Source organism: Protopterus annectens, chromosome 5.part1 (genome assembly GCF_019279795.1).
Source record: "Protopterus annectens isolate FY-2018-M chromosome 5.part1, PAN1.0, whole genome shotgun sequence".
NCBI classification, from domain to species: Eukaryota; Metazoa; Chordata; order Ceratodontiformes; family Protopteridae; genus Protopterus; species Protopterus annectens.
Genome location: NC_056736.1, coordinates 127,836,493 through 127,908,581, shown reverse-complemented (window position 1 = coordinate 127,908,581; position 72,089 = coordinate 127,836,493).

Here is a 72,089-nt window from a genome sequence, read left to right as displayed (position 1 = left end):
AGTACAACTTTTGTGACTGACATTTTCTCAAATGTTGAGCGTTGATCATGCTATAGTTCTTTGCATTTGGTACTGACAATTGTTTACTGATTGGAAGAGTTGTTCTAGTCTGTCTGGACAGCAATCTCTGAGCAGATGAACCAAGCAAGTTGTCTCGAGGAATGTTTCTGAGACTGAGTAAGTTAAGGAAAACATTGGTACCATCTCTCTTGGATTTCTCCAACAAGTGTTTTCCACTCTGAACTGCATGTTCAGCTAATCCACTGACCTGTAGATACTCAGAAGGTAATTCAGAAAACTAGTGTAGCTGAAGTGGTTCTTTTTGTTGATGCAGTTTGTTGTTGTTGCAAATTAAACATGCTAGAGTTTCCTTCTCTATATTTTTGGCCCATAATGCAAAACCTCTTGCCCTTCTTTTGGTTGAATCTGTACCTGGGTGACCACAATGCAACATTTTGATCTATTCCTGTTGTAATGCTTTTGAAATTACTACTTCTGGACCTTTCTTGATGATTCCATCTTCCATCATGAGTCCATCTCTGTAAGGAAAATACAGCTGAATGTCAAGTGGTAAACTGGCTTGTCATGTTGGTCATCCTTGACTGATAACACTTTTCAGCTTCTGGAGAATTGGGTCTGAAGCTGTGTGATTTCTTAGTTCATCAAGAAGTGATAATGAAAATTTTCTGACGTCCACGACTTCAAAGTCTGCTGTTTCATTTTCATGCAGCTCTGTCTTTTGGGTGAGCATGACAAAGGATCAGCAACGTGTTTCCCTTTTTGTAAACAATATTGAAATTGTACTTTTGCAATTATAACATCATGCTGCAATCAAGCTGGGGTGGTATGCATTGACTTTTTTAAAATTGTCTCTAGAGGTTGGTTATCAGTTTGTATTTGAATAGGTCTGTCATAAATATAATCATTGCACTCTGAACATGTGAACACTACTGCAAAAAGTTCTTCTCTATTTGTGCACAATGCATCTCTGTTTGGGTTAAAGTTCTTGATGGATACGCTACTGGTATGCCTTCTTGAAGACATGCTGCACTAAGGCCATAGCTTGAAGCATCACAAGAAAGAGTTACAGGTTTGTGAACATCATAGTATCTCAGTGTGGGTGGACTGGCAATTTTCTTCAGAATATCAAATGCTCTTTGGTGTTGTTCCAACAAGGACCAGTTTACATTTTTATATGTCAACTCACGTAATGGTGCAGAAAGCTCACTCAAGTCTGGGATGAACTTTCCTAAATATTTGGCCATACCTAGAAAATGTAAAGATGTGACGTTCTCTGGAACTGGCATTTCAAGAATTGCTGCTTGCTTAGATAAATCTGTAGGTAAGCCATAACTAGTAAACAAATATCCCATATAAGTAACTTCTTACAGTTTGATTTACATTTCTGATGATTCACTTTAAGATTTACTTCATGTGCACGGTCTAGAACTTTCCTGAGATTTCCTATCATGTTTGTCTTCACCATTGCCTCCAAAAATAATGTTGTCTACTATAACAGCATATGGATAACCAGGAAAAAAATTGTTCTATGGAATGTTAAGAGACTTCACTGGCAGAATGGATTCAAATGGCATTCTTAAAAATCTGTATCTATCAAATGGTGTACTGAATAGAGTTAACAATGAAGATTTGCAATCCAGCGAAATTTGCCAGAAAGAGCTTTTTGCATCTCAGACTGAGAAAACAGCATAATCTGGCATGAGAGTGGCTACATCTTCTACTGTATGCATTACATGAAGGGGACACTTAAGCGCTTTGTTAAGTCTCTTGGATCAATACATATCATCTGAGCTTTTCTTATGAGCTACAACCATGGAGGATACCCATTCAGTTGGTTCTTCTACTGGAGTAAGGACACCTAAATTCACCATTTTGTCTAGTTATGCTTTTAATTTACTCTGCATTCCTACTGGAATCTTCTATGCTAGTCTAACAACTGGACTTACTTCATAATTTAAATTCATGGAATATGTGACTGGAAGTTTACCAAGTTTGTCTTTGAAAATATCAGCATATTCACTAAAAATACTATTGCTGTTATTCAGACTTACATGGTGGATCTCTTTATTAAATAAAATCAGTCCCATTCTCAGATTGTCTTTGAGGTCTAACGATGACTGCACGTGTCCTTTTAACTATGTAAAACTGCAAGTCATAACTGTTTCCAGCAGAATGCAATGAAAGAACTACTGCACCATCAGTTTGAATCTTCACCACCATAAGCAAATAGCTTTGCACATTTTGCTGAATCAAGTTTCTCACAGCTTTTACTTTAGAAAACATTTAAGCTGATATAACCTTGCACTTAGATCCAATGTCTACTTTAAGCTCTACAGGTTTCCCATTAAATTGTACAGTACAAAACATTTCACTCTTTGCTGATAACTGATAATCTATTGTATTAACTGTTTCATCAATCACAGAGCACCATCAACATAGAAAGTTTGCTCACAGCTCCTGGAGTTTGCTACAGTCTCTATCTGATCTACTTGTTTCTTCGGATACTCTCTTTTAACATATGTCTGCAACACTTTAGACTTGCAAAGCCTTTTGCAATGATTGCACTTTTTAGATTTGTGACATTGCTGACCAAAACCTAAATACTTTTCTCGTTTGGGTTCATAACTGCCTCCACAATTTTAACAGTTAACAATGAGGTCTGGTGTAGCACTGTCCTTTGGTTTATATTTATTTTTCATGTTAACCTTCTGTTGCACACTATCAACATTCACACTAGCAGATATTGCAAACATTATTTTCTCATTTGTGAGCATATTCATATGCTTTTCTGTCCTTTCATGCATTGGGCACATCTCAATATTTGCCTAACATTAATTCAGTATCTCAAAATCTTTCTCATCATATCATTATTAAGATAACATACAAGACGGTCTTTTATTAACTCATCTCTTAGATCACGAAATCTACATATTTTAGCTTTATTTCTTAAGTCAGTTATATATGCTGTAACAGTTTTACCAGGTTTTTGATTTCTTGCGTAAAATTTGCACTTTTCCATTGTAATACTCGTTTGAGGGTTACACATTTCTCTAAATTTATGTTTTAAGCACTCAGGGTCTTCCAGCATTTCAGCCTGTATCACAGTATAGCAGTTGTCCCCTGCATACACACCACGTGCATGTACAAATGAATGTTCTCACTGAATGGTATGTCAGCCAGCAAAATTGAGAAGTATAAATACGTTTGTACATGTGTCTTTATCAGAAAAAACAGCCTGTATGAAAATATCATATCTTTGCTCAAATACTCACCAATTCTCTCCAATATTATCATCAAACACCAGCAGTTCAGATCTACAAATTCCCTCTGCCATAACAACAAATTGCTTTTAAACATAACTATGGACCTGGTACTTCTAATTATGCCCAAATGTACAACACTGTCTCTGAAAATGCTTTATTTTAACACTGCAAATACCTCAAACACTCAGGACACTTCAGACACTCTGAAAAACTTGCAAAAATGACAGACGTGAAATAATTCAGACTTTTTAGCCTTTTCAAACATTTTAAACACTTTGGAGATTATTTCAAACACTTTAATCATTATGTCACCAATTCAGACATCTTGAATATCTCAGAAACTATTTTGAACACTTTGTATGCTGTACCACATGTTTGATGACTGAAAATCATTTAAAATGAATTTAAGTACCTTCAAATAACTGCTGACCTATTTGTGAGATTGCTCCTGTATATTACTTCACTTCTAACTGCGTGTCTCATGGTTTGTCAACTGCTTCAACTTCTTGTCCCATTTTGACACCATGTTGCATGTCTCATGTATTCAAATGAGGCACTAAGGCATGGAATGCATTCAAGTTGTTTATTGTACATAAACACATCAGAAGCTGTAACTGGCTGGGGACGTGGCCAATATGTCAGAGTGAGAACAGCAGCTTCTTGATGCTCTGCCTATAAATTTTATTTCTGACAGGATTTAATTGGAAATTTTCTAAAGTCACTGGAAAATCCACCTTTTAAATACTCTTTCTATCACTGTGGATTAGCAGCTGGGAAAAAATTTGAATTTACAGCGATTTTTTTTCTCACAAATTACCTGCCAGAACTTCAACAACTGTATACAGCCTGCTGTAGTCATGAGCCATTCAAAATCCTCAGCTCAAGACAGCTTAATGAAAAAAGATTTACAAACTATAATTACAAGTATACAAGACCTCTCTACAAAAATGGACAATTTAGAAAATATCATAGAAAATATGAAGAAAGAAAGCAAGAAGCAAATTGAAGACTTAAAGGAGATTATTTCAAAACATTCAGATCAAATAACAAGTTTGGAGGACTCTGTAAATGAAATAGATGGAAGACAGATTGAGAATGACAGCCAAATAAATTTTCTATTGAAACAAAATAACACATTAATAGAGAAAATGGAAGACCTAGAGTCAAGATCAAGGAGAAATAATATCAGAATTTATGGAGTCCCTGAAAAGTCAGCAGGAAATAATATGGTTATGTTTTTAAATAATTGACTGCCTAAAGTATTGAATCTTCCTGAGCCTCTATCTTATGGAATTGAGAGGGCACATAGGTCACCGTCAAACCCTTCTGTATCAAGTAATTCATCTTCAGCAGGATCTATTATAGTTAAGTTCTTGTCAACACAGGATAAATATCTAGTGTTAAGAACTGCCTGGACAGTAAATCCTATTCAAGACAATGGAAGAATTATTAGATTTGATAATGATTATACATCTGTAACCATAGCAAAAAGAAAAGCATGTGTTCCTCTCATTAAAGACCTCAAAAAAGCTGATATAAAAGTCCAGTTACTTTTTCCAGCCAGAATAAAAATCACTCTTCCTGATGGTCAAAAAATCTTTAATAATATTGTAGAAGCAATGGGCTTTGTCAAAAAAACACAACTTACTAGACAGATTAGAAGATATGGATCTGTCCCTATCAAGCCTAATGAGACAAGCTAATAATGGCAAGGCAACAATAAAGGACAGAATCACAGAAAAACTTAAAGGGAAATAAGATATAAAATCTCCGACTTCCAGGGGTCATAGTCCCTTAAAAACAAGATCAACACAAAAACTATGAGGTAAAGTCTTATAATTTACATGGGTAAATATATGGACCTGCTTCTTCTTTCTTCCTCCCAGCCTAATTGTTCCTGTTACTAAGTAACCTTATTTGTCTTTTTTGTCCTTTTCCCAGTCGTTTTGTTAGGTTCTCATCCTTTATATATCTAATAGTATGATTCAATAAGATGGTGTGGTTTCATGGGTGCACGGAACTTGTTGGATGTGAAGGACTGTGAAATATAGTTTATGTATTTAACAAGGTGTATGGTATAAATAACAAATCATATATAAACACCTTTTTTAAATGTAATCTATATCATAGACATAAAGCTCTGAATTGGTAAAGATAGAACTGCTGTCGGATTCGTGGTGGTAGGGAGACTTAGGGCTTGGGCGTATATTGTTGGAGAGACTCTCGTAAATGTTGTCACAGCTGCAATGAATCATTATATGTTTTTCTTCTCATTTCTTTAAAATAAAGTATAATGACAGTCATCTGGGATGGGTAGAGTTCTTTTAGAGATATATTGTAGATGATTTATACCATCAATGGTATTTTTCTTTCAAAAAATAAAATAATAAAATAAAAAATCAGTATTGACCTACTTATTCTTTTTTTTTTTTCCACATGCAATGACTTCGACTTTAACAATGCATGAGCGTATCAAAGCAATAATAGCTTTAGAAAACTTTCACATACCTCGAGAATACAGTTGATTCTAGGACTAGGAAAAGCTTCATAAGAATCAGGACTCGAGCATTTTAAATCCTGTCAGTTCTTCAGTTTAGCACAAGACCATGAGAACTTGTATCTGCGATGCATTTGACCTTTGAACTTGCGTCGCACACCAAGAATCATCTGCAACAAAAGAAAATGGTGGAATGCAGCAGTTATACAGTCGCGAAAGTTCCAGACCAATTTAAAATACTTAAATTGTAATTTCACAGCCAGAAAAGCAAAATGGAACTTTGTGCTAACAGTTAGCTTGTAGGAAGCTGTCTGAAATCTGTAAGTGCATTTATGTATCTGAATATTGTGTTAGATCGTTGCTATACAGACAGTGATTAGTACAAGGAAATCTGAAACACTTTCTTAGTCCCCTAACTAAACAAGGTGATATGATGATGGTAAAATCTTTGGATGAATGTTACTCTTAAAGATTTACAATAGATAATTAAATATGAAGATTGAGGGATTTGGGCATTCTAATTCAAGGAAGAAAGCTTGCAGTGAAATTTATTTTAAAACAAAACCCCTCAGCTAATATTTTCTCTCAACAATGTGATTTGTGCTGTACAGACATTGAAACAATTCAAACATTAAGATACCAATAACAAACACTGTATTGGAGGAGAGACAACAAGTTTAAAATAGACAAACATCCTAAGAGAGTGGGTGAAAGGAGGGAAGGGGAGAGGTTCCTTTTATTGTATGAAGATTCAGAATAAAATTATTACAGTTATATTTAGTGAAGTCATAGGTTAAGAGTTAAACACTTAACATAAGTGCACATAGATCTAACTCCCCAGTAATGATGCTTATATTATTGATGCACCACGATAAACATTACTTATGTAATAGAAAATTATGAAATACATACTGTTTACTCTTTAGTTTTGAAAGAGTGAAAAAAGAGAAAAAAGAGAAGAAAAAAGGGGTTGAACCCCACTGACAGTGTAATAATTCAATAATATCAAATGTCTATTGAGCACGTCATGATATATTGTAGATCAGTACACTATGATTTATAGAAAAGTTAAAATATGAAACATAGCCAACAGGATGGTGACCCTTGGAGGCACATACCAAAGATCTTGAGCAGTAATAGTAAGTAATACATGAAATCTAAGAGCAAATGTAAATACGCTTCAGATATTTTTTATGTGTACATAAAGTAACTAATTAAAGAGATACACACCTATTCTAATTTCCTTCTCATAGCATATAAGTTTAGCAGTTTAACATCTCAAGGAATAATAAAAGGCATTTAGATTAGGCCTAAATATACAGAGGGATCGAAAGATTAACAAAGGAAAGGGATGACTATCACAAGTTAATAAGTTTTAAAAAACATGCAGCAATATAATAACATAAATTAAATATGATAAGCATCACACTCCTAACCTTCGGATAAATTATCCCAGTTGTAGCTTATAAGACTACAGTGGAGGAGGAGTGAATGTGGAGGGAGAGGAGACAGAGGAAAGGAGAAAATTAAGCTTAAGCTTAACTACTAATTAAATTCTTCCTATAACATGAAATACTAATGTAAACAGTAAATTTGAATTAGATACAAATCCACTACTCATAATTAAGACACAACCAAAGAGATATTATTGTTTATAATAGTCTCAGTTTTTTATAATGTTATTTGAGTCAGTTATATGTATGTTGAATTTTGAGAATGCAATCATATTATTAAACACTGACTAATATATGGAATATGAGCATTTTCTTTGTAACTGCATCTTATGTGTAACTAGACCTATATAGTATGTTTTATTAGAAGTCTTGAGTCTTTATGATTTTCAACATAAAACACAATTTTAAAGAAATAATGAATATGCTTATGTGTATACGTAATCAACAGAGGGTAGAAGCATTATTATAAGGTTGACTTGACATCAGATTGTTAGAGATGGTGGCTTGGATGATGTGTTCATCAAGCAAGGAATCTAATTTTTCATGTTTAGAGTTGTATATAGTTACGAAGGTTTTGTTAATTATTTTTGTTTTGAAATACCTGCCCATAACGAAATTTAACAGATATATTTGTATCCTTGAAAATGTTATCATATAAATGTATGTCACTAAATGTTAATGGCCTTAATAATCCTATTAAAAGAGAAAGTATAGTTAAATATTTGAAACTGAACAAAGCAGATATAGTTTTTCTACAAGAAACTCATATCATTAATAAAGACCTAGATAGAATGTCCTTCAATGGTTAAATGGTTCTTACGGAATCTCACTACCAAGTCAAAAGAAGAGGCATGATGATATTATGGAAAAAAGCATTATCAATACCCAAAATTATAGACACATACTCTGACAAGAATGGCATGTTATACTTAGTAGTTTTAGAGATTAATAAAAGATATGTAACTTTAGTAAATACATACTGGATACCTGGTATCAGAGCAGAAACAGCGAATAAACACTTAGAGTTAATAACTACTAAACCCAAAGGAGAAATAATACACACAGGTGACTTTAATTATCTTCTTACCACAAAAGATACCACTAGATATGATATATTCAGAATGTCCTCAGCAGTCAAAAATTGAAGAATGTTATTGACATACTAGGCCTTAGTGATATATATGTTATAAAAGAACCACAATCATTAAAATACACTCATTGTTCTTATAGATATGGTACACAAACAACAATTGATAAAGTACTAGTTACTAATGACTTAATTTCTAAAGTTCAGGAAGTTTTAATTAGTTCCTGCCCATTGTCGGACCACAATGCCATATTATTCAAGGTTAATATCACACCAAAAGACCAAATAACATGACAGAGACTACCTGCATACATTATCACACTTACTGGATTTAAATAATTGCTTCTAAGTGAGATAAAATTATTTCTTGATATAAATGACAATAATGAGACTTCTAAGACCATATTATGGGATTCCTTAAAATCTTGTCTATATGGTAGAATTAAAAATTGGTATCTAAACAAAAGAAAACAATGGGATAATGAATTAATAAAAATACAATCAACAATTGATGCTTTAAGAAAGAATTTAAACACCAAAGATATTAAAACAAACTCTGAATTAAAATCATTAAATGCAAAGTATTCAGAAATTGTAAATCACAAAGTGGCAATAAACTTAGAGAAACTTAAAATTCAATCTTACTCAGTAAATCCCAAAAACTTACATAGACTAGCAGTCAAATCAAAACATTTAGCAAATATCAGCCACATAAAAGAAATTACTGATAACACAAAAAGGAAACCAAAGCAAGTGACAGATCTCAAAGAAAGTTTGGAGATTTTCAGAACACATCATGAAAAAATAAATAGCACTAATATAAACCCTGATAACAATATACTTAAAAGCAATTTTCTGAATGAGAACATTAATAAAAAAGTAACAAATGAACAAAATGCCAGTTTACTTAAACCAATATCTTTAAAAGAAATCAAAGAAAGTATCCAAAACCGTAAAAATAACAAGGCCCAGGACTAGATTGAATTATAGGAGAAATCTATAAATTACTGCCAGAAGACTCCTTAAAAATTCTAGTAGCTGCTTTTAAGGAATTAAGAGAAAATTAAAAAAAATCTTCCCATCATGGAAATATGCCATTATCTCCCCCATTTTAAAACAAGATAAAGATCCTAAATTAGTAACATCTTACCGTCCTCTCTCACTACTAAATGTAGATTATAAAATTTTTACCTTGATAGTTGGAAAAAGACTAAACCGATTTATCCCAAAAATAATAGAAGATGACCAAACTGGTTTTATTTTGAACATGAAAGTTCAGGATAATGTTATCAGGCTTTTATCTCTAATAGATTTTGCAAACAAGAAAAAAAAAGAATTGTCAATTATTAGTCTAGATGTAGAAAAGGCATTTGATTGTTTATCCTGGCCATATTTATTTAAAGTTTTAGAAGCATTTAATTTCTCCCCAGATTTCATAGTATTAATAAACAGCCTATATAAAAACTCTATATCATATGTTAAAATTGGAGCCCTTTCGTCAAAACAAATTCAAATACTGAAAGTAACTAAACAGGGCTGCCCCTTGTCACCTCTGCTATTTGCCTTAGCAGTGGAACCATTAGCAAACTGCATAAGAAATAATAATAATATAACTAGTTTCATTGTTAATTCAAACTATACTTCCAAAATACAATTGTTCACTGATGATATCATATTAACTATTGGAAATATAGATTCCTCAATAAATTACATCATAAAAACATTAGGACAGTTTGAAAAAATCTCAGGTTTAAAAATTAATAGTAATAAAACTGAAACATTACTATTGAATAAAAAATGAATGAAGAATTAAGAAAACATAGTAATTTTAACTGGGAAAATAATACTCTCAAGTATCTAGGAATATATATGAAACCAAACTGGAAAGAAACCACACAAATAAATTATAAAAAACTTAATACATGCGGTTAAAGAGCACGTAATCAAATGGAATAAAATATTCTTTAATTTCGAAGATAAATTATCTTTGATAAAAATGTGCATTCTTCCAAAATTCCTTTTTCTTATTCAAACCCTAATTATCAGTCCTCCTAAAAAAACAATAAAACAACTTAACTCACTTTTAGTCAAATTTCTATGGTTTCCACAAAAGCCAAGAATAAGATATGATTGGCATTACAGAGAGTGGGAAAAAGGTGGAATCACATTCCCAAACCTAGACCTTTATTTCAATTCAGTTATATTCCACATTATGAGTCAACGATTAAGTCACAAATACACATTAAACTGGAAAAATGTACATAAAACTATTTTATTGTCTGATACAGATGAAGCAATAAATTATGACATATTTACAGAAAATAATAAAATATGTTTTGTAGTAAAAGACTTAGTATATAAAGAGAATAAAAATGAGAAACTACCACATTGTATTAATTATATATTAAATAATTTTAAAAGAATAATAAACAAAATCCATTTGGCTAGACACTTTCTAATCTAATATTCTAAGAAACGAAAAACCAACAACCAACAAACTAGATATGAAATGGCAGCGCAATAGCAATCCAACGGTATTCCAATGTATGGATGAAACCAGAATCCAAGTAAAAATGTAAATCCAAGTTTATTAGATAGGTAAGCGCTTTCGGCTGTGACACCAACCTTCCTAAGAAAACCATTACAATGAAAAAAACTTCTTATATAATAATCTATATCCATTAATTATACCAATTTAAAGTCAATTATTCAATAAATATCAATTTCATTTAATGCATAATTATAAATATATAAATATACAAAACCTATATAAAAGCATGTTAAAACAATTACATTTTGTGTTTTATAATTACCATTGCACAATGCCCTATCTATTATAGACTTTAAGTTTTAAAATACTCATAATGGAAATGGAGTCATTTAGACCCAGAAAATGTGTGGCATTTAAAAAAACTTGCCACCAATATTCTTTAGATTCTAAAATTACTTTCCAATGACCTTTTCTTGGAGATTGTCGTACTTGTTCCAATACTATAAACTTGAATTTATGTGTGGGATTTTGTACAAAATAACCCAATGCATATTCCCAGCAGTTTTAATCCTCCCTTACATCCCAAGATAAAACTGTTTGAAGAATTGTGTGAATTGATTTTAGGAACCAGCTTCAACAACAGAAAACCAAACATTATGTAAGTAGTATCACTAAACAGCAACAAAAAATGTTACATGAGTTGAAGGCAAGAGGTGATTTACGAATCATGCAACCAGATAAGGGAGGAGGACAGGTGATAATGAATGCGATAGATTACAACCAGCTTATATTACAAATACTGTATGAAGATGCATATATTGAAGACTCGTTAAATGAAATTAATATTTCCAATGCTAGAATTGGTTATTACCTAGAAGACATGATAATGCAGGGGCAAATTACAAAATAGGCCCATGCATATATGCATGTACAAAATCCCAGAATGCCAATCATTTTTGGAGCACCCAAAATTCATAAGGACTTACAGAATCCACCTTTACGTCCAATTTTGGATGCTGGGGGCTCAAAAACATATTTTATGGCAAAATATGTAGAAATGCAATTGAAAGACAAAGTGATTTACAACACATATGTCGTGATTCTTGTGATTTTCTTACAAAGGTCAATATGACACATATATCTAGCATTGAAAATGTTACATTTATTACTGTGGATGTGAAAGACCTTTTTACATGTATACCTCAGGATGTAGGACTGGAATGGTTCACTGACTTTTTTACAGAAATAATGGTCATACCTCAGGATGACATTAACACTCTATCACACCTGTTGCAGTTGGCTTTAACCAATAATTATTTATACCGTGATGGTCATTATTTTAAGCAAATAAAAGAGGTAGCAATGGGCTGCCCGGTAGGCAGATTATATGCCAATGTAGTCATGGCCATGTGGGAACATAATTATTTGTTTCAGTTACATTTTATGGAATATGTAAAAATGTATTGCTGTTTTTTGGATGATCCTTTTTCATTTGAAATGGCCCCATAGAAATTACAGATGAGTTTATGCAATGCATTAATAATTCCACTGATTTTCTTAAGTTCACTTATGAAGTTGGAAGAGACAGTATTTCATATTTGGATGTTCTGTTGACAAAAAAATCAGCACAATGTTATCTAAAGGCTAGCATATATAGGAAGAAACCTATTCCAATAAGTTCTTGTATTTCAGTAGTAATTATCCTAAACATGTCAAGAAAGCAGTTATTAAGGGGCAAATGGTCCGTGCAGCACGAATGGTAACTGATGCAGATGATTTCATAGATGAATGTCGGCACATTGGTGATATGCTTTTAAATAGGGACTATTCCAAACAATTTGTGGATAGTATTTTTTCTGAAGTAGTACACAAGAGAAATATATGGTTTTATCAGCGTTTATTGGCAAACACCAGTATGGTTGATTTATATCCACAATCAGGGGAATCATCCCTGAATGCTGTACAATTAAACACACAGTCCAACACAAATAGATAAGGTAATATAGGTTTTATAACAACATATACCAAGGATTCTGCAGACATCATACACCTTACGAGGAAAAACTGGACATTCATTATGGGAGACACTGAACTAGTTAAAGTTCTAGGTGCACAACCCTCAATCACTTATAAGGGGGATCATAATTTAAAAGAATGGTGTAATGCATGTTCCAAAGTAGTAGAGAAAACCCAAGGAATCATGAGGAAATGTAATATGTGCACATATTGTGCTTACATATTAGAAGTGGACCATTTGTCAATTATGGGCATAGATATCAAAATCACAGGTCAATACAATTGCAACACAATTGGTGTTGTTTATGCAGCAGTATGCTCACACTGTTCAGTCTTTTATATAGGCAAAACAGAATGAAAATTAAAACAACGTGTTTATGAGCATATATATGAAATTAACAATCACACACCAATGCACTATAAAGACATTTGGCACAAAATCCCACACATAAATTCAAGTTTATAGTATTGGAGCAAGTACGACCATCTCCAAGAAAAGGTCCATGGAAAGTAATTTTAGAATCCAAAGGATATTGGTGGCAAGTTTTTTTAAATGCCACACTTTTTCCGGGTCTAAATGACTCAATTTCTATTACGAGTATTTTAAAACTTAAAGTCTACAATAGATAGGGCATTGTGCAATGGTAATTATAAAACACAAAATGTAATTGTTTTAACATGCTTTTATATAGGTTTCATATATTTATATATTTATAATTATACATTAAATGAATTTGATATTTATTGAATAATTGATTTTAAATTGGTAAAATTAGTGAATATAGATTATTATATAAGAAGTTTTTTTCATTGTAATGGTTGTCTGAGGAAGGCTGGTGTCACAGCCGAAAGCGCTTACCTATCTAATAAACTTGGATTTACATTTTTACTTAGATTCTGGTTTCATCCATACATTGGAATACCGTTGGATTGCTATTGCACTGCCTTTTCATATCTAATCCTAATATTCCCCATAGCGCACACAAAGAATTGCCTTGACTCATTTAATATGAAGAAAATAATGGAGCTGAAGGGTAATGGTCAAAATTTTTGGCACCAATTCCTAGGCACAAAAGATGTATACAAAGCAAACAGTCTTACAGCCAGATACAATATAAATCAAAATAATTGGTTAAACATTCAAACTTACAGAGAATACCTAATAAATGAATTTAAAAGTATTCAAGTGATCGATATTTCTTTACAACCTAAAATAGTTTCTCTTTTATGTGAATTAAACTCAACAAATCATAACATGGGATTTTCATTATCTAAGTTATATAAAGTACTAATAACTGATTTAAAAACTGATTTAAAATTACCTGAGGACTCTCTATGGAGCTATGTGGAAACAACAAATGCATTTAATTTTACAGAAAATGATAAATCATTAATACTCACATCAGTTAATCACACAACATCGTCCCTTTATTGAAAGAATTTTACATGGAAATATAGTCATAGAAGCTATTTCACCCCACAAAAAATAGCTATAATGTCAAATAATACTAGTCATAATTGTTGGAGATGTGATGAAAATATATGTGCAGACTGGATGCATATGTTCCTCAAATGCAGAACTGTCACTCCTTTCTGGCAGGGATTTAGGGATTTTACAAAGGCATTGTGGTCGGATAAATGTATAATTTCAGACTCACTGTTATTGTTTAATGCTCCGATACCAGAATATATCCCAAAAACACAAGTGCATCTTCTTTGGTCCCTTTTGGCAATAGCAAGGAAAAGTATTACTATACACTGGAAAAGTAAAAAAAGTTCTTTCTTTTTCTGAGTTTCTATTGTTGGCCAAAAATGTATGTAATAGAGAACTTCTAACTCTTGCTTCAAGAACACCAAGAATAACACAAAAGAAATTATCTTGGATGAAGCTTAAAAAGTTACTGGATAAAATTTAAGAATTTGAATTGAAGTAGATTAATGTTATGGGCATTGTACATAGTTTTTTTATTTATAGTTATGTTATCTATACTTGTATTAAGTTCTAATTGTATAAATGATGTAGAAAATTTTATGTTTTTTTGTGAAAATCAATAAAAATAATGTTATAAAAAAAAAAAAAAAGAAGCTGTAACTGGGACATATACTTTGCCTAACTTGTTACTTCTAACACACTCACATATGCATCTCCATTCAAGTTTACATTCACACTGACTACACAAAATGGCACTGATCTCGCACGTGCTCAGTAAGTTATTTGCACATGCTGTCTAGCTACAGTGGCTGACTAGGTGCAACATATTCACTGATCTACAGTATTTAATGCTTGGTGCAAATCATTTCAAAGTAATTTGTATGACACAGAATGTAGTTGAAGACATTTAACCTGTCACTATTGCAAAGGGAGTTTAGTAGTTTTTTTTTTTTTTCTTGGTTAGGAAGCCTTGGCACCTTTCAAGTTCTGAATGGTGCTTAGAGAGTGTCGCTCGTCTGGTCAAGATAAAAAAAGACGAACAGTTGTGGGTTCAGTTCAAGCAGCTTTATTACACAGAAACACATCAGGAATGAGGCTTTGTAACTTAAACTTAAATAAACTTATAAACAGAGTGACTATCACACTCATACATGTTAACATTCTGTCTGTTCTCTCAAAATGGCACTCCTGCCTGCACATGCTGACTATTTATATGCATGTGCCTACATCTGGAAATACTTCTTAAATGTACATACACACACTCTGATCTACATCCTCCCTCTTTGAGAAATAGCTCATACATCAAATGTCAGTATTCAATGACATGTAATTATACAGAAATGATCTTTTGACATGCAATTATGCAGAACTTATTCTTTGACATGCAATTATACAAAATCAGACACATATAAAACAATCATGTCCAGGTTGCTGTGTATTTTACACTAGGTCTAGAAATATGACCTGATCATGTAAAATAAAAGTCAGAATTAGCTCTAGCAATGAGAACTGTCTTCAAGGAGTGTTCAGTTTTGGGGACAACTGGGACATCAACAGGAATGGAAATGGATACTGAGACATGTTCTTCAGTAGAAACATTGTTAGGATTGCTCTGAGATCTAGAGTCTGTATCACAGGTATGATGCTGTGATATCATTTCTGACAGATGAAGAAGATGCCTGTTATTTCTCCTGCATTCTATACCCTCAGATTCCACTAAGTAGGATCTTGGCTTTGCTGTTTGCATCCTTACTGTCTCTTCTTTTTAATTAATGAAGAAATCTGCTCCTTTTATCATAGCTGGACTTCTGAGAAGAATGCTTTTTAAAAGGTTGGGCTTTGATTGCTCTGTTGTTTTTAGTATTACGTACCAACAAACTAGAACTGACAGGCAAGGTTGTTCTGGTTTGCATAGATAGAAGTCTCTGAGCAGGCGAGTCAAGTAGGTTGTCACAGGGTATATTTCTGAGATTAAGTAAATTGAAGAAGATATCAGTATTATCACACTTTGACCTCTCTAGTAATTGCTTTGCACTGTGTACTACATGTTCAATAAGGCCATTTGACTGTTTGGGTATTCCAGACTACTAGTAACATGGATAAAGTCCCACTCTTTTGCAAATCTCTGAAATAACTGACTGGTAAACTGCATTGTCAGAAATAACTTTATGTGGACTAAGATGGACTGAAAAATTACACTTCATCTTAGTAGTAACAGCACTGGAAGTTAGATTAGGTAGGAAATCGATTTCAGACCAGTTCAAATAAGAGTCTCCCAACACTAAATAAACACAGTTTGGTTTCATCAAGGGGAGGTCATGCCTGCTAAATTTAGTTGATTTCATTGAGATGGTTACCAAAACAATGAACGAGGGGAAGATGGTGCAAACCTCCTACCCTGATGTCGCTAAAGCCTTCTATACTATTCCCCACTCAGGTATAATAGATAATTTCTCTCAACTAGGCATCAATCCATATGTTACCAGATGGGTAACAAACTGGCTCACTGATAGAACCCACCTAGTCAAAATAGGGGAAACCACCTCAAGCAGTCAACCTGTAATGAGTAGTGTGCCCCAGGGATCGGTCTTGGGGGCCCATGCTGTTTGCAATATACTTTTCTGAGGTGCAGGACAAAACCAGTGGGCTATGGATGACCAAGTTTGCAGATGACTGTAAGCTGGATGCTGTCATCACTTCCCCTAGTGATGTGGACATCCTCCAAGAGTGTTTCACCCAAACATATGACTGGTGTCAGAAACATGGTCTCAAACTGAATGCCAAAAAAATGCATCATCATCCCCTTTGGGGAGAGTGACATCCCCACAAATTATCACATTAATAACAAGGCTCTAAGCACGCAATCAGTAATGAGGGACTTGGGATCCCAGGTTGATAGTAAACTGACTTTTGACCACCATATTGCCTCCATTGTATGGAAAGCTTTTTACAGTACATGGCCCACCTCATTAGTAAGGGTATCTCAACCAGTGACAAGGTGGTCATAACATCCCTGTATTCTTCCCTTATAACACCCATTATTGATTATGATGCTCCTTTCACAAATCACATGCAGCAGCTAGAGAGAACAGAGAGGTTCCTCACCAGGAGAATCCAGGGCCTCAAATGTCTACCCTACTCAGATAGAAAATGAAGTAGGCAATCAGGTTCCCACACAAATATAATTTATTTAGCGCTTTCATCCGACAGTTCCAAGGACTTCATCAGAATCATTCTGATGATGCCCTTGGAATTGTTGGACAACAGCGTTAAATAAATTATATTTGCGAAGGAACCTGATTGCCTACTTCATTTTTTTTATTTTCTTAGTTGCTTAGTTTGTGCGTTTGTACCCTACACAGATAGACTAAAGGCCCTGTCCCTCTATTCAGTCTCCTACAGACTCCTCAGTGGTGACCTCTGTCTGGCAGACAAAGCAATCTCACACCCCACCATGATGGGACTGCTGCATACCCACAAGTCAAGCTCAACTTAAGTAACCCACACGCATTACCTCAACCTGGTCTGTGACATCAATAGGACTTGTTGGCGGGACAGATTTGTATCCCATAGACTCCCCCTTCTGTGGAATAGACTCCCACTCCAAGTCAAGCAGAGTCCTTCATTAATGTTTTTTAAGCACAACCTGGATAACTGGATGGGGAACAGAAAATACACTCCTGGGATTCCACCTGTGTCCCTGCTGGACAGGGGCATTGGGTGCTGACTTGTCAAAACATGGGCTAAATTCTTGGTTAGGCTTGTAAGGCCCTCAGGGCCAATAGCCTAGTAACTTCCTATGATCCTATGATTGTTCCACTCAAATACGTCAGTGGTTACTGTTGACCAAGGTAGTTCAGGGATTTGGCTTAGATAAAGTGGCTCTTTTTTCAAATGCAGTTTAGTACTATGACATACTAAACAAGAAGAAAGCACTTTATCAATGTCTTTCGATAGAGAAGGCCAAAATACTAGTCCTCTCACCCTTCTTTTGGTAGAGTTGGAACCTGAATGGCCATGATAACAAATCTGAATGTATTCATGCTGTACGAAAATAGCAACAATAACTTTTGGACCTTTGAAAATGATACCATCATCTATCAGCATCTCAGCTCTGTATGGCAAATAAGAGTGCACTTCTGGTGGTACACAAGATTTGTTTGACAGCCATCCTACATTGATGAAGTGGTTGAGCTTTTGCAAAATTTGATCAGTCTTTGTATGATCTCTCAGCTCATCAAGTCGCAAGGTAGAAAAATTATGCACTTCCATGACATCAAAGTCAAAATTCTCTGCATCCAGCTGTTCATTGGTATTTCTGGGCAATCTCGACAAGTATCTGCCAGATAAAGAAGTTCACCTTTTGTATAGACCATTTTGAAATTATAATTGTGTAATCTAAGCATCATTCTTTGTAGTCTTGTTGGAGCTGAATGCATAGGATTCTTTAAAATAGCGACTAGAGGTTGATGGTCAGTTTCGATTTGGATAACTTGGTCATAAGTATAATCATGGAACTTCAAACTTATGAACACAATTGCCCAAGGTTCCTTCTCAACTTGAGCATACTGTATCTCAGTTTGGGTAAGAGTTCTAGATGCACATGCAACAGGTCTGCCCTTTTGAAGAATAACTGCACCAAGACGGAACTTTGAAGCATCACAGGAAATAACTACTGGTTTGTGGACATCATAGTACCTTAATGTAGGTGAGTTGGCTGTTTATTGTTTGAAGTTATCAAATGCTCCTGGTGTTGTTCTAACCATGATCAGGCAGTGTTTTTACATGTCAGCTATTAAAGGACCTGATAAATCACTAAAGTCAGGGCGACATTTGCCCAAATAGTTAACCATACCAAGAAAATGCTGTAAAGCTTGGACATTGTTTGGAGCTAGCATTTCAATAATGGCTGCTTGCTTGGTATGGTCTGGTCATAGGCCTGTACTGGTAAATAAATGTCCTACATAAGTAACTTCTGGTAATCTAAATTTAAGCTTTAGGTTCACTTCACAGGCCCTGTCCAGAACTTTCCTGAGGTTTCTGTCATGCTCTGCTTCACCATTGCCTCCAACTAGTAAATCATCAACTATTATTGCACATGGGTAGCCCAAAAAGAATTGCTCCATTGTATGCTGAAAGACTTCACTGCCAGAAATTATTCCAAATGGTGTCCTGATGAATCTGTATCTGCCAAATGGGGTACTGAAAGTAGTCAGTAGTGAAGATTTGCAATCAAGCATTACTTGGCAAAATTAACTCTTTGCATCTAAGACAGAAAACACAGTGGCATTTTGGCATGAGGGTGGCAGTCTCTTCGACTGCATGCATATGATGATGATGTCTCTTTAATGCCTTGTTCAAGTCTCTTGGGTCAATGCATATCTGATTTCATCTGAATTTTTCTTATGAGCAGCTACCATAGATAACAATCACTCAGTTGGTTCTGTGACTGGACAAATCACATCTTCCTGCATCATTTTGTCTAACTGGACTTTGACATTGTCCTGCATAGCTATTGGAATTCTCCTTGTATGTTTGACCACTGGACTGACCTTTGGGTCTACTTTCATGGGGTACACAACTGGAAGTTTGCCTAGCCTGTCATCAAAAATATCATCATAGTCTGAGAAAATAGCTTCGGTGATGCTAGAACTGAGACATGTGCTTACATGATGTCCTTCTTTTGTAAAAGAAAGAAGTTTCATTCTTTTTTTCTTTACTAAATAGATTTTTATTGATTTTCAGAAACATAAACATATATACAGTATGTATATCAAAGAAATATTTCCATAGTCAAAGCTTAAAGAGGAGCAACAATTCCAAAAACAAGAGGAGAAACAATTCCAAAAACAAACATTACAAAACCAACCCCCAGATTTACTATCCTTCTGTGCAGGACTACCTGTACGGAAGCGGACATTTAGGAGCAGGACGGCAGCATACCATGCATATTAATGAAGGCGCGCTGCCTGAGCTCTTAATCTTACATGGAGCATGTAAGAGTACTGGGGGTATGTCTGAGAGCAAAGCTCTCAGAATATACACACCCCTGCAAAGAAGAACAGCAGAAAAGTCCCAAAAGAATGAGTGAGACCGCTCATAGGTGTATGCATACCCCACCAACATCCCCCACGTGTACAAGAGCAATAGTTAAAGCAACAAATATAAAGTTTTTTTTTTATGAAACAGATGAAATCTAACCGTAGGTACACGGATTTGCCCATCACTTAGTTACGGTTAATGAAGCTTAAATGACAGAAGAGGATAAAAAGCAAAATATATGCAAATGAGGCAGTATAGTAATAGTGCAGTGGGCAGAGCATTCGACTGAGGGAGAGTCATTCCTTGTTCAAGTCCCACTGCAGCACATTCTATTTTCCATGTCAAATCACTGTATGACCAATATTTATTTTTAGTTGCATAACCTACTAAATAACATATATTTGTGAAATGGAGTACTGCATTAAATGCAGATGTGAGATGTCAGTGCCATAATGTTGAAAAGTCCACAGATAATCACATGTGCCCCATACAGTATATGTACACAGGAATCAGGGATACTAATGGAAGGTAAAATATGTAATGAATGATAACTACATACAGCTTCCAAATCCCCCACCTTCCCAAGAACCATTAGACATTACTGTCTAAATTAGTGCAGTGATAAGCGGGAGTAAGCACTATTAAGCAAGTGTAAGCACTATTAAGCAGTAGTAAGCATATGTAATTACTGGTGAGCGGATTTAAGCCCGTTTCTGCGGGGGTAAGCAATGCACACACAGGTTAAGCAATATTGAAGCTAACTCTTTGTAAGCATATTTAACCAGAGGTTAGCATTGTTTACCCTTGCACAAATCCATGCAAACCCACTTACAAGTGCTTAAAAGTGCCTTAATCACTCTGTATGCAACAGCCGCGGTTCTCGCCAGAAACAAAATAAACAGCCTTTACAGGTCTTGAACCCAGGACCCTGTACACTAGAGTCACAGTAGTTAATCACTTAGCCATCACAGCAATACATATGATTGTGGTATCACCAAACAAATCCTCACTATAAGAAAGTCAAACTGAACATGTCAAAGGAATTTATATGCAGTCTTATGTTCTATAACCTGCTACATAACATAAATATGTGAACTGGAGTACTGCAGTAAGCCCAGATGTGAGGTATAATTGTAATAAAGTGCTGAAGTCCCCTAATAAACACAAGGACCCCATACAGTGTACTTACACATGAATCATGGATACCAGACACATACATAACATGTAATGAATAATAAATCAATGCCAAAAAGCAAATATAATGCAAATTAAATATTAAGCAATGCTAAGTATTGCACAGGCCAGGTTAGTAGGTGAAAGCAATGTATAGGCCAGCTAACTCAATTTGCCCATTGGTATACCCCTTTAAACAATGCCAACCTAAGGTAAGCAGGTTTGCCCTTAGCTTAGCCTTTTCAAAACCGTCCAATCACAGCAAAGTGGGGTAAATCGGCTCCATTTAAACCCAACAGGTGGGAATACATCTCATAACTGATTGTAGCTTCCCCTTGCAGGCACCATGTCTGGAATGGGAGAGGCTGTGCGCTTTCGGGTCCAACGCTGGAGCATCCAGGAGTCCAGAGTCATGGCAGGACTCCTTGTCATAGACCATGAGCAGAGACTGCTGCAGGGCCAGTACCAGGGTTCCCAATATAAAGCTGAAGCCTGGGACCATCCCGCCCATGACCTCACCAGTGCCACTGGCATACTCCAATCTGGTGAGCAGTTCATGCATCACCATGCTGACATGAAGAGGCAAAAGGGGTATCTCTTAGATCAGTGGATGCAAGAGGCTAGGAGTATAGGGGAGGTCCCAACTGTGTGTAAGTATCACTCCACTACCTTTTTAATAATTGCCAGCTCATGTATATTATGGATAGGTATGGCTAAATATTCCTATTATGTCCTCCACAGTAGCAAGTGAGTGGGCTGTGAACCAGGAGGCCCATGGTTGTCACTTGGAGAGGTTGCAACACAAGGCAGGTTAGTAATACTCTTGCATGTACTGTCATAGGAAATAAATCTAAAAGTATTAGTAAGTTAATTGCCTGTATAAAACCTGTATCGTTTAAGGCAAGTACTGCATACACCAGAGAATATGGCAGGAAGAGTCTCATATAGGCTGTATGTAAATAAAAGCATAATTGTCTGACAATGAAGGTCTAACTGCTGGACCGCATGTGTTTACTCTGGTATCATATGGCAATGTAGATTTGAAATCACTTAATAGTACTGTTATAATAAGCACTGTTACCCACACTGTGCAACACAAATAGAATGTGTAGGAATGTCTGTATATGACTGGCATAATCCCAAGAGGTCATTTAGTACAACTCAGAGAGACATAAACAGAAAACAGTGAAAAGATTAACAACAAAATTCAAATAGCACACTCAACTGAGATGTGAACTGTTGTATCTTTAGCACACACAACCATGATTTGAATCCTGGGAGTTGTAGTAGTCTGCATAATGAATCATACCCAACAACAGTACAGATATGTCCAGAATGTCTAGTAAATTGGTCCTTATCTGCTGCCTGCCAATCTGTCCCCCCTGGGAAATCAGTGGGATGACCCCAGACATATAGGCAGTAAACAAGAAATGCAACTGATTATCACTTATCTATAAGAACAAACCTGTCTCTTTTAGCAACTCCCCATACTGCTATGAAAGTAATAAGCCAAGTATGTCCCATCTACACCCCCATGTTGTCAAGCTGTGACCGGAGTGTGAACAGTAACAGAGTGAGATGTATGTGGATAATGCTAATGTGGAATCTGGTACTTTGTGTGGCAACATTCAGGTAGTGCTAACAAACATTGCTCCAACAGGTCCATCAGATACGAATACTGTGCACAGAAATAGAAGATTGATACCCTATACTGGTACTGTTTACTTTGGTATTGTATGGCATTGTTATTGTTGCAGTTGCTCTGAATAATAAGGTATTACTCATCACGGATGAATGAAGAGAATGAGAGGGAGAGAAGGTTGGATAAAGTGAGGATAGTGAATCATGAAGTGCAGTGGATTAGCAAGGAGGAATTAAGGATAGCTATAAAGAGGATGAAGAACGGAAAGGCTGTTGGTCCAGATGACATACCTGTGGAAGCATGGAGGTGTTTAGGTGAAATGGCAGTGGAGTTTTTAACTAGATTGTTTAATGAAATCTTGGAAAGTGAGAGGATGCCTGAGGAATGGAGAAAAAGTGTTTTGGTACCGATTTTTAAGAATAAAGGTGATGTGCAGAGCTGTAGTAACTACAGAGGGATTAAATTAATCAGTCACAGCATGAAGTTATGGGAAAGATTAGTGGAAGCTAGGTTAAAAAGGGAGGTGATGATTAGTGATCAGCAGTATGGTTTCATGCCAGGAAAAAGCACTACAGATGCAATGTTTGCTTTGAGAGTGTTGATGGAGAAGTACAGAGAATGTCAGAAGGAGTTGCACTGTGTCTTTGTGGATTTAGAGAAAGTATATGACAGGGTGCCTAGAGAGGAGTTGTGGTATTGTATGAGGAAGTCGGGAGTGTCAGAGAAGTATGTAAGAGTGGTACAGGATATGTACGAGGGTAGTGTGACAGCGGTGAGGTCTGCGGTGGGAGTGACCAATGCATTTAAGGGGGAGGTGGGATTACATCAAGGTTCAGCTCTGAGCCCTTTCTTATTTGTAATGGTGATTGACAGGTTGACAGACGAGATCAGACAGGAGTCCCCGTGGACTATGATGTTTGCAGATGACATTGTGATCTGTAGTGAGAGCAGGAAACAGGTAGAGGAGACCCTGGAGAGGTGGCGATATGATCTAGAGAGAAGAGGAATGAAGGTCAGCAGTACTAAGACAGAATATATGTGTGTGAATGTGAGGGAGGATAGAGGAATGGTGAGGATGCAGGAAGCACAGGTGGTGAAGGTGGATGAGTTTAAATACTTGGGAACAACAATTCAGAGTAATGGTGAGTGTGGAAGAGTGGTGAAGAAGAGGGTACAGGCAGGATGGAGTGGGTGGAGAAAAGTGTCAGGAGTGATTTGTGACAGATGAGTACCAGTAAGAGTGAAAGGGAAGGTCTACAAGAGGGTAGTGAGACCAGATATGTTATATGGGTTGGAGACAGTGGCATTGACAAAAAGGCAGGAGTCAGAGCTTGACGTGGCAGAGTTGAAGACGTTAAGATTTGCACTGGGTGTGACGAGGATGGACAGGATTAGGAATAAGTATATTAGAGGGTCAGCCCAGGTTGGAAGGTTTGGAGACAAAGCCAGAGAGGCAAGTTTACGTTGGTTTGGACATGTGCTGAGAAGGGATGCAGAGTATATTGGGAAAAAGATGCTAAGGATGAAGCTGCCAGGTAACAGGAAAAGAGGAAGGCCTAAGATAAGGTTTATGAATGTGGTGAGAGAGGACATGCAGGTGGTTGGTGTGACAGAGCAAGATGCTGAGGACAGGAAGACATTGAAACAGTTGATCTGCTGTGGTGACCCCTGATGGGAGCAGCCGAAAGAAGAAGAAGAAGACTCATCACTGTCACCCACACTTTGCTACATAATATAGCTGTCTAGGAAATCCTGTATAAGAGTGTTGTAATACAAGACCAGAATGTAAAACCACAGGAGAATTATAGACAGAAATCAGATAAGATATATACAGCAATATCTATATAGCACACACAACTGTGATGGACAGTGTTTTAGTGTTATCAGACCCAGTCATGGTCTGAATCCTGGGAGTGGAAATAGGCTGCATAAAGAATCATACCCCACAACTGTCCAGATATGTCCAGAATGTCGAGTATATCGGCCCATATCTGCTGCCTGTCACCCTGTCAACCTCGGAAATCAGTGGGATGATCCCAGATGTTTAGGCAGCAAACAGGAAATACAACTGATTGTCACACATTTATAAGAACAAAACTGTCACACTAGCAACTCTCCAAAATGTTATGAGAGTAATAAGCCAAGTATGTCCCATCTACACCCCCATGTTCTCAAGCTGTGACCAGAGTGTGTACAGTAACAGAGTGAGATGTATGTGCATACTACTAATGTGGATTCTGGAACTTTGTGTGGCAACATTCAGGGAGTGTTAACAAACATTGTTCCCACAGGTCCGTCAGATATGAACACTGTGCCTAGAAATAAAAGATTGATACCCTGTACTGGTACTGTTTACTTTGGTATTGCATGGCATTGTTATTGTTGCAGTTGCTCTGAATAATAAGGTATTACTCATCACTGTCACTCACACTGTACTACATAATACAAATGTCTACGAAATCATGTATAAGAGTGTTGTCAGTCACTAAAGGTTGAAGAGGACAATAGTCTACATATGTTGTGGTTCATCTACATATGTCGTGGTTCACCAGCATGTGGTCAAGACATGGCCAGAGTCTGTGCAAAAAAAGATGGACAGGTATGTGCTTAACATCAACCTGGAATCTGGGAATATGTGTAGAAACAGTTAGTGTTAACAAAAAATTCTTCCACAGGTAAACCAGGTAAGAGGTGTATACTGCAGGTAAAAACAGTTCATGTATATAGTTGTCATCAGCCATACCAATGTCCAAATGAAGGCACTAGGGTAGTTTACTAAAACTTGTAAGGTACAGATAACAGCACTGACTAGGAAAGTAATGCGAATTACAGGAATATACTAGTTGTTAATTGACATCTCCCCCCCCCCCGCCATATCTGCAACAATAAACTAAATACCCAACTCAATTGGTACGTGATGACTTAACTATAATGTTGGGACATATGTCCTATTGTTTGATAATTATTTAAATCTGTTTCTATGCATGTTCTATGTTGAAATACTCAAACATTGGTGGCATGGTGCCATGAATGTACCTGCAAGCTGTTGTAATTACCACAGTGGTCCCATATATGCATGTGTTCTGTTTGCTATGCAACTGTTCCATATCTGGTGTCTGGGTTAATGGGAATATCTATGCATGCTGTTATACCTAATCCTGGAATGTGTTGACTATTACTAACCCACATGTGTTGATAAAACATGAACACCATAGCACGTATGGGAATGCAGGCCCCAGCGGACCCACCTGTCCCACCACAGCTAGCCATGGCACTGGGCACCAGCACATCTGGGGCCTAACCCGGGACCTCTTTGCCCATTGGTCCTGCACCAACTTCAGGTGGAACCGCCTCAAGGGATGGGGTTCACCCCCCCAGGAGTGGGCGCAGACAGAAACCTGTCACCCGTTGCCAGGTCCGGGTCGTGGTGTGTTGCGAGCTCAACTGGTAGTTTGGAGATCTGCTACACCAGCTCGAGGACCGTGTGTCATGACTAGAGGGTTGGCCTGGCTCTCCAACTCAGCCCCCAGCACAGCCACATTCAGGGCTCTGAAGGTGCAGTGGTGACTGCCCATGGGTGGGGACCTCAGTCCCACTGTTTCCACTAGGGGGCTCATGGGGTTCCGATTTCCAAACAATCCCTCCCGATCAAGGTATTTACCCCCCACGTGTCATATACTTCCCCTGTATGTGTCTTATTTGTCTTGTCTGTTAACCTACTCAACCTACCTCCACAAATATACCTACTATCCGCCCCAACATCCCACTCTCACCTGAAAAAAAAAAGGCAATCTGTTCCCAAAGAAAATCTTGCCCCATACATAGCTGTCCATTACACGCTTGTCCACTGGACACATGTAATCTGGTCTAATTGGCATCACAACATATTATTGTTGTCCTCGCCCCTCTCTCAGGGGATGGAGTGTCCAAATCTACCTCCAAAGTCAGTGTATATGCACAGCTTTTGTTGTAGAAGAAATGAGAGGCTATGGACCTTCCCTATACCCTTCTTGCACATCCCTAGCTATTTTTCCTACTGTCTTTCCCTATTTGTGCCCCTTTTTCACCACTTTCCTAGCAACCCTTTTTTTCTTTTCTTTTGAAGAAATCAGCACAGAGGTAAGTGGGAGTAAGCAATTTTAAGCAGCAGTAAGCAGGTTTAAGCCTGTTTGCATGAGGGTAAGCAAAGCCTACACAGGTTAAGCAAATGAGAAGCTAAATCGGTATAAAAAACTGTACCAGAAGGTAGCAGTGCTTACCTCAGCACAAAGCCGCACAAACCCACTTACAGCTGCTTAAAAGTGCCTTACTCACTCTGAATCCAACAGCCCTTGTTCTGCCCAACAACAAATAAACAGCCTCTGCAAGGTTTGAAACCAGGACCCTACACACCATAGCCAAAGTGATTTACCACTAAGCCATGAGATATACATAACCTTAATGTTTTCACAAACATATCATCCAGCACAGTCATTCAACAGAACAGGAAATGTATTCAAACATGTAGATGTATGTGTGTGTGTGTGTGTGTGTGTGTGTGTGTGTGTGTGTGTGTGTGTGTGTGTGTGTGTGTGTGTGTGTGTGTGTGTGTGTGTGCATATATATATTTATATCTAAATAGATATATACATATCTATATATGTAAATCCCATAACCAAGACCTGACACAACATGGCCACAAGATGTTAACAGTACTCCATCCCACCTGTATGATGTCAGGCTGGTATCAGTAACATATCATGCAGTACAGTCTGGCTACCATAGGGAATGTACAATGCGGAAGCAATCAACATTTTTAAGATACATATACACAGACACATATATGTAGATACACACACACATATATATATATATATATATATATATATATACATATATATATATATATATATATATACATATATATGTATGTATCTATATATATATATATATATATATATATATATATATATATATATATATATATATATATATATATATATATATATAGAGAGAGAGAGAGAGAGATATGTAACTACACTTACACACACAGAGATATGTATAGGAAGATACATGTGTAGAAGGTGCACACAATACGGAACAGCCACTATACCTACAGTTGCCACCTTATCAACTGGACACTGTATGAGCCACCCATAGAAATGACAATTGTTGCCTGCAACATATACCCACAGAGAGGTCAAAGGATATAACACCACAAACAGGTTTGCATACATGGGAAAGCTTTATTTGTGTACTATTACAGTTGTATATGCCATGTTATATAGCTGTTTAGATATAAACAGACTAATGCAACTGTCAAACAAATAAATTAATACAGTATTCTGGAAAGGTTTACATATGTTGCTGTCCCGGCCAAGGCCTTCAAGTAGTACAACTAAAGTAAAGACAGACTGGACCACAGGATAACAATCAATCAACAGTAATTAATGCAGATGTATAGTCCATCAGCCTCTATCTACAATCTGTACACAATCCCTAGTGGGTAAAGACCTCAGTTGACACAATAGGATGTATCTGTTACATAACAAGGCATAACTGACACCATCACAATCACACTGACAAACAGAACAGTCTGTATGGCAGGAAGCAGTAGGCCTGCATTTACCCAAGGTGAATTATATGGTAATGTACATCCAGGTACTTTAAGGCAGCTTACCCCTGATACCCCCACATGTTGTAACAGCCTAGGTTAGTTATGGTGTATCCCTCCCATAGACTGACATACAGGGCCATATACTACTGTTACATACACTGGCCTCTGAAGGGCATAAGGCCACACATGTATTGTGTAGATGAAGCCCATACATATATGGACCCAACCCCACAATATTTGTGGGGGCCACAAGAGCAGTGGAATGATGGCAGGAATGGCAGCATGACATCTTCGCAGCCCACAACATAACAACCCCTGACAGCATGTCATATGAACAAAGCCTGGTATGTAGGTGGAGGACAGAGGCTGGAACACAGGCCCATATGTGAAATAGTATTGTCATACACTAAGCAAGTCACTGGTGTTACAGGATAGTCTGCAACATACCCTTAGTCAGGAATATGAAGTTAGAAACAGAAATGGATGTAGCCATGTACTGACAGCACTCAACACACACACTGTCAGTGATATATCTGACACAAGACATGTGTGGTGGACAGACAAAAGATTAAAAGGCACACCTCTGGCCATCAAGTGGATAGGCCCACTGTTGAGAGCTATGCAGACAGACTGAATTCCATGTTAAACTAGTATGCACACACAAACACTGTAAAACTGCTAGTATACAATGCATACAGCAACACTACTCACACTCTGTCTGTAGTTCTGGAACCTCATACAAATATGTAGCTGGCCTGAGTGTGCAAGTTCTCTTGTAAGAGGTATTGCTACCTGCTGTCTGTAATACTGCTGCCCACACACAGGAAGGATGTCCACCATACAGTAAAGGTAAAGGGACCACGCCTACATGATGTAGGGATTTATAGTAGTGGGTTGCCATGATAGTGGTAATTGGAAGTACTATACAGCATGCTGCATGCAGGTAGCAAGTGGAAGACACTGACTGGTGCAGAGGCCATCACCTGATCATGTGCATCACCTACAAAATCCATGCTGCAATCTATTCAAAGCAGCTCAATCCATTTACTGGAGAGAGACAGAGATAGAGAGAGAGAAATAGATAGAGAGATAGAGAGAGAGAGAAAGAGAGTGAAAGGCAAAAAAAATAAATAAATAAAAAAACAACAAAAATTAAAAAAAAAAAAAAAAACATCCATTCAGCAAACTATCCAGAAGAGGCATCATTCCCACAACAGGTATGTGAAGTATATATGCATGTAATTGACTGTAGTAGTTGGTCCATAATAATGGGATAGATGATGTGGAATGATTTATATGTGTCATCAGATGTTGTTGTTGTAATGATGTTCAGTTGAAAAACTGCAAAGGACAATAGAGCCTGTCCCTGTGGGTAGTGGGCCATACCCATCAACTCTGCAGATCAGAACTGACTGATAAGATGCAAGCCATCACAGGTGTGTGTTGTGTAATGGGAGGCATGCATATTATTGTGGGCAATAGCTGGTGGTGGAAGTAGTGCCATAATGATGGACACTTGGGTTGCACAGCCCACCACTTGCAGGATACTCAGGTTAACCTGTATTGTAGCATGGTGGAATGCCATAGGTGTGTAATAGGGTTACCTGCAATCCGGCCCTACATATTCCCCCCTAATGTTAGGCTGTGTCCATACGTAGCACCTGTCTGTGTTGTAGCAAGGCAAAACAGTGCAGCTGTGCAGGAAGGTGTTGTGAATTTGTGGACCTGATGTCTGAATGTACCCCATATATAGGTATGTATATGTGTATACATATATATATATATCCACAGATATACAGATACCCATATGTAGACATATATATGAACACATATATACATCATATATATCTACACCTATATACATATATACCTATATGCACGTCTACATATACACACACACACACACACACACACACACACACACACACACACACACACACACACACACACACACATGCACACACACACAGCACACATAGCAATACACACAGACATATATAGCTGTCAGTGTTCAACATGGACGGGTATGTCACATGTGAACCCCTTGTTGGGACCACATTGCCCTTGTCTGTGAAGTAGGGAATGGGAATATGGGGAAGTATGGCAGGTAGAGTTGTGGAGTTGGTCCGGGTTGGTAGATATAGAGGACAGCCTACAGGGGTGGTATGTGACACATATGGTGGGTAAACACCCTGGCTGGTGTATGTGGTCTGTGATGTGAAAGTGCCATGGGCTCCAATATGGGCACAATGGGAACAAGCCTTCCACCCACTGCTACTCACAGCAGCAGTCCATGTCCCAAATGTACCTGGCCTGGAGGCTGAGCAGGAGGAGCATGTGGGCCCTATGAATGTGTACTGGGTGCCTCAAGATGATGTAGCACATCCCACATGTGTCTGTGGAGCCCGCTGTGGAGCAGACCCTGGACCTGACCTCAGGGGACAAGATCATGTCTGTGTGTGCCCCTGAGGGGACAACATCCCCTGAGTTGGGTCCACCTGAAGGTAGTGCTGGACCAGTACATGAGGAGGCCCGAGGCTGGGTCCCACATGTGATGTGGCCTGGTAACATGGGCAGATGATTTTAGAGAGGTGCTTCGGTTCTGCTTTCAAATATTCCCTAAACATGCTATTGTTTCACTGTTATAGAATATATGTGGGTAGTATTAGTCTACACAATCCCGGAACCTGTCCAACAGCATGTATAGATATCCCTAATAAAGCAGAATGTCAGATGTGTAGCATTCACATAGCAAGCATACTACAGGCATATATGGAACCATAGTGGCCCTGACAATGGCATGTTGGTGAATAGTCTTTAAAAGGCCAACAATGATAGTATCCACACAGGGAACATGGCAACAAACACATAGCACAAAGTGTGGTACAATACAATATCTGTCCCACTGGTAGGTAAGCTGTAGCTATACCTATCGAGTTGTGTGTACGGTTTGTTTTTGCTGATATGGTGGAGATTGACATAGATGTGCATTAAGAACTGTGGTAACCTTGCTGTATGAGTTGCTCATACCTTTTTCCATCTTTATGTCTTTCAGGCAAGATGTCACATGGACGGCTCCCTGCTTAGTCAGCTGCTGAGAATAAAATAGTGCTAAACCACCTAATCCAGCACTACCCTATCCTGTTTGGCTGGGCTACCCATGAGCAGCAGGAGTGGACCGCCCTGTGGAATGACTAAGTCTACAGGGTCAATGATGCTGGACTGCACAACCACAGTTATGAGCAGGTCCAGCATTATTGTTCTGACCTGCTTTGCATTGCCCATCAGCATGCTGCTGCAGTCCGGGAGGATCACCTTGCAACAGGGTGGCGGGCCATGCCATCCATCCCCCCGGCATGTGTTGAGGAGCTCCTCGCCAGCCTAGTGCCATCTGTCCATCCGCAAAGCCAACAACTGCTGGACACCATTGTGGAGGTGGGTGCTAACCACACACTGGCTGAGGATCATGCAGGTAAGGCCACAGGGCACATCAGCAGACCACTGTTGTGTATGCATCCACATCTGTACAGGTAGATCATGCATATCTGACATGTCATAGATATACTTTGTTGCTGCATAGTGATAAACAGATGTGCATATGTGGTAGCATTGTGGACATGTACTGTTGATGTACTGTAATGCTGCACTCACCATGTAGCAATGACACAGGTGTAGCCACTGACTTCGCATCTCTCACCCTCTTGTGTAGGTTCCTTCGGAAAACCACCACGGCAGTAGCCTGTAGCTGGTGGGTATGGTTTATGTTGATGCTTGCCAATACACCAGAGATGTAATGGCTATGGTATATTCCATGCACACATCTAACACACCTACCCAGAATGCATGCTGTACATGTGCATGTATTGTTGCTGTTAAATGCACGGCATCACAGTGGTGATGGTGATGGGGTATTGGAAGGGTATGTCAGATGCCTGCAAGATAACTAACATCCTGTCATTGTGGAATGTATCCACAGGGAGTAACATAATGGTGGGAGACATGGCCTACAGTAGGGACATGTGTGAAACATCACTTGTATACAATGCAACAACATTGTATATACCAGTAGTACAATGGCAACTGTTACAGAGTTGCACTATAGCATAATGTATTACTGTGGTCCACATTATCAGCAGGGACTAGGCTGTAACATGTGGTGTTCAGTGTATGGGACACTGCAAACTGACACACATGTGTAGGCCTTACTTGCCAAGCATCTGCAAAAAGGCTGAAGGTGGGGAGGGGGTGTCAGCATGACACACCAGTGCACTGCAGCAGGGATCCTAAGGATACTAAGAATAGCTGTATCTGTACACAGTCAGGTTCAGGCCTGTGGCAGATGTAAGTCTACCCCCACAGATATAGTGACAGCAGTGTGTGAACACCAAGGGATGTGCACATGAGTAAACCTTACATTCAAGCAGATTTGGTGGACATGTGTAGGGCATACTGAACATACACTGGCAAATGCAGATGGCTCATGCTAGTATACCCTGCCAGGAGTAGTGACTGCTGTAGTAAATAACAATAGGTGCAACAAATCATCATGATAAGGGTGTGCACATATATGCACACACGGAGTGTATGCATCATGGTCAGCACTTAACACATTCTGTAGACACTGCATGTGAATGTACAGGACATATGTCACATATCGGGCTCATGTACTGTTAATATATGCGGTGATTTCGTCCCATGGCAGATCAAGGAAGGGTGTGTCATATCAATAAGGGTGTGTACCTTCCCCATAGCCATGGTATGCTCTGCCGGTTGTCAGTGTAATAGAATTGGATTGGTCATACATGGTCCGCTGATGTTGAGATCTGTAAACCAGACATCAGGCATTCACAAATGACATCTTTCCACATATCATCCCAGGTACGTGTTGCTGGAAAACATAGGGCCTATGAGCATTACAGCTGACATAACTGACACAGTACTACACATTCAGCAATGGGTTGTACACCTGTGAGGTTTGGTGCACAGTACATGCCAGGGTGCATAACAGGTGCACAGTAATACTGTGTTCAGGGGTGCAGTGGTATCCAGGGGAAGGGGCATCACCTTCTAACACAGCACATGCATCACACACATGTATACTGTTGCTAGCATGGATTGACTATAGCTGCACTGCATGCTGTTGTGTACCATATGTTATGCATGTTGACAGATGGGTAATAGGAGGACTGTGTGTACTGTCATTGTGCAACCTCACCTGTGTGTGTGTGTGTGTGTGTGTGTGTGTGTGTGTGTGTGTGTGTGGGTGTGCGTGCCTCAGTGGGTGGTTATTTTGTCTATAGGTTCACTCTGGTGAAGTGGAGGGAGGTTGATGCATGTAGGATGCTTGTGTGTGTGTGTGTGTGTGTGTGTGTGTGTGTGTGTGTGTGTGTGTGTATGCACGTGTGACTGTGGGGGTGTTCATACAGCAGTAGTCCCCTTTGGGATCATCCAGTACATGGACATGGACTGACACATGACACGCCAGAAATAATTGTCATGTATGTAATCACAGGACAGTTGATAGTATAATAAGGTCTGTAGCATGGAACATGCATTGGGAAGGAAGGTAGACATCTGGTATACTCTTAATACCACATTCAGCAGAGAGGTGACTGACAATCCACATATGCAGCACTACAGATGCATTGGGGAATTACTAGACAACACCTAGGAGTGTATCCATATATTACAGTTGTCACATGATAGGTTGATTGAACAGCATATCTGGCATGTACTGAGCAATGCTTACACATGACACTCCAGTGCATGATATTATGGATTGAACATAGTAGCCCCTCACATATAGGGTCAATGCTCATGATGTCCTGACATACACAGGGTGAACACTTAATGACAGCAGAAAGGCCATGTAAAACCACTCCACTCAGGTCAGGGAGGTAATGGAGTAACATGTCTTGTGTTGTGATCACTTGTCTAGGCATTTAGAGGAATGATATGTTAATGAGTGGTATTAATGAGTGTATGTTGCTAACTGTGATGTAGGATGGAGAACGCATGGGAATAAATGTGGGACTGTCTGTAAAATCATGGACAGGTGGGAATTAAGGTGGTGGTGATATATGTGTGTGTGTGTGTGTGTGTGTGTGTGTGTGTGTGTGTGTGTGTGTGTGTGTGTGTGTGTGTGTGTGTACTGTTTTGCAATACTGTACAGGTCTTAAAGTGCATTTCTTGTTTTCCCCCCAGGAGGCAAGGTCGGTCAGGGTCCCTCCTGCATGCAGTCTGATGTTGGTGTCCATACAGACACCAAAGATGATGATAGTACTGTTGAGGCACAGGTGGGGTTATCAGGGGCCGAAACAGCACCATCATTTGACACCCCCATTTTAGCCACCCCAACCCCACACACAGTTTCAGTGCATAAAAATGCCCCATCAGCAGTGGCCATATTGGAGGGACAGCTGGCATTTGGTGGCAGTGCACAGGTGAGTGTGGTAACCATGCCTACTGTGTCTGGTCACAGCAGGTACAGCTGGATGTCGGGCAGGGCACCACATAGGCAGATGTCCTAGGATGCTTGTGATAGGACCACTGGTCATCATGCTCCTGGTGGACGTGCCACAACTGGTACCAACAGGCACATGTTTCAAGCTGTCATGGAGATGCCAGCACATATGGAACATTACACCAGACAGAGTCTGAGGCTGCAGAGGGCTGCTCTCACATTTGCAATCGACAACCTCCGTGAACTGCCTGGTGCCATCCATGCTTATACCGAGCTCATGGATAGACAGTCTAGTGAGATAATGGCCCTCATCGACCGTGGTTTGTCCGTGCTTGAACATGTGGTTGGAGTGCGGCAATGGTCATGTGGATGTAGGCCAGTAATACCAACAGCTGGCAGTCAACATGGATGTGCTAGGACACCAAGGGGCTAAAATTGTTGCAGTACCAGCCCTGGCACTGTTTAGGTGGGCACTATTCACACCAAGCCACAGCAAGCCACAAGCATGTGGTCCTGGCCAGTTCCAGAAGGTACCTGGTTCCACCGGACATCTGTCATCATCATGGGAGAGTAGCACATCAAGGCCTGTACATGGACATGCCCATGGAACCCCTGGCAAGCACAGTCCACACCCTGCCAGGTATGGTCTGCAGCTGTCCATAAACACCTGTGTAGGGCAGCCACATGGCAGAACTGTGTGCATGCATACCCACACTACACAAACACACCTAAGGTAACCCCATACCTACACACACCACATCACCATGCCCAGTTATCCTCATTACACCCCTCATTACACCCGTCATCCAAACACATGGTGTCAAATGTATGGCCCACCCTCTGCCTCTGGTAAACCAACAACACACCCTGTGCATATGATGATACCTGTGTCACATCCCTACAATCCATAACATCCATAACATTGATGCAGGGACAGGCTAATATGATTCTGATGCACACGGTGACTGTACTACAGTATACCAAAGTACTGCAGTGTAACATGTTGTCAGGAGTAAAGTTTAATGCATACATGTCAGGTAGGGTGGCCATCCAGCAATAATTTATTATAGCAACACTGGTTGATTGTGGTCTCCGTAATGTTATCCATTTGTGCTGTAGGTGTACATATGTCAGCAGGAGGGTGGTCTGCAGTCATATTCCACAATGGGGTATGGCACTGTGGTGACACCATGGCTGTGACATATCTGGGGTACAGTTTAACACATGTCACAGGTTTGTATAACAGTTATTGCCTGTGCCACATGGACAGGTGACCCGCTGGGACATGTATAATCTGCAACCTGATGTAGACCTATCCACATACACGCACGCTTTTACTTGGCAACACTGGGACTAGACCCCTTCCTAGGTATGTAGTGCTAGAGAAGTGTGTGGCTTTCATTGCACACACCACACAGTGTTTAGGGTGAGGTATGTTCCAGGTTACAGGTTACATGTTACATGCAGAACATCCCCAGACATGTGCAGTATGTTAATGGGGGATGTAAAGGGTGTATATGGACAATACATAGTGTGACATACCTTCATATACACATTAACAGACACATAACAGGCAGACACATGTTTGAGAGACCTGGGCCTATCACTGCTAACTAACTTGACTGTGTGTCCAATGTGTTACAGGTAGGCTGCACACAGTACATGCATGACTGGGCTGGATTGTGGTATCAGTTACCAGTATGGTTGATGGTGACAGTGGTAATCATAAATTGGTACATGGGACATATACTGGGTGTACCTTGGTGTAATGACAGTGTGCACAGAACCCACATCCCCCAGTAGATATTGTACTCCCTGAAGCCCGTGATGACACTCTGACATACCCACCACTACACATTGCCCATGACTGCGATACAACCCATTGTATATCCCAACACTGATACTACAGGCATATGCATCTAATGCACATGCCACAGGCATATTAGGGTGTTGCATTGTCATGCCTCACCTATGGGCAGCAACAGCACTATCTGTACTAATATGTGGCAATGGGTATTGTAAAAGAAGTATGTGGCCTAGGAATTCTGTACCCTACAGATATACAGATATGCACACATACACACACTAGCCAGAACTCAATGGATATCCCATGCCTATTGACCCATTTGTACAACACTGTTGTGCTGGTATTGCAAGGCTCTTGTAGCTGGTAGGGAGTGGAGCATAACAGGGTACATGTAATGTCCCATACTGCAGCATCCACAACTGACTATGGCAATGGGTGTTGCGGTGGTTGTGAAGGCCTTCATGGAATTCCCAAGTACAGGTGTGCTAACACACAGGCACTGCTATACTCAGTAATGCACACAAACACATGTGTCAATACTGGAGTGCATCGCTGCAGGTGGTCATAGGTGTGTACCTAGCTATTGTCCATAGAGGGATGGGTTGTGTTGGGGATGTGTGTACAGTGGTATCCTGCCACCTGCCATGTGGCAGCAGGCAATCTGTTGGCAGACGCCACTGTGGTGACCCTCAGGGTGAGAGTGACGTAACTCAGCCAATCCTTTGGGTGCCTCCTGCACATGGCCACTGAGGTAATCAAGTTGACATGTGTGCAACATGCATTACAACACATGGTTAGTGTCTGTGATGGAGAACTGTATTCAAGCATGTTCTGTTGACTGTGGTAGTGTAGTGGAAGTATCTGTGGCATGTGGTGTGTAGCAGGTGTTGTCTCTTATATGCACCAGTTCTTACACAGCTGGGTAGACATGTCAGTCTCAATAAAGCATAGGTTGCCTGTATATATCCCAGCTGGATACCTGCCATCTGCACATCTGTACAGAGACTGACAGTCATCAGCTTGGCAAGTAGCTATGCAGTAGGATGAATGTGTTGACAGACAGACGTTTGACAACAATATGTATGCCGTAACTACATGTTGGAAGCCCTCACTAACATGTGCTGTACAGACGGCAGTCTACATTTACATTCCAAATATCGGATCATTATTCAGGAGGGGGATATATACTGTGACAAAGCTCATACACCAGGAATACAACAGGGAGGCCTCAGAGTCCGACTATGCCTACAGGTGTGCCTGTTGTCAGTACTACATTTAGCACTTTAGTCTTGCCTGGGAAAGCACTGTCAACACTAGTAATGCCATGATAACACTACATGCCAGTGTGACAGCTCATACCCTGGGCTACCCCTGTAGGTAACACATTCACACAGATAACAGTGACGCACAGGCCTCATATACTTGTGTGTCCCAGACATGACACTCACACCCCTTGCTACTGTAATGACAGCACATAGGTGCATGTATTGTACATGGCATTACATACACTTATTACAGATGTCATTACCCTGCTATGTTATTGGCCTGTGTAGTGTGAACTGGTTACCAGAGCCACGCCATGCATAGCAGGTATCAACATTGCTCCAATATAACAGCTAAGCTGATTTGCACACTGGTAAGCAAAACCTACACTGTGTAAGTTCCTGTATGTTTACCTGTAGCTTAGCACCGCTCAGCTTTGCACATGTCCCATGCTAACACGCTAAAAGCTGCTCAAAAGTACCCTAACCACTCTGTATTTGACAAGCCTTGTTTTGGCCAGCAACAAAATGAACAGCCCTTGCAGGTCTTGAACCCAGGACCCTGTTCACTATAATCAAAACACTGTGAAGACAGCTGTTGTTTTTCCAGTATATCTGTCAATACACATATTGATTAGTAGTGAACAATTGCCTTTACTTCCACAATTGTGTAGTACTTGTTATTAATATGGCTGTTGCATCACATATATTGTTTAATCATAATGTACACATATCAGATACATACGGTGAGATACATCTGGGATAGTATACACAACTGTGATGTTTACATGACAGGAATATGGATATATACATATACATATGTTGATATATGTCTACATGTACATACACATGTATATTCATACATATGTCTGTATACACATCTGTATAGTACATCATATATATGGCCATGAGTAGATCTCTTTATATATATATATATATATATATATATATATATATATATATATATATATATATATATATATATATATATATATATATATATATATATATATAGCTATATATGTATGCACATCCTATGTGTACAGATATGCCTATTTATGTAGATATATATATATATATATATATATATATATATATATATATATATATATATATATATATATATATATATGCAGACATCTATAACTATATGTGCATACATATCTATTCTGATATACCTATTACTGTTAATAGATATGTAGATATCCATACGTATATGTTCATATGCATCTATATCTGTATATGTCTACCTATTCTAATATACCTGTTACTGTCAATATATATATGTAGATATCCATACGTATATGTTCACATGTATCTATATCTATAATTGTGTAGACATATATTGCTGTGTATATGTATATATTTGAGTGCTTATATGTATATGTATATATATATATATATATATATATATATATCTATATATATATATATATATATATATATATATATGTATGTGTATATACACACACATCTATGTTGATATGTATATGTGTATATATCTAACTAGATATATGGATACTTATAATTCACATATATGTTCACCATATGTCCAGAATATGGAGTGGAGTCCTACCTCAGCCCCAATAGTCCCAACCTCTTAGTACAAGGGGATGTCAGGTATGTATTGCAGGTATATATGTAGACTGCTGCTACAGTAATAGGGGTTGTCTTAACAGACATGTTGTGTGTGGGAGGTCACATCTGCTTTTAACATGTGCGTCATTGGCTACTGACAGATATTCTAAGAACATCATAGTACAGTACCACTGCTAGCACAGTAATGATCATGTGGACTACAGCAGAGATATGGAAAATAAATTTGGACAGTCTGACACACTCTGGTCAGTCTAGAGGTATACAAAGAACCCATTGGTGCAAGACATGTGGACCAAGCCTGACAATGTGGATGTTAGCCATGTAGATGGGTATATCACGTAAATACTGGAACACATATGCCCACATAGGTTATGCACTCACACACTCCTCTCTGTTCTGACACATAATAACCACTGATGCAGAGGTCACATGGCCACCTACTACCCACTAGTTAGTAACATACACCTGTACAGCATCCCACTGCTTTGACAGAAATACATGACAGTTATGGTGGCCTAGTAGCTGTACATCTGGCAAATATCTGGACATAACATCACAGTGGGTAAGTACACTAAGCTGCTAGGCATGTAATAGAGCACTGTGCAAACTACAGGCAGACTGCCACAATACTGGTCTACACTTCTTATGGGGGGATACACATGTACCTGCAAATATAGCAGGCTCTACAGGCATGTCACAGCACAGAATAACAGACACTTGTGTGAAAGTTCACACCCACAACCAATGTGAAGACAGCCACAGCCACATATGGTAAGCTAGCCACTCACACACTAACCCTACATATACTGGGCCATGATAGAGTGTGTTCCGATGCCTGTCTGTGGTATTTGACATGTGTGTGTTTGGCCCTACAAACATGTAAGCCGATAGGGTGCCATACACTGGAGTAGCATGTAACATCAGATAGAACAGGATCAAGAACAATGACATCTACCACAGTTTATACACAGACCAAGGCAATGCACACACTGTCAACAATCACCATAAGTACACAGACCTCATTACTGTACACACAACCACAGAATGCCCAGGTTATGTCCTGAAATAAAATCCCTACTATACATAACATGTGTAGCAGTCTGATATCTCACTGGCTTGTTAATCGTGTACAGAACATATGCACCTCTCACTGCATAACATATGTACAAAGGTTGACAGAGTTGCGGCTGGAGGCACAAACACAGGGCCAATATCGACATGTTGCTGTGATAACCTCATACATTTACTGTTGTAACAGGGTTTGTTGTGACATATGTCCTATGAGGGATATGAAGTCAGTAACTCTCATGGCTGTCACCATGTACTGACTGCAATCCTCACACTATGCTTCTGTAGTTCTCAGATAGGTGTTCTGTGAGTAACACAAGAAACAAAAGACACCACACACTGCCCAGTTTGCAGATGACCCTACAGATGGGGGTTTCCTCATAAAAATAACACTGTCATGACAGGTATTAAAACATGTAGACCAGCCATATCCACACACACACTGTTAAACTGACATTACTCCAATTGCAGAATAGCAACACTTACATTCTGTAGTAATGTCAGGCACACCCCCTCCTGTGTGTTGGCCTGTTTCCACAGTGTATGTTGTTAGAGGTAAATCCCAAATCCATCTGTGATGCTGTTTGCTAAACACCAGATCTAGGTCCTGCTCACACTGAATGAAAAGGTCCAACACCAACATGATGTTCCTAGATACTGGAGTGTGTGTCCATGCAATTGGCTATGGGAATGTTACCACAGCTGTTCCACATGCAATCAGCTAGAAGAGGGTTACAATTCATACAGAGGCCAACAGCTGATCATGAGCATCACTTACAAAACACAAGATGCTGCCTAAGCAAAGTAAGTGTAGTTCTCCACATTCACCAGAGAGGGAGTGAGAGAGACAGACAGAGACAAAGTAAGTCAGGGAGGGGGTGAGAGAGTAAAACCTAAGCATGTTTGTGTTACACATCTACCAGTACAGGGTGTCAAACCCCTGACTGACTATGTATTGCTTTCAAATGTCTACGCAGTTATTGCATGTGCCACATAGCTTACATGTTGATGAGCTGACCAAATGTATATGTGATGGTAAGTGACATCTGCAACAGTGATATGGTAGTGATATGGTAGGTGTAGTACACGTGCCTGTCCACATGAACAGGTGTCAGCGTCAACACAGCCACAATCTCTCAGGGACTCACACACATTGATACACTTGCTGGGGTCAGGAATACACTTCCTAACTAGTTAGTTTGCCACAATACAATAATGAGTATCACATGCACCACAGGGGTTATCCGGAGGTTATATGGGCAAAGGGCATGTGAAGGAGTCTGACATCAGACAGCATGCTTCCGTATGCCAATGGGAGTTGTAGTGAGTGTGTATGTGGTCAAATGCATCATACACCACATCCACACAGACACAGGGTGCAAGTACTGACATGCATGCATGCATTTCTTCATGGTTGTGTAGTGGTTGACTGTGCCAGAAGGCTATACAAGGCTAGGTGAAGGGTATAACTTGGTATTAGGCCACATGACAATGGTCTGCAGTGTGGCTCAGGGGTGCAGTGTCTAGACTGGCCCACACAGGTGGGTATTGTATTCACCATCCAGTCACCTGGGTAAATATTGTGTGTGGTCATTGCTGTGCAATGTTTGCCATGTATGAGTTCTTTAGTCCATTACATGGATGCTGTCTGGGATGTGCATATGTCCCACATGCATGTACAGTGACATGTGAAACTGTACCTGGGTTATCTGGCCCATGTTGTATACACAGATTGTCATCAGCAGATATGCCAGTCCTGGCCTCATGATGCAGGAACTGGTAATGGACAGCAGGATGACCTTACACCTACACTGATAGCATGATAGAGGTATTCCTTGGTGTCAGTGGCATCTGTCCATACAGAGCATGTATTTAAGGCGTGGTATGTCCCTTGTGGGTCACATTTGATGGCATTAAGGTGTTGCAGGCATCCAGTGGAGAACATAGGGAAGGCACACTGTCTGCATGTACATGCCTATTGTACTGATGGACAGGGTGCCATGCCCTCTGTAGTCCACTGCAATCACACCATAGTTACTATCTGTGGGCAATATGCAGGGTACTGCCAACATAGTGAGTGTTGCCTAGGCATGTGGGTTTGTATATGAGACATGGGTTGAGAGTGTTCTTTGGGTAATACAATGGTTTCTGACTTTGTTCGCCAGGCCTTGATGTTACATGTAGGGGAATAGATTGGCACCCAAGCCTCTCACCTATTTCACATCTATTATCCTTGTAAGGTGTACTTTGTGACATATCATAGGGCCACCATGTAAGAAACTTGCAAAACCTGCTCCACAATAAGTCCAGTTGTTACACACTCACAGTCACACAGGATACAAATGACAAACACAGACACACACTTGCCATGTCTGGGATTAGAACTCCTACCAATTTAGTTTATTACACCACAGCAATTCACAGTTACAGGACATGCCACAGAGATTACTGGAGTATTCCTTCCACAAAGGTGTATTTCACTGGGAATGACATTAGCAGGCTTGCCAAAGAAGGTCAATTGAGGTTATAGTGACTGTGAATGGCCCCAAAATCATTGCACCCTACAATGACAAAGAAACACACACACACACACATCTAAACTTGCCATGTGTAGGAATAGAACCTCTCCCAAAGTACTATATCACACTAAAGCATTACATTGTTATAGGATGCACCACAGAGATTACTGGGCTATTTCTTTCCCAAAGGTGTATTTCACAGTGAATGATATCAGCAGGCTTGCCAATGTAGGGTATTTCAATTGTAGTGAGTGTGACTAGCCTAAAAAGCATTGTTCCCTACGCAGACAAAGAAACACACACAAAAACATCCACACTTGCCATGCATGGGAATAGAACCCCCTACCAAAGTACTATATCACACTTCAGCTTTATGCTGTCATAGGACGCACCATGAAGATTACTGGGTTACTCCTTTCACAAAGGTGTATTTCACTGGGAATGACATCAGCAGGCTTGCCAAAGTAGGGCAATGGAGGGTGTAGTGACTGTGAATGGCCTCAAAAGCATTGCACCCTGCACAGACACACACACAGTTACCATGTCTGGGATTAGAACTCCTACCTAACTCATTTGTCACACTACATTACGCAATTATAGGACATGCCACAGAGAATACTGAGCTACTCTTTTCCCAAAGGTGTGTTTCAAAGTGAATGATAGCAGCAGCCTTGCCAAAGTAGGGCATTTGAATTGTAGTGAGTGTAACTAGATTAAAAAGCATTGCTCCTTACACAGACACACACAGTTGTAATGTCTGGGATTAGAACTCCTCCCTAATAAGTTTATCACACTACAGCATTACACAGTTATAGGACACACCATGGAGATTACTGGGCTATTCCTTTCCCAAAGGTGTATTTCAAAGTGAATGACATCAGCAACCTTGTCAACGTAATGCATTTGAATTGTAGTGACTGTGACTAGCCTAAAAAGCATTGCTCCCTACACCGACACAGACACACAGTTACCATGTCTGGGATTAGATGCTCCTACCTAATTAGTTTATTACACTACAGCATTACGCAATTATAGGACAAGCCACAGGGATTACTGGCTACTTCTTTCTCAAAGGTGTATTTCAAAGTGAATGACATCAGCAGGCTTGTCATAGTAAGGCTATGGGGATGGCAGTGTGTGTGCATGGGCAATAACCCATTCATCTAGATGTAGACACACCGCACTCAGGCACACGCAGGTTTATATTTCGTAGGTACATGTATACAACAGCTAGATGACTACTGCCTTGTACAGTCATGTTGCACAGCTTGCACTTGCAACACAGGGCCTGTAATGCTGAGGGATACTAGTGGCTAATGTCTACAGTGAGTGACATTTACACATCATGTGGTTGTAGTCATTTGGTTGTGTGCTAGGTGGAAAAGACCTAATGATGGAAGGCTCTTTGTCACTGTCACTCTCTTCCACACATCTATGTATGTGCACTTTTGACATATTATAGTGTGTTGTCCTTGGATATATGTGTGTATTCCTATCCAATGTGTGTGCAAAGCATGACTGGTGCATACTGAGTAGTGTATGCACTAACATCTGCAACTGTCAGATATGTATGGTCCACTGTTGGTGGCAGACATGGGCTTCTTTTAAGTGTGTGAGCATGCCCAGCATGACCTTTCAGTATGTTGTTGTCTGACATTGCCTTAATTTCTCTAAGTCTGTGAGCATGCCCCCATATGCCCTTCTGTATTGAATGTGTGGATCCATTCCAGGTAGTTTGTACTCCAGTGCAGACCATTGTTTTCTACACTTACAGATAGCAAACTGTTTCTGCAGGTTATTTCTTGATCAGTTGGTAATATGGGGTCACACTGTGCAAGGGATAGTGTGTATTGTAAGTGAGTGCATCTATGCTGCTTCTGCTACATGGTACCGGTGTTAGCAGAGATATTCAGACATGTGTACTGTTATACACTGTGATGTTTTATGCCCTCAAGTACTGTCAGGTGGACAGTGTTGCTCACAGTGATGTCCTGGGGAACACAGGGTGAATGCAGCTGTGTCCAGTACTGTGGCCAAATGCCTACATATTCATGGAACGTTATGCCATTCTGGAGTGGGAGCTGCAGAAACTTGCTGCTGGGTCTGTGTCAGCACCTTGGTACAGTGCTGGCAGAGGACCCCATACTTGTACATCAATCGACATGACAGTATGGCCTTATCTTGATTTGGCAATACCTCACAGCTGTATAGATTCATACAGATTACCCGGAGGCAGGGGTCATAAGTCAGGACATTACGCCTATTTTGGTGTACGGGCAGGTTTGTAGCTACCCATTTTTGTGTTTGCACATGGCTGTGTGTCGGACCTTGCACATTCCATGCTGCCCATGCTCCCACCCTCCCTCTATTATTCTATCCTCTTCCATACATTATGCATACATTCTCTGATACTTTCCCTATAGTTATCCCCTCATTACAGCTGTGTGTTTGGTGTTGGTCCACAGTTCATGCAGTGGGACATGGTGGACATGTTACTGTGGTTTAAATAAATAAAGAAACATGGTAGTTCCAGACAGCAACACAATTTAATGTAAATAGAGTAAAACTTGTAAGTGCTTTCATGGATTAACACTGCTTCATCAGACCATGAAACTATTAAAAATGAATTACAATTAAATAGTTTTTCAAATACAAACCATCCAATAAAATGCTTCAATTCATTAAAACAATTATGCATAGATTTCTCAGATGTACCAGAACATATACAAAATGTAAAAATGTGTAAAATCACTTGTAAATACATATCAAACACATATCAAAGTACAAAGATATTTAAAAAGTGCCCATGCATATATCTGTACATATATACAGAACTTTTAATGTTTAAGGGCTCCAGCTCTCAAAAAGCTTTTAAAGAAATGTTACTATTCAGTCCTGGTGGTTTATCAGCTTGAAAGAGGAGTATCCATTTGTTTTCCATAGGTTCAGTGCTAATCTTCAAGTCACCCCCTCTCTTGTTTGCATATATAGTTTCCAAAACTAGAAACTTACACTTGTATGATGGACCTTCTTTAGCCACATGCATGGCCAAAGCACTGCTCTCTTTAGCATTTCTAATATCTCTTAAATGTTCTAAAATGCATGTGAGAGATGCAACTATATAGCCAAACTGGAGGCTGAGCTCTCTCAACTCAGGACTGGCAAGACCAGACAGGAGGAGAAGGAAACCATGCACACCACAAACCCAGTTTCACATAGAACTATCACAACTGCAAAACAAACACATAAACACACAAAGACATACTCGGAGGCACTGATCAAAAATCTACCAAAACTACAGAGGCCTCCAAAGCAGACACCCAAGCAACTGCCACCTCAAGACATAAGACATGCAACACATAGTTCTCAAAGTCAGTGTGCTAAACCGTCACAGCCCTTAAGGCCAAACACAATGCCAGACACACTTGTTATAGGTGACTCCATAGTCAGACACACTGACTTCCCACTCACCAGACTGAACAAGGAAAAGATCACAGTAAGCTGCCTGTCAGGCGCTAGAATCCGCCACATAACACAAGCACTCAGGTCACTCCACAGCAAGTACAAGTATGACTCAGTCATTGTCCATGCCGGTGTGAACGACCTGAGACGTACCTCCCTGGACTACATGAAAAGAGACATAGAGGTGCTCTCAGATTATGTAGCCCAGGCGGTATGACCCTGACCGTGAGCAGTATCCTACCCTCACCAAGAATGATGCCACAATACAGAGACAAAATGATCAGCTTTAATAATTGGCTTAATTACTGGTGTCATTCTAAGGGGATCCAATGTCTGTCTGCCTGGGATGACATGCTTGACAAGCCACGCTGCTTTGCAAGGGACAGCTTGCACCTGTCACCCTGGGCTTCGGATATTGGCAAAGGCTCTTGCACCCCATAGTGCCTTTTTAGGCAAGGCTCAAATGATAAACCTACCGCCCTAGAAAACAAAAATGGAGAAAAACTAAGGGTAATACTGCTCAATGTCAGAAGTCTAAACCTCAAGATGCACGCCCTCAAAGCCCTCCTCAGTATGGAGAACATCGATGTCTGTGCTGTGACTGAAACCTGGTTCAAGGCTCCTGAGAGCACCCCAGCACTATCAGGTTATACCTCATATCATGCCTTCTGGCCCCAAAATCTGGACCGAACCACAAAAGGAGGGGGAGTATCCATATTCATAAAGGATACCCACACCTCCAGGTTAGTGGCAACGCACGAAGCATCGGAGACCATCCAGGTGCAATTAACCATAGATAAAACTGCCCTACAGTTTGTAACATGCTACAGACCACCTTCTCAAACTCAGGAAACCCACACAGCCTTCCTGAAGACACTGGAGAGTATGAATGTCTCTCCAAACACCATCATATTGGGTGACTTCAACTACCCAAACATAGACTGGGAACATTACTCAAGCCCCAACACCCTAGCCCAAAGGTTCCTTGAGTTCATAAACTCAAATGCTATGGAACAACTAGTCACCATTCCCACAAGAGGAGAAAATATACTAGACCTGATCATCACAAACATGGGGACAAAATGCTCCACACGAAGTATATCCCTCATTGGTGAGATCAGACCATAAATTAATCTCACTGGAGATCCACATCCCGCCCCCATCAAAACAGACCACAGTGAAGAACTTCTCAAAAGCAAACTTCACACTTCTTAAGACTGGAGTGGTATCCTTCAAGGCCCCGAGCCAGTGGAAACCACAACCCACGCTGCTGAAACCCTTACAAATGCCTTCTACGAGCACCTCCAGGAATGTATGGATCAAGCAATCCCTAATAAAATCAAGACCCTTTCCACCAAAGGCAGGCCGGTCTGGTGGACCCCAGCCATAAACAAACTCTACAACAAGAGGAGAAAGCTACTACATGACAGAGCAAAATCCCTAAAAGGGAAGGCATCTCTGATCAATACTAGCACAAAACTACGATCACTCATAAAATCATCCAAGGCCAACTTTGAGAGAAAAATCGCTAATGACACAAAAGACAATCATAAAGCCTTCTTTAGCTATGTTAGAAACCTGGGTGGAAACTCCCAAATATGCTCAGAATTAGTCCAAAATGATAAAAAATCACTGAACCCACAGACATTGCCAACATACTGGCAGACAGGTTCAGTACAAATTCCCCCCCCCCCGCCAAGGGAGAAATATCTATCCCACCAGAGTCTAGCCTCCCAAACATCTCAGATGCCCAGGTGAGAGCTGCTCTCTCTAAAGCAAAAAACACAGCATCAATGGGACCGGACGGTGTCCCCGGCTGTGTGCTACACAAACTCAATGAGGAACTAAACCCACATAAGGCTGCTGTTTAATCTTAGCCTTACTACAGGATATGCACCCAAAGAATGGCGTACGGCAACTGTGGTCCCACTCCACAAAGGCAGTGCTTCTACGGACCCTGGAAATTACCGCCCCATAAGCTTGACGAGCCTTGTCTGCAAAGCTATGGAGAGGATCATAATGGAACTCATAAATAAAGACATTGGGGACCTACAGACACTAGATCCTACCCAATTAGGCTTTGTCAAGGGCAGATCCTGCCTCTTGAACTTGGTCGACTTTTTCGAAACAGTCACTAAGGCCATTGATGAGGGTAAGGCAGTTCACACAGCCTAACTTGACATTGCAAAAGTGTTCGACACAATATCCCACTCGGGCATCATAGAAAAGCTCACCAGCTTAGATGTAAACCCATATGTCACAAGATGGGTTGCAAACTGGCTCAAGGACAGAACACACAGGGTTAGAGTTGCTGGTGCCATGTCAGACTCTAAGCCAGTCACGAGCAGTATCCCACAGGGCTCAGTCCTGGGCCCCCTCTTGTTCGGCATTTATTTTTCTGAAGTGCAGGCAAACATAGGGGGATTGTGGCTGAGAAAATTTACAGATGACTGCAAACTGGGCACCATAATTGACACTCCATCAGACACAGACATCCTCCAGAGAGTTCTCATAGAAATGGATAACTGGTGCCAGAACCATGGCCTTAAGCTAAATGCCAAAAAATGTATAGTCATACCCTTTGGGAAAAACAAGGTAACCCCTAATTACCACATAGGTGGTAATCCATTAAACATGGAAGAAGTTATCAGGGACCTGGGGACCCAAGTTGACAGTAACCTCTCTTTTGACACTCACACTGCCAAAGTGGTTAGGAAGACCTTCTACATTGCCCACCTGATCATGAAGGGATTCACATCCAGATCAGTAGAGGTCATTGTACCCCTGTACTCTTCACTTATCAGACCAATGATTGAGTACAACGCCCCATTCAGAATGTACCTTACCCGACACCTGCAGCAGTTGGAAAGACCCCAAAGTTCCTCACCAAAAGGATAAAGGGGCTCAAACATATGTCATACAATGCCCGACTGAAGAAACTCCAGCTCTATGTAGTCACATACCGTCTGCTCAGAGGTGATCTGTGCCTGACATACAAGGCCATGTCCAACTCAGAATTAATGGACATGCTCCACCTCAAAAAATCCAAATCCACCAGAGCCACAAGAGCAAGAGACTTAAACCTCAACACGGATATAAATAGGACATGCTGGAGGGACAGATTCATCACCCAGAGACTCCCTACACTATGGAACAGAATCCCAGTCCATGTGAGGCACAGCCCCTCACTGACTCTGTTCAAGAGAAATCTTGACGAGTGGATGGGAGATCGTAGGTTTACCCTGGGAATCATCTCTTTATCACTGCTGGACAGAGGCACAGCAAACTAATGGGTATAGTATTCTCATCCTAAGGGGTGGTGAAAGCCACACACACTCTGGCTAGGCTTATAAATGCCCTAGGGCAGATAGCCTAGTATGAACCTATGAACCTATGAACCTATGAAATTCTGTCATTGAAGAAAGAACCACTAATAGATCCCTGTTTCCTTGTGACTTTAGATATAGAGTCTCTATACTGTCATCCCTAACAATTGGGGGATAGAGAACATTAATGAGCTGTTACTTAGTAAGAACATATATGCAGGAAAGGTTAGGCTCCTATGTGCACTATTGGAGATGATTCTTGAGAACAATGTGTTTATCTTTGGTGATGAACACTATATACAGAAGTTTGGTGTGGCTATGGGCACTGCATGTGCCAGTAGCTATGCCAACCACTCGTTGTTGCATTGGGAAGTCAACAATGTTATTTACAATAATTCCTATTGCACTTTGATTGTGTGGTACAAATGTTTTGTTGACGATGTTTTTCTGTTGTGGCATGACACGGAAGAACATCTGATTTAATTTTTACAATATATGAATGGTATTACCAGTTTTCTCAATTTTACATACAAATACTCTTCTAGTGAGATTGACTTCCTTGATATGAGGGTAAATAGGGATACTTTTCATTCAGTCTCTACCACTATGTATAGGAAAACAGTGAGGAAAAATAATGTATAACACAATGGGACTATGCATCCTAAACATACTAAACTGAATGTGCTAAAAGGACAGATTTTTCATACCATGCACTTGCATAATGATGATAATTTATTAGCAACAGCTTTGGTTTCATTGAGAAATTAGTTTATAGATAGAGGATATAAAGCAAGTGTGATAGACTATCAGATTAATGAGGTCTGGAGAGAGATGTAAGGTAGATGTAGACCCTAGTATAACAGGAAGCCCTTGGATGTGAAGGAATCTGACACTACTGATGTGACTACTACATTGAACACAAGGAGTGATGTTGCTAATGGAATTAGGATGCCCCTAACCTTTCCAAGTAACATACATGTGGTATGTGATGTGATTAAGAACCATTGGGATATTCTCTCAACATTTCAAGAACTGAAGTGAGTGATAGGAGATGAACCTAGTTTTACATTTAGGAACAATAGAGCCTTGAAAAGCTATCTATGCTATAGGTTTTTAGGTCCCAGGAAGCGTGTCCTGTCGGATAGACTTGGTACCTACACCTGTAGGAGATACATGGCATGTGCTCATATTCATATAGGAACACAGTTTGTACATCTGCATGTGGGATTTAAGAGTGATGTGACTTTTTATGCTGATTGCCACACTAAAAATGTGGTATAATGTTGCTATTGCATTGAGTGCTTTTCATTTTATCTAGGCAAGACCAATCGACTCTTCAAGGACAGAATTTTAGAACATTTAAGAGATATTAGAAATGCCAAAGAGAGCAGTGCTTTGGCCATGCATGTGGCTTAAGAAGGTCCAGCACACAAGTTTAAGTTTCTAGTTTTGGAAACTATATATGCAAACAAGAGAGGGGGTGACTTGAAGAATAGCACTGAACCTATAGAACAAAAATGGATACTCCTCTTTCAAGCTGATAAATCTCCAGGACTGAATAGTAAGGTTTCTTTAAAACCTTTTTTGAGAGCTAGAGCCCTTAAACATTAAAAGTTGTGTATATACTTATAGATATATGCAAGGACACATTTTGTACTTTGCTATGTATTTGACATGTGTTTACAAGTGATTTTACACATTTTTACATTATGTATATGTTTTCATACATCTGAGAAATCTATGCATATTTGTTTTAATGAATTGAAGCATTTTATTGGTTGGTTTGTATTTGAAAAACTATTTAATTGTAATTCATTGTTAACAGTTTCATGGTCTGATGAAGCGGTGTTAATCCATGAAAGCGCTTACCAGTTTTATTCTATTTACATTAAATTGTGTTGCTGTCTGGAACTACCATGTTTCTTTATTTATTTATGCGATTATTTTCTTCACGCTGGTTCCTTTATTCGGTTGTGAGGTTCATTTTTCTTTTTATGTTACTGCGGTTTGTCCACATGGTCTTGCATATGGCTTATGTGGAGTGTGTTATGTCGTTATTTGGGTGTCCACGACATAACATACATTGGCAGTACGGGTGAGACATGGGCCTTTCACAGAGGCCCGTAGGCCATTTGGTGGTGATGCAGGCCAGCTGTAGCAGGCTGTTGCATTCTGTCAGTCCTACAGTCCCAGACTGCCATACAGTATATTCCCCTGGGGTGACAGGGTAGGTGTGCTAGGTGTTCTTGCCAATACTTTGTATCAGTATTGATCAGGTGGTGTGGATGCTGGCAGGGTGCTACTTACAGCTAGGGACACATCTGCATGGGACACCTGCACTGCATACTGCATTCTTTTGCTATTGCCATACACTGGTGGGGATCATATTGTACCCATTCCCAACAGCAGGGATATGACCAGAGAGGCACCTGTGGGTGGTGTTTGAGTGAGCTGGGTGCATGTGTGCTATGGACACTACTTGCATATGACTCACAGATATGCATGGAATATTCCAGTTATGCTGGCTTGTGCAGGGATATCAGCCATTTCCCAATACATCAGTCCTATCACCTTGTGATCTGCAAGTGTTCGGCCAGACAACATTGGTAATTCCCTACTACAAGCCCAGATAATGTGTTGCATACCTGTATGTACAATTCCAAGGGTGTGTCCATTTCATGGTTACACATTATATACTGTATGTCTGGGGTACTTTTCCCTGTGTACTGCTTGTATATCTAGCCCAACAGCCATGACATGTCCATCTTTCAGATAGTGACACATATTACCACCATACATTTACAATGGCTTACTGCAAGCATGTGTTATACTGAGGGGAATTGACTTTGGCACTGCAGTTGTTTGGACCTGGCCCTGTTATCGGTAGTAGTGGGAAATGGCCACAGTGTCAAACCTCAACATGCATACATACTGACTACTCTCACACAATATGAAACACACAGCAACCTAACACATGTATACCTGCATATTGTGCAAATGCTACAATCTATCCTGCTGCCATGGCCACCTCAGGTCATCTCTGCTCCACTGGTGTTATATCTACACATACATGTTACTACATGTCTACATCGGATTGGAGGGGGGGGCAACCCTGACTGTTACAATGTGTGTACATTGGATTGAGAGGCATACCTGACTGTTACTGCATTTGTACATAGGAATGGGGGGGCACACCTGACTGTTTCTACATTTCTACATAGGAATGTGGGGGGCACTCCTGACACTTGTACTCATTTGCTATGACTGTACTGGTATGTCAGATACTCCATTACATCCTGTATTCTAACCTATCATGCTGACTAGAGGCATATCAGTGTACTACAGCTCTTAGGCTTGACTGACCTACATATCAGTTTCTGACTTCCTACACTTCATAACTAACATACCACTGCCTGACCTGCTGTAGTCTGTCTGTTGAGGCCTGGGGGGGGGGGGGTTGCCCACAGCCATCATTCAGAGGCCTTAGCACAGCCTTTGTTTGTGTTTGTCTACACCTGTCCTGTTGGTTGAGACTGTTGTTGGGTATGTGAACCTCCCTGAGTGGCATGTGTGAGTAATATGGACACACATCTGGCCCAGGAGATTTCCTCCAGTGGGTTTAGTCTCCACGTGTAGTACTGGCTACTATGGTGACATCAGTATTTGTTACAGATCTCATGGTACCACTATAGGTGTCTACTATCTGCTGGCATCCCTTTCAGCCACCCAATTCCCTTGCATGCTCCCATCCATGCCATAGATACAAGTAACAACACATACTGCTCCATTTGGCAATTGGTAAGGAGAGTGACTTACTTTGTGGGTGTGTCAGTATTGAGGATGGTGCTGGAGGGCTGCCTATGTCAGATGCACATAGTACACTCCCTATACATGGTTGAGTACAGGTAGTGTCATGTTTGGCATCCCTTTTACTGTATGTGCGAGTCAGAGAGTGGTGTCATTCCCTGGGTCCCTTCTGTGTCAATGTATGTGCTATGCTATGCCTCTTTGCCAAGACCAGGGCATAATGGGCATGCCCACTTCTGCCTACTGGGGCAAGCTCAGTTGTTCCTCCTCTGAGTCACTCTGTGCCTGTACAGGCCTTGGCAATGATGGGGGGCTGTGTGACCCTGCCCCATGCTGTCCCTGCTGCAGCCATTTCCACAGGATCATATTGTGTATCCTGGCACATACAATGACAATTTGAGTACATGAAGCTGGGGACTATTGCAGGGCTCCACTGGATGTGTCCAGGCACTGGAACCATGACTTAAGCATCCCAAACATACGCTCTATTACAACTCTGGTCTGTGTGTGTGCCTCATTATGAAGTTCTTGTTTGGGTGTGTGTGCATTTCTGATGGGTGCTATCAGCCATGGCTCCAGTGCATAACCAGCATCCCCCACTAGGTGACCGCAATGGATGTCCCCACTGGCAAATCTCTGGTACAGCTACATCAGATGCCAGATGTGGGAATTGTGATAGCTTCCAGGGCAGCCAGCACACACATTCATTATTATGTCCTGGGCATCGCACATGACCTGGCAGTTGATGGAGAGGAAGCCCTTGCAGTTGATGTAGACCCTACCCCGCTCACCAGGTGATGCTTTGATGCATATGTGCGTGCAGTCTATAGTACCCACTACCTCAGGGGTATTCTGCTATTTGGTGGAAGAAATGCATATTGCTGGCCAACACCTCATGGGTGTTGAAGAAATATACGTGCCCACCGGTATGTGCTGACATGGCATCCAGAAACTGGTAGAGTACCCGGGATGTTGTTGCTTGTGAAATCCTCTTTATAACACCAGTTGGCCTTTGGAAGGTACCTGTAGCTAGTATTCTTAGGCCTACACATACCTTGGTATCCACTGGGATGGGTTCCCCTCTGTTAGTTCTGTGTGTGAGGTGTGGCCGGCACAGCTCAACAATTTGCTGTAGGAGGTCCATGTCCAGCCTATAGCACTCCAGTATTTCCAGCTCATGTAGCCCCTGGTAGGTTACCCTGGGTCTGTACACTCTTCTCCGTCTCCTCACTATGGGTTGGTCAACAGCATTTTCATCCTCACCACCCTCAGCCTCTTCCACATGTTGATATATGATAGCTATTGCAGCCCCTATCATTTTGTCATTTTTGTTTGTTAAAATTCCCCCACTTGTTTAGACGGTGGTGTACAGTATGTGGGAAAAACCAGAGGGAAAGGTGTTTGCTTAGCTTATAGTAGTGTTCTGGGCTTGGCTGGTCTGCTGCCTGTTGAATTGGCTGATTCTGATACATTTCACCTGCCAGCTATGCTAGCTCTCCTAGATTACCTTCCTACTACTGTTTTCCCTTCCCATCGCCTTCCTGTTTAAGCCCGGGGGCATGCCATGCAAACACAGTGCTCAAATGTACACAGAGCTCCTATTTCCTGGTTTATTTTTTTTCTTTAAAACCCAGTGCGCGGCACGCACATCTGCTTAGGCAATGTAAAAAGTGCTAGGCAGCCTCAGACACACCTCCTTGCTTAACTCTGCTAAGGTAAGGGCAAACTCAAGCCAGAGGGCTCCAATCTGCTTACAGTATGCCTGGCACCCCCCCCCCATGATGTCAGCTAACTCCTAGGCTTGCACCAAGCTATTCCTGCTCTTTCACTGTTGGGTGCTGACTAGCATGCAGGGGAAATCTGGGATTCAGTATTATTCCCCCCATTTGCATAGGATTGCCTGCAGATGCATAGTTATAGGTCCCACACTGAGCCTCCTCCCTTAGCAACCACTATTCACTGGCCATGTTGTCTTCTACCTGCCATTGAGTATAACAGCAAAATAGTGATTATGGTTACAGTGCTTATTTTAGCGGTTTTATTGTATTTTTCTCCCGATCTCGTTTGCGCGCTGCTGCCCTACGCTTAAACAGCCGAGATCGGCTAAAAAAAATAAAAGTTCATTTTTTATTTTTGCAACTGTTTCCCATGCCAATGGCCATATATTTGGCCATTGGCATGCTTTCTACATAACATCCACCCTTTATTTTGAGCTGTCATGGCTTCATTTTGTAGTTTGCAGAAATGTACTTGGTTACTAACCGAGTACATTTCTGCAGATTACACTAGTCCTGCACGTCCAGCTTCCAACTTCCTTGATCACAAATTCACCTCATTTGCATGGATTTCACCTGCAAATACAGTAATTTGCATACAGGAACTGAGTCCGTGCAGGACTAGTACAGAAGCATTCATGCACGTCCCTGCAGCTTATTCCTGGATCGCACGGCAGATATATTGCCTGCTAGAGCTCCTGCACTAGTCCTGCACACTGTGCAGGGGTTGCTGAATACTGGGGGTGGTTTTCAAAATATAAACAACCAGTCATTCCCTTCATGAGACAAAACATCCCATCCTTGAATAGGTTTAACATTCAAGTGACCCCTCTTATCCCTATTCAACATCTGTCCCTCAGCTTTCCCAACAACAAATATAACTAAAAGCCACAAATACTTATTGCTTGTATAGTATAAATCTTCAACTATTGAACTGTATAATATTCAATTAAACACTATTACAGAGATTGTTATATGATATGACTGTCCATAGTTAAATAAAATAGTGCAAGCAACTTTAAATACAACATTGTTCTGGTATATACATCTTATATTTAATCTCATTGTATTGTTTAATGTCCTTCAGCCAACATCCATTTTCAGTGAGATAGTACCTATTGTATAGTGTCAACATTTTATTTAGACAATGCTTTATTATCAATGCGTTTCTTGTTCATTTATCACCATTGTATACATATATATCCTTTTGCCCATATGTATATTTCTAAGCAACCATTTTATTTTTAGTGTTTCTTTACACCAAATTTAATATACAAATAAGATGGCTGTTAGTATTTGTTGAAAACCCTATGTGTACACAGTCCAAGTAGATTCATATTTCCTACTGTTTAGACAACAGAGCCTTATGAGTCTTCATTTCTTTCAACATCCATTCAGGTTAATGAAAACATTGCTATTGTTATAAACTGTAGATTTTAATATATAATAACACTTTGGCTTCTAATGTAATCTCTATGTATAAAATTAACAAAACTTTTATGTAGTACATTCATCTGTTGAGTTGAATTCTTTACATCTATAGATTTAGGTCTGTTTGTATTCATATTATAGGCTTTCATAATGTTTTTGTTTATATATAAGTGATATACAATTTTTATGGTATTTTATACTTTATATAGTATCAGCAATTAATATGAATTTATTAAGGCTTCATCAGATTCATGTAATCTCTTACTTTTAACTTTTCTTGTACCTTGTTTTTCTCTATGAAGCACAAGAGAATCCTAAACATTTCATAAATAATATCTGAACTGTTCTCAGTATATTAAGGAAATCAGTATTGCTGTACGTCTTGTTTAACAATTGAACTTAATCTGTTCATCTTCTTAGTTAATAACGAACTGTGGACTGACATCAGACTTGTTCATGTTTATCACATATGAGTGTCATTTCTTATTTACCAGTCTTGTTAAGTATGCTGATCCTTATAATGCTTTCATGACATTTATATCCTACCACACTAGTTCTTTATTACATATGGTTCAGCTTCTTATGAATAAATTTGTGTAGATATTTATTTATTTATTTATTGGTTTCTTCGTTATTTAATCAGTATTACTTTTGTTGTTATAAGTAGTCATACTTTGTTTTATAGCTATGTGTCCTAGTATGCATACATATGCGTTTGCATTAACTGTTTACATCAATTGCTTCTATCTTGTTCATGATGTCTTTTTCATTGCATATATTATAGTACTTTGTGGTAATTTCTCTTATTTCCTTTTAGAATTATTAAACCTATGCTATGTGTATGTACATACAGCAATTCTTTTCAAGGATGGATTACAAGTCACCTCTTTACCTTATAACCCAGCTAAAGACAGTAATGCAGACGTTCTTATTTCCAAAGTATAACTAAATTCTAATAAATCCATATACATCTTCTGCATCTACCTACCTCCTGGAAACAATATATGTACACCTGAAGATATTCTTAGCTGGGTATCATCAACCTTCCCACAAGAAACTATAATCCTAAGTGACTTCAATATTGACTGGAAGTGCATTAGTACTGACCATCCTACTTCTCATATTAACCTACATGTCTTCTCTCAGACCATCACCTAACCAACTAAAATTAACAAACCAACCAAAAAAGAAAGCACCTTGGAATGGATCCTTGTTAATAATTACCACCAGCCTTATAAAGTAGGTATCTTCCCTGATGATGTCAGTGACCACTCTTTGACCTACATAATCAGGCAAAAGATTGATATCGCTCACAAAGCTTCATATAGGACTATACGGTCAAACAAACATTTTAACCAAAGGCTATTCCAAACTGAACTTAGCTCTTGTGATTGGCCTCCCCTAAAAACCCTCCCACTTGAAGAGGCTGTCAAACACTTTAACTCTAAATTCTTAAATATCCATGACCAACATGCATCAAAGCGCACTATCAGAACTAGGTCAAAACTAGCCCCATGGCTCTCTAAAGACACCAGACAAAACTTATTACTCAGAAATAAAGCCTGGACTAGGTGGAGAACTACCAAAAACATACCAGATCAACAAACATTTAGACAAATGAGAAATGTGATGAAAAAAGCAATACTTACAGACAAAAAAAAACTTTTACTGTAAAATGCAGCAAATACACCTAAACAATCCCCAAAGATTCTGGGCAAGTATCAATAGTCTGTTACACCCAGGTCACTGCAGTACTCTAACCCCAACTGGTGCTAATCATGAGACTCCAAACCAAACTGCTAATGCCTTTAATACCTTCTTTACTGAAGCCATCCAATCTCTAGCCAGCCAGCTAACCCCTGACAGCTCCAGCCATCCTAACCCCGTTTCCAGCTCCCTTCCTACTTTCCTATTATAACCCAGCTCTACTAATTTAATCTACAAACTCATTCTAAAACTTAAGCCTTGTACTCCTCCAGCTGACCATATTCCAGCTCAATATCTGCAAAAAGCAGCTAAATCAGTAGATTATCCTATATCCATCCTAATAAACAGAATCATTAATGAGGGAATTATCCCAGTCATCTGGAAAATCTCACACATTATCCCTCTACATAAAGGAGGCAACTCCAATGAATATTCTATCGACCTATAGCCCTACTATCCCCCTTAGCAAAAATAATGGAAAAATGCATTCATCATAAGCTTCTAGACCACTTACTACAACACAACTTACTAGCACAAAACCAACATGGCTTTAGACCATACCATATTACCACTACAGCCCTCTTAACCTTCACTGACACCATTAACAGAAATCGCAATAACAATGCTCTCTCTTCAGCTCTATTTATTGATCTTTCAAAAGCTTTCGATATGGTAAACCACACATTGCTTATAAATATTCTCAAATCACTTTCTCTTGACACTCTAGCTGTTCAATGGTTCAGCTCTTAACTGAGCGACAGACAGCAAGCTGTTATGTGGGAAAATAATCTATCATCCCACCTGCCAGTTATGCTAGGTGTACCCCAGGTCTCCATTTTAGGTCCTCTATTATTCTCTATTTTTATTAATGATCTCAGCAAAGCTACTACTCATACAACCTGTATACAATATTCAGATGATTCAACAATAATCTGCACAGCCAAATCTTCATCTGAACTACAATCCCTAACTCAGAAAATGTTTAACATAGCAGAGTCAGGTTCTTAAAATGCTGCCTCCTCCTGAATCCTAAAAAAACTAAGCTACTGCTCTTTACCCCTACCCGTAAGTATACACCTACAGATTTCTCTGTTACTTCTAATAATGGTACCCTCATATCCCCTGATGCTACCACCAAGCTCCTAGGAATTACTATAGACAACAACCTTAACTTCGACTCCCATATTAACAACACTATAAAAACAGTTAACAGAAAAATGGGCTCCCTATATAGAGTCAAATCCTTCCTCACACCTATAGCAAGATCTACTATTGCCCACTCACATCTAATCTCAGCACTCCTTTATGCTTCACCAATCTATACTAATCTGTCAAAACATAATCTTCTCAAACTTGCTACCTCCTATAACAACATTGCCGGATTTGCCACTGGTAATCCCTTCAGAACCCATCACTGTGAGAACCTAAAACAACTAGGATGGCTTGAACTACAAAATCAGCTTCAATATAGCCAACTTACCATTGCTCATAAGATGTTCAACCACCCTAACAATACTCCAATACTCTCAAACCTCATAACCCCCTATAAAAATCTTACTAACATATGATCATCAAATAAATTGTTAGCATAAGTAAGTCAAACAACATGGCAGGTGATTCTCTGTTCTCAAACACTACTGGGAAAAACTAGAACCTTCTACCTACTGAACTGACTTCTCTTCCTTCCCTACCCCTCTTCAAACAAAAACTGAAAATATTCCTCAGAACAAAATGGTTATGTCCTTGCAGCAACCCTGACTAACCTATCACCTCTGCTATTCCCTCTACTCTCCCTAATTGAGTTTGTTCTTTATTGCATATGTAAGCAGAACTGTTATTCAGAAACTGCTATGACTGACTTTATGTGAATAGCGTGTTCTATATTTTGTAAATAGTTATTAACCATTGTGTTCTATATTTTGTAAATAGTTATTAATCATTGTGTTGTAAAATGTATTTCAGTATTCTTCTATGTTAACTTTATTGTAACCTAAGCATTATTTTCATCTGTATTTGTCTTGGAGCTTTTCTCCCCGGGCCTCTACTGAAAATGGACATATATCCAGTTAGACTAGCCCGGTCAACAATTGTAAAATAAATAAAATAAAACAAAAATAATGCTATGAAGCACTTGTATTTTGGTGAAAATATGCACTTGGCACTTTAAGAGCCTTTTGGTTTAAGTTAAACCCCATACTGCTTTGCTTCAAATGCAAGTCAAGTACTTTTGTCTTTGGCTGTTTATGAATATGCAAATGACTCTAATGGGCTCTAACAGCTTGTTTTTAGATTGTAATACCTCGAGATGGATTAAAAACATATTTTACCAGCTCATGGCTTTGGCAGGAACTCAGAGAACTGTAAATAAAGCTTTTAGAGTTCTAGAAAAGGCCGTGAGCTTAGAGAGCATTTTTTACTTTCAGTTTCCTTTAATTAATTTAAAATGAATACCAGCACCCACAGAAAAGTGCGCCAAACAACATTTTTGGTATTAATAGCACTCTTTTATCTATTAGCACATAATTTACAAAGGAACAAATCATAAACATTTGTTTTTTTAAGACCATTCACACTAGAGTTAAAAGCAGCATTGCATTGTGTTACCAAACTATTAAAGCCTGAAAGCATGTATGGTAATTCCATATTTCATATGTTAAGACATGGTAAGTTAGTACTAATTGTTCTAGATATTAAAGCAGTTATTTGATATTTGTCTTATTTTATATGTTTAATATTGCATTAGTATAAGTCATAAAAAGCATTTACCCTGTCATTCATACCAGAGTCAAAAGCAGTATAGCATTGTTTTATTAAAATATTAAAGCCTGAAAGCATGTATGGTAATTCTAATTTTCATATGTTAAGACATAGCAAGTTAGTAATACTTGATCTCGTTATTAAAGCAGATATTTGATATTTGTCTTATTTTAGATGTTTAATACTGCATTAGTATAAATAATAAAAGACATTTACCTTGTAAATGAGATTGTTTCCAAACAGTATATGTCCCCCAGTTCATTTTTATATTCCATAGTGGTTTTGTTGCAAAATCTGGATCTAACTAGTTAAACATTTGAATAAGTACTTCTACTCTAATATTTGTTTAAACATATTTAGGTTTTCATCTTTATTTGTCTCTCAGCTTCCTCTTTTTGTCATTTGTTTTCCATTAATTTTTCTCAGCATGGCATTTCAAACCAAAAGAACTCCAATCCATTTCTTCTATCGTGTCTAATACTTTATTAGTCGATAGATGAGTCACTGCTATTTCTATTGAGTCAAATATTTTTGGGCCATCACTGAAGAATATTTTAATTCTTGCTGGAAAAAGCAGATGTTCGAGTTGTCTTTTTAAGTTATTTTATTAGTAGTAAACATTCTTTTCTTTTAGTGATCACCACAGGTGAATAATCATTATCAAACCAGATTATGTGCAAATTTGATCAGGGAATTAGACCAGGGAGTTTTTAATATAAGTTCTTTATCTTGAGATGAAAAGAGTTTGACTATGACTCACCTGGAATAGTTTGTGGTTTTGTTTGATGCTGAGACTGGCTTTAAGGATCTGTGAGTGCTCTCAGTTCCATAGGAGAGAGCCTCTGGAAGCATTAAAATGTCTGGAAGCCATGTATTAAGAAAGTTCACCATATTACTACCCTCATTTCCTTCTGGTATTCCATAAGTCCAGAGATTGTTGCATCTGGATGTATTTTCTAGATCTTCAGTTTTGTCCACTAGTGAAATATTTTGTCTTTTTATTGTGGCAATATGTTTTTCATAGTCAGAAATTCTGTTTTCTACATCAGATAATGTTTCTTCCATATTTTCTATCTTCAAGTTCTGTCACTTTGTCAGTTCCTGTAGTTGCTGGATTTGCTTTTTACTATTCTTTTCAAAAGTATCCAGTTACTTGTTCATTTTAGCAAATTTCAGTGACAAGTCCTACATTGTTGTTAACAATGACTGTAAATCATTCTTCATTGTTTGGTCAGACATATTATTTTTGCGAAGCTCATCTTTTCTCTGGTCCTGATGCTTTCTCTTCAGGTTTTTGACAGGAATATTTGCAGAAAATGCCAACTTTTTTATGTAGACTTCTTATACCATTAGTTGTGATATTCCAGCAAAGTTGAACTGTCCACGATCACTATTTTTTTTTAATTTTTCCTGTCAGAAATAGATTTTAAGGACAGAGCTTAAAAAAGATGCTGCCTCTCAGTTCCAGCAGTTTCATTCTTAAAATGTCTCTGAGACCTAATAATGACTGCACAGGTCTTACAACTACATAAAATTGCAAGCTGTGACTGTTCCCAGTCAAACAGCATGAAAGCACTACTGAGCCTTCCATTTGAATCTCTTCACCTCCATAAGCAACAAGCTTTGCACAATTAGCCAAATTAAGTTGCTACCCAGCTCTCACTTTAGCAAATGTTTCTGCTGACATTACATTACAATTTGAACCAGTGCTGACTTTTAGCTCTGTGGGTTTACCATTAATCAGGAGAGTACAAAATACTTTGCTCTTCGCCAGCAAATCTACTGCATTAACCTTGTCGCTGAGCACTAATACACCAGCTATGAAAAATATTTGCATAAATTGGGGTACATGCTACCCCCATAATGACACCTGCACATTGTAATTTATACTCTCTTTCAAAGAAAATAAAGTTATTTTGGAATACTGTTTCCATGAATTAAATAATTAATTTAAAATTCATAGTATCTATAAAACCCAGCTGTGAAACCACTTCACTGAATAGTCTAATAATGTTTGACTGAAAAGTTATTTTGTCAATAAAATAAAAAGTCAGTCTATCAGTACACTGGGGATCAGGGAAATTAACCTTTCCTTACTGTGGTGCGATATTACCATTGGTATATATGGGTCTACTTCAAATAAATGAAATACCACATACCTGAAGATAAGTTTACCGAGATGACAACACCAAATGTTACATTACCAAATGACAGCAATACTTAAGCTATTTACAGGTTAAGTATGCACTGGGCCAACAAGGAAAAATGTATCCTTTTCCCCACTGTAGTGCGATCTCAGAATAGGTATATTTAGTTGAGGGGTGCCTTGTTCTACACTTGGGTGGGTTTGACATGCTGTGGTCTGTGTTTACGTTGTTTGTTGGACAAGCTCATGCTTACCCTGTAAGCTCAGTTGGTAATATGGTCAAATCCAAAAAGAATAAAGCTAGTGCTTAGCCAAATCCCAGTTCAGCAAAGAAATAAATCAGTGACATTTTTGGTTTGTTGGTAATATGGTCATTCGGTAATGTAAAGTTTCAGTGTTATTGTCTCGATAAACATGTTTTCGGGTAAGTGATCTTTTTTCTATTTGAAGTAGACCCACACACACACACCCACACACACACACACACACATATATATATATATATATATATATATATATATATATATATATATATGGGATCCGGACACATGCTTGACTAGCATATGTCCGAATCACTAAACCTCGAACGCACATACACAAAAGCGTTTAACATCAACAAATGCTTCCATGTATGTTTACCTGTTTCATAGACTGGACTACAGTGCGGGTAAGGCAAAATTCCCTTTTCCCCACTGTAGTACAATCTTGGAGTGAGAATAAAAATGTGGAGGGGAGGTAGATTTTATTTTTTTGAACAACACATACACGGAAGTGCTTTTCGATGTCAAGCGCTGTTGTGTATGTCTATTCGATGTTTTGTAATTTAGACATATGCTAGTCGAGCATATGTCCTAGACATATATATATATATATATATATATATATATATATATATATATATCTATATATATATATATATCTATATATATATATATATATATATATATATATATATATATATATATATATACATATATATATATATATATATATATATATATATATATATATATAGAGAGAGAGAGAGAGAGAGAGAGATATGGGTCTTCTTTAACTACCCAAATGGCCACATCACTGACTTTCACTTCACAGAGATGACAGGACCAACAAACCAGAAGACCGACATCTGGAGCACCGACTTTCCACTCGAGGTAAGTAACCACTTTTGCCCCTTACCCCCACGGTAGTGCAATCTCGGAGTAGGTATATTAAGTTGGGAGGGGGTCGGGTTTAATTTTGTTCGGTTTATGTATTTATTTTTTTTTGGGATGGCCAAGAGGTTACTTACCTCAAGTGGAAATATACCAATTCCGAAATCTCATTACACAAGGAAAACAGTGTATATATCATTCCATGTTGTATGACAATCTCTATTTTAATGGTTCAGACTTTCAAAATGTTAATCATTGTTTGCTATTCTTTTCTTTTTGTTTTATTCAGTGATTTGAGTTTGAGCATGCACACTCAAATCATTCATGATTCACCATTGTGGCAGTTCAGCTAACTGTCAAATGTCTACCTATCTATACATACCTCTCTCCCTCTTTATCACTCTCTCTCTCTTCATATAGGTATGTGGATAGACCTATCTATCTATCTATCTATCTATCTATCTATCTATCTATCTATCTATCTATCTATCTATCTATCTATCTATCCATCATTGTAGTAGATTATGTCACAGCATGCATTTATTGTGTTCTGTTTTTTTTGTTCTGGTAATTTTTGTCATTAGTGTTAGTGGTTGTGTTATAATACAGTTGGACTGCAATAGTTTGACTGTAATATACTTTCAGGAGCTATCCTACTTCTCCAAAGTTGTGCAACAGTGAAGTTAGTATATTAAATTTCCAAGGGTGTTGGAGCATAGCCACCACATCATGGGGTGTGGGAGGTTTAGTTTTTGGTTATTTTAGGTGATCTCAAATGTAGTGCATTTGTTTAATTTCTGGTCATCATACTTCAATGTTTTTTTATAAATAAAAGTGATTGCCAATGAACATTTGCCACATATTTTCTGTCTAAAGTTAATTGACAATGTAATAACATGTATTTATATCTATATCTATCTATAGATAGATTAATACACAATTTATTGTATTTCAATAATATAGTCTCATTATCCATATATAGTATAATAATATTATTTCACTGCTGCTTTGCTTTTTGGTTGGATCAAATATAATTACTAGGAACTTTGGAGAAAATAAGCAAAAATAAGACAGTGTTAATTGTAACCAAAAGTTGCCTAGCCACATGCACCTTTAAGAAGGCACACTTAAAGCTTCCTGCTACCCTTTTCAAGTACTTAAAAGTGTTGACCTCCTAACTGGATTAGGACAATACATGAAACCTATTGTAAATTTGTGCTTACCATTCCAATCATCAAGGCTCGCCTTAAACAAAGCCAAAACAGCACCTTGTCTGACCTGTAGAGTGACTTATTGCATAGGTTTTGGAATATATTGAGTTAGCAACCTATCCCTAGAGAAGGGCTTATTTTTACACGCAGATTTAGGTTTCTAGTATGGATCTTTGTATGGACACCTTATAGTTACTGGTTATAATGAAGGGCAAACTGTTACTGACATTATGCAAATATATATGAGTTTCTTAATCCCTTTCGTTCTTATTTCTGAAACAAGCCCATATCTTATTCTTTGTCATAGTACTCCATATGTATGTTTTGAGGAGGGAATTATACTTTTTATTTTTACTAAATTGTGTACATCTACAGGTTTCCCAGGCCTTTGCTTTTAAATGGTTATATTTCTTTTGACATGCTGAACAACAAGCAAAATAAATGAATAGGTAATTACATTTAAATTTGGCTTATGATTTGTGATTGCATGTAACTATGTGTTTGGGTGTGCATGTGTGTGTGTGTGTGTGTGTGTGTGTGTGTGTTTGTATGTGTTTGTGTGTGAGTGCACTTTTTGCATGTGAATTGCATCACTGCATGCATGTGCCTGTGTGTATAGGTGCACACACATGTGTGCACATGTGCCTGCACGTGACTGTGTGTGTGTGTGTGTGTGTGTGTGTGTGTGTGTGTGTGTGTGTGTGTGTGTGTGTGTGTGTGTGTTTGCATGCATTTGTGTGCATGTGTATGCATGTTTGTGTGTGTGTGTTAGAGAGGCAAAGCAGGTTTGAAAAATACCTATTTGTCTTATGTAGACACAGAGCCAATGCTAACAAGAACTATTATTAAGATTTATGGTACTAAGTAATGGATTGGCAAGCTGATGTATCTTGTATGGAAAAAGTCTTGCACTTAAATGATACCATTAAAGTAATGAAATCTGACAAGAACTCCACGTAAGAGACAGCCTTTCCAATGAATGAGGATACTGTTTTGTGTTACTTAAAAATGATTTAGTTAAATGTAATTCTATTAATCAATGTGAGACTTTGTGACTCATATCCATTTATTTAATGTACCTTTGTCAGTGTTCATGCAGCCAAGCCTCATATTGTTGTGAGTCACAGTGCAATGGGTCCCACATTATTAATAAATAGGAGTTTGTTTACAGTCAGAGATATGTTTTTAAGCCAGTTATGTTGCCCCAAGTGCATCGTTTCATCTTGGAAAAAAACATAAATGAAAAAGAAATGTCGTGAACAAAGGTTTCCTAATAACCATGATAACCTGTTATTTAGAGAATTCTTGAAAAGAAAAAAAAAGTATTTTATGATATGTTTTTTTCATTGTGACAAACAATAATATGCTCTTTTTAACAGTCTGAAAGCTGAATGTAGGGAAACCCATGGTTAATAGTTTGTTATGCTACTCCCATATTTATATACTGACACTGACATTTGTTACCAGTTACACATATTCAGAGATGTAATCATTCTTAACATAGATGTGTTCTATTTAAGATTTCATTTTGCACTATTCTGTTGCATACAACACTATTATTTTGTTTCTAGTGAGTGTTACATTGCATATAATAAAGTCTTTATTTTGTAAACTTTAGCAACTGCAAACATTTTAAAGCTTCCCAAATTAGGCAATAATTGAAGCCTGTTTTGCACACACGCACACACACACACACACACACACACACACACACACACACACAAAGCACATATATTATAAAAGCCAGCTAATACAGTTCATATGCCATGTGAACTTTCTTTTTTATGTGTGTGTGTGTTTGCTAAGCTTGTCTATATCTAACACAACAATAAATTGCAGTCTTATGTGTGTTCACTAATATGTTAATACTGACTTTTTCTATTTTAAGAGTGAGACTGCAGTATCTCAGAGGTTTCTCATTCCCCAAGATTTAAGAATTTAAGATATGGTTTACGTAAACATCATGGGGTGGGGCTTTAGAAAAGTAGCATTGAGTGAGGTAGAGTGGGGCTTACACTCATAAAAATCATGTTTTGAGTGATGTTCACTATTAGATCACAGTTGCAGTAGCCTTAGCTGTATAAAACATATCCTACCAAGGACTGAATGTCCAGCCAGCTTCCAAAGCTTTACGACAACTTCAATGCACCTGTACATCCGTTGAAGCTCAGAAAAAAGCCAGTATCAGAGTAGATGCACAAGTCCCAAACATCAGAATTTTCTTGCCACTAACCCAACCAGCAAGTCTCCTTAGTACAACAACTTCTCAGATTAAACAATCAGCCATTTTTTTTGTCAAATTGAGCAGTTAAGTTCCTGTTATGGAATTGTTTCCATTTTGTTTGTGAGAAAAAGTATTCTTATCCTCTCTGAAGTTATGTCAAAAGTAAGGGAAAGTTTGATTGATTGCCAAATTTCCTACAAGAATTATCATGTCATGCCACTTTCCTTGTAGAAGGAATGTGACATTCAACCCTGTTTGTGTTTTAGATATTTTTACCCCTAAAACTATTAGAAGCAGTCTCCACCTGGTAGATTTAGAAAAAAAAACAGTGGTTAAAGGCATTTCCCTATAGAATGATGGAGGAAGATCATGGATCCCTGAACATTGCCCCCTCCAGCCTAAAAAAAATAAAAGCATCCAGGAAAGCTTCAGTTTTCATTCCAGCTTCCTCCTTGCCTTGGCTTTTAACAGGCAAGTCTGCTACTGCCATATCATATCCTTTGGATTGTCAATTGGCTTCTCTCAGCTCCACTGATGCTTTGCCCTCCAAGGCTGGTTGTACATCCACTTTGGGCAGGGGAGAACAACTCTTATCAGGAACAGAGGATGGTTTTGACATTATTTCCTGAAAGTATCTCACTGAAGAACTGGATTCCCTGGGGTGATGACCATATGTCTGAGTGCTCCATTTCCCTAGATACTCCTAGGTTTCAGCTAAGGGATAAAACGATGATTGGTCTGCCTTTATAAGAGGCATATTTAAAGCCTTTCATTAATTATAATCTGAACATCTCAATATAAAAAGAAGATGTTACCCACCCTTTCAAATTCAGTTTCAGAATCTGAGGTATAGGAGGTAGACATAGATTATGCCTCACAAGTTTCTTCACTGAGTAACTGGGAATCAGAGTCTGAGGAAAATATGTCTTCAGATTCTCAGAAGATTTTCTTTTTCTGACACAATAGGCAGAATTAAAGAATTACTTAAATGAAAACAAAAAGAAATGTTAAAGACCCAGCAAAGGCATTATGAATTGTTGTCAAGTGGATCCTCCACAATCAGTGGTTATTCCCAGTGTTTTAGCTGCCACACAGGATGCTTTTAGTAGTTCTCTGGACAGTCAACCTTCAGCCCCTATGAAATCTGATAAATTATACAAAATTCCACAGTCCCACAAAGTTGTCTTTAGAAATCTTAGGGTAGATACTGCTGTTGTCTTCCTTTCAAATCAGTTTTTCTTCCAAGCACCTGAAGACATTTAACCCTACTTCATGAGACAATGATTAGTGGGGTATTGATACATTTGGGAAGAAGGTGTTTACTTCTTCCACCTTGGCCTTTCAAACAGTAAACTGTCAAACTCATACACATACTGGGAGGGTGGCCTAATGGTTAAGGTGTTTGCCTTACAAACACAAGGTGCAGGGTTTGAGTCTCACAAGGGATAACTGGCTAGGCTTAAAATGGCTCACAAGGGCAGTTAGCGTAGTACTAAGCTATGAACCTATGAACATAAGTTTTCTTTGACAACAGAAAACAAATGATTGCTGATCTTCCTTTCTCTGACACTAGCACATCCTTACAAATGTTCCTTTTGTTAGTGTTTCAGGTCACTAAACACTCCCTTAAGTGTTTATATAATACTGGTGTTTCTGTCTTCGAGGCAGCTGACACTGGGTCAGTAATTAGGAGGATTGTTTGGCTGTATATTCAGAATTTACCAGAGGATGTGAAAGCAGAGCTTTTGAATTCATCTCTAGATAAAGAAGTGGTATTTGGATCTTCACCCTCAGGCTCTCAAGAATTTGGTGAAAGGGGAATGTTATTCCCATGTGTTATTCAGACTTTTTTTGTTCCCTATCCGCAAACGTAATGCAAACGTTCCTTCTACCTCAGGGACCTTTTATAGGAAACAATTCAAACAATTCCAACAAAAGGCAGGCAAACCTTTACAAAGCAGTGGCAAGGGAGATATAAACATAAAATAGATCTTTGCACAGCCCAAGGGCAATCTGATAAAAGCAGACTGATGACTTTCACCAGTCTTTTCCTTTTCCCACCTTGGCAACCCAATAAAGCTTCCCCAAAACCTGTCTTCACTTCCCTCATTAGAATCAGATTGTTCCAGACTTTTGGGTCCTCAAGATTATATAAAAAGACTATGACTGACAGTGGGACTCATTTACCACATTTAAAGGTATTCCCCTTCATCTTGTCAATCATTCCTCCCTATTTCATCCAATCTTGGATCAAATGCTGTTTCAGTAGTAGATCCTGTCCCACCAGATCAGAGAGAAAAGGAATTTTAATCAAATATTTTTCTGATGTCAGAGAAAGAAGGATGGAGACCCATGCTGGATCTTTCTTTTCTAAACTAGAATATCCAGATTCAAAAGATCAAAATGTTTTCTCTACAGTCTCTGTTGCCTCGTCTTCTTCTTTTCTTCTTTCTCATGAGAAAACATATTCTGATTCACAAAGATTTCAGGCATTTTTTTAAGATTTTCTGTGTCTGGTTACATTTTCATTTTTCTACTTTACCTTTTGGGCTGTCAGCAGCTCCAGGAGTGTTTACAAAGTGTCTGGATCCAGTAACATCTTAATGTAGGTTACAGGGCATTTACACTTTTAACTTATTGAGATGACTCCCTTATCTTGGCATACTTTAATCAATGCTGTCAGGAATCTTTTTGTTTTGTAAAGAGCCTTCTTCTCAATCTGAGACTTTAAGTAAACCTAGAAAAAATCTTCCCTTATTCCATCTCACAGTAAAGTGTTTCTCACATATCTTCTAGAAATATAGCTCATGATATCTTTTCTGCCTCTGCACAAAGAGAAACTTTGAATTGAGAAATTCCTTATGTTATTCATGCAGACTCATACAACAGCCAGGGCTTACTCTGAATATTATGATACATGCCATCTGCAGTTCTCATGCTCCCTTAGCCAGGTTACATGAGAAAAATGTAGTGGTTCCTCAAATCATTCAGGAGACATTACCAGTGCCCCCTCTATTTTAATATTCCACTGATGGTCTTTGTCAAAATGGAGCTTCATTGGTTGGTAACTCAACACTCCCTCAGTCTTGGTCCCCTTTTCTCATCTCCAACTCCTTCTCAGTCTGTAACAACAGACACATCAGATTTTGCTTCCGTAGATGCTACAGATAGAAGTTACATCCTGGGGTCATCCATAAATTCATCAACCTGTTGACAAATTTCTTAAATACCTGTTTGCTTCCATTCACAACAGACAGTTAAAGAAATTCAGTTCCAGGACTCCTTACATAAAGACCTAGAATGCAGATGCTTTTTCATAAGTTCATAGATAAGTACAAGGTTAGTTGCCCATATATGCCATTTTAGGCCTTCTCAGTTACCAAACTGATGCTTGAATTAACCTATCCCACTGGGTATTAGACTGTCCTTATCCATACCATATTTGAACATTATATACTACCTTAAGTGAAAATAACTGGAATCATACCATAGATAATTTGAGGGAACCCATGTATGGGTAACACATTTTGGAGCTTCCTCTAACCATTAGTAGTACAGTGGGCAGTTCTGGAATACATTTTCCATTATCCATCCTTATGTGCAAATTGGGTTTGAATATGGACAGGGATGAGCTTTGTTTTACATGGGTGGGGAGTCTGT